Below are 72,089 nucleotides of genomic sequence, written 5' to 3'. Positions count from 1 at the left end.
GAATCAAAGAGAAGCACCTCATTGTCCCCCGACTCCAGAGATTTTACCTAAGGGGAGAGAGCAGGCAGAAAAACAGATATCCCCTAGCCTCTTTCCCATCACCAAAAAAACAGACTTCATTATCAAGAGAGTGTGGAAAAATTCAGGCCTAAAAGCACCCTAAGAAACAGTGGAAGTTGTAGTGAAAGGCAACTGGGAGGAGACTGGCAGATGCGTTGTGCATACAGGCTACACTGTCAGCTAGCTAGTTTGCCTGAGAGAACCACGGAAAGAGACAGCTGGGAGGAGCCCTCTTGTGACAAACAATAACAACAACAACAACCCTCAAACACTGAATTCAGAAACTATCCCTTTAAAGGTGATCAAATTTGACTAGATAAGTCTGTGACACAATTTATACCCAGGGCATTGTTGAAAACATAAATCAACTACCAAAACTACTGTCATCCCAGAGTGGCTGTGAGCACACCCAAGCCTGAAGAGCAATATGAAAGGCTTTGGACTGCATGGGAAGAATAGATGCCACTATAGTAATACAGTCAGTTAGTTAAATTTAAAAAAAAAGAAAGAAAAGAACAATAACAAGCCCCATAAGGGGGTGACCAGTGCTGAGTTGCTATACTATATAAAATGTCCAGATTCAGCAAAAAAATACGACACATGCAAAGAAACAGGAAAACGTGACCTATACACTGGCAAAAAATCAGGCTAAAGAAACTGCCTGTGAGAGGAACCAGATGTTAAGTTTAACAGATAAAGTCTTAAAAGAAGCCATTGTGAATAACTTCAAAGAACTAAAAGAAACCACAATTAAACAAGTAAAGAAATGTGTAATCACAAGGTCACATCAAATAAAGAATGTCAATAAAGATGTAACAATTACTAGGAAGGAGGAGGAAGAGGAGGAGGGGAGGGGGGAAGTCAGAATCCTGGAGTTGAAAAACACAACTGAAATGAAAAATTTATGGGAGAGGCTCAATAGTATATTTGAACTGGCTGAAGAAAGAATTAGAAACCTTGAAGATAGATTGATAAAAATTATGCAATTCAAGGAAAAAAGAAGAAATAAAAACAGCTTCAGAAAAATATGGGATATTAAGTCATCAACGCATACATAATGGGAGTACTAGAAGGATTACTACAAAACTATAGTAATCAAGATAAAGTGGTGTTGACATAAGAATAGGCAATGGAATTTAGAGTCCAGAAATAAATCCTCACATTTACTGATTTTTTTTCACAAGGCTACCAAGACAATTCACTGGGCAAAAGAACAGTTTTTTCAACAAATGGTGCTGACACAACTGGATAGCCACATGGAAAAGAATGAAGTTAGACCCCTATCTCATACCATATATAAAAATTAACTCAAATTAGATCAAAGACCAATTATAAGAGCTAAACTGTAAAACTCTTAGAAGACATAAAAGTAAATCTTTATGACCTCAGGTTTCACAAGATTCCTAGGTATAACAGCAAAACCTAAATAGCAAATGAAAAATAGATAATTTGCACCTCATTAAAATTTAAAACATTTGTACTTCAAAGAACACTATCAACAAAGTGAAAAAACAACCCACACAATAGAACAAAATCACTGATCACAGATCACCATAAAATACACGATAATAATGAAATTGAAATATTGCAAGAATTACCAAAATGTGATACAGGGACATGAAGTGAGTGCATGCTGTTAGAAAAATTGTGCCAATAGACTTGCACAATGCAGGGTTGCTACAAACCTTCAATTAAAAAAAAAAAGCAATATCTGTGAAGCTCAATAAAGCAAAAATGAGGTATGTCTATATTTGCTTACTGTTCCAACCGTTAAAAGTATTAACTTATTTAATCCTCAAAACAATCCTATGAGGTAGGTATAATTAATTTCCCAATTTTTCAGATAAGAAAAAATGAGGCTTATGTTAAATAAACTGCCTAACATCACAAAACTAATATTTGGAGGAGCCACCTCTCAAACAAAGGCAAAAGATGCAAATAAATCATTTAACCTAACCTTAATATTATTACCTTAAATCATAGACTTATTTATAATAGTCTGTTAATCTGTTTTTATATTTCAAATAATATTCTAAATGAATACTTCACGTATAATTATTTGTTGTTTTTGTACTTGTAATTCTCAATTAGAACGTTATTTTACTAGATAAAGCAAAACCTGACTGGTGTACATCTCCCTGACCACTTAGACTATAAAGCAGTAGTCCATATATCACCCTCCTCAGGTCGATTAAAATGTGTATTCGTGTATGTTTAAATGTATTCATAAATACTTCTCTTATTCTACAAAGATTTAAAATGACTTCCACGAAAGAAAATAAATAATATCAATATATGAATTAAAAATGTCAAGACAAAAAAATCTAAATTAGATTAAAAGATCAAGCCTCCAGAGAGAAGCTTCTGGGCTTCTTGCAGGAGTGGCTTTGAGCAGAGCCATGAAGTATGCATGAGCCATTAGCAAGCACATTCTCAGAGTAAACAGGGGTGCACAATATGAAATCTCATATTGATCATATATGCCAGTGTGACTGCACGGTTTATTTTTAGGAGTTTCATTTGGGGATTTTTTTCCAAACTTTGTGAGGCAGTTTTTCAGTTGTTTCTCATTGACCACTGATGTGCCATTTTAAGCTTGATGCTAGATATATCAAGTTTACTTTTCTGAGTGTCTTTATAAAATCAATTATGACAGTGTCATTTCTCTGATTTAATATGCTTCTCAGAACATTTTTTCTTTATTTTGGCACATTTTTTCCACTGTTTATTATCATGGGGAAATGAATCTGGAGAGCATTTTACACAAAATTGTCTGGTTTCTGGAACTCAATACATTTTATAGTGCTTGAAACATTTCATTGTCCGTGCTGGTCATTTTGCTTTCCTCAAACATAAACTTATATTGATTCATGATATACCATGCTCCTTTTTCATTATTCCAGCTAGGTGCACTTTCAGATTCTTTTTTCCAAAGTTTACTCTTCACAAAAGCATTAAATATAGCATGAGATGGAGTTTTGTGACTTTGTCACAAAAGTAATAATTTTCAGCTAAGGATGCAATTTCAATTTTTATTATAGTCCACATCCTGAATATTATATTTGTAGATTTGTGTCAACTTTCCCCATGTCTTTTCTCAAGAAATATATTACACTAATGTTGGCAACTTATAAATCTAGAATTATTAAGTATAAAAAATATTTTGAAGAAAAGAGATACTGGTACCTAATGCCATCCTTAAATGGAAACATAATGGAACTATACAAATGTCAGTCAATTAAAATTTAAACCTGAAGCTGGAGAACCAAGTGACAAGGGTAAGAAAGATACTATTTTTCCCAGGAAACCAAATAACTTGACTTTAGGTCAACCTTGTGGAATGCAGTCAGGAAAAACAAAATAAGAAATGAGATGCAAGTGGCAGGAAGACACTGCAGGAAAAAAAAAAAAAAAAAAAAAAAAGTGGCTCAGTAACTCCAGAGTAAGAAGAGGATAAAGGTACACATTGCCCCTTTATTACATGGAAAGAAAAGTAATAATAGCAGATACCAAAGAGCCATAAGTTTAAAATTGTTTTGTTGAGGATTTTTTTTCCAAACTGAGTCAAGCCTCACCACTGAGATGAAAAAGTTAGAAAAACGGCTAGTACCTTGAAGAAACTATCTTAAATGCTATCAATATTGTGAATTCCTATTGTACTTATTGTCTAGATATGCTAATTTAACAAAAACATATATTGTCCTGATTTTTATCTAATTGTTTCATACTTACACACACATACTTACACCTGTATGTTAGTATATTCTAATTTGATTGTAAATTTCTTGAGTGGGGAAATGATTTTATACTGATTTGACATACACTAGTTTTCAGCTCAGAACAAAGAAGATAGCAGATAGTCCAAAATATTTGTTAAATTGAATTATGATGGGTAAAATATCTGATTAAATGTATGAAAAATGCCTTCAGGAGATCTGACTTCCAGAAATGTAAAATATAATACACTGTAGCAGCTTATATTTAATCTCAATTATTCTGATGATGTCGTAGATGTATATTTTCATTATAAACTTAAGGGCTTTAAGTCTTTATTTTTTGTTAAATATGAGGGAAAATGCAGAAAGATTTAGTCAAAGAGGGACTTTTCATTGAAAAATTGTAGACAATCAGTTTGGATTGTTCATATTTTTAAAAAAATCAACATTCATTGTATACCTCATACAACCAGTGGACATAAAATAATTCAAGTAAGTACAGAAACAAGAGCTGCTATACCCAGAAAAGGATTTTAACTGCATTTCTCAAGGGGAGCAGTGGCAATCATTCGCTTTCAGCTCTGACCCAACCTAGGAGTTCCTGTTCCATCAAAAAAGCCTCCCCAGACCCCTAGGCAGGCAGCATGCGGATCATGAAGAACACAAAGACAGCATGCAGAGAGCTCAGAAACAGAGCTTCAGGATCTGAAAACTCAAAAGGAAGTCACTCCCAAGGTGGTAAATTATCAATACTAGAGACCAGCAGATAACAGAAAGAAATCACAGAAGAGCTGCACCCTTTCAACGGGTTAGTGAGCAGTATATTTATAATTTAGATTTAAAGCTACTGTATACCGATGGCCTGATCTTTTTTTTTCTTTTTTGTGATTAGTAATAAGGGCCTGGATCTAGAAGGGGGTATAGCCCCATGAAAGACAGCACAGGACAAGGATGGTTTAAGACATACTGAAGATTATTCTAGACCGGGGCCAGCTAAAACAAAGACACAAATTGAGCCCAGCCAGAAAAGAGACAAAAATATTAGTTACAAGATATTATTGTTCATCATATACAAGTATCCTGAAGTGGAGGTATTGTAGTGTGGTGGACTGAGTGCACTGAGCAGACGGAGTTGGCTCAGATCCTGGCTCTGGCGCTTTCTATTTGATCCTGGAAACAGGAAACTAACCATCCTGTGTCTCAGTAGCACTTACTTCACATGCTGTGAAAATTACATGCAGTTATTTGAAAGCCCATACTCTGGTAAGTGGACAGCAAGTAGTAACTATTTTTATTATATTCTTTATCCTGTTGTTATAGTTATTCTTCTTTTGAGACAAATGAATAGGATTTTGTTCATGGTTCTCATTCTCTAGTGTCACTTCAGTTACTTTCAAATATGCTTAAGTTTTCTTTGTAAATCCAGAGTTAAAGATATATCTCCAAAGTCAGGAAGCAAAATGAGTAAGTAAATCCTACTCCATAGAGGTGGACTAACAAACCAGTGCTTGTTCTGGGATGCTATTGAAAATAATGGCAGGGGTTGTCACTATTTTTCTCAGCCTTTGTTTTGATAATTGTAAGAGTCCAGGAGGCCGGTGATGATTATTGGAAGGCATAGCAAAAGTACCACTGTTCTACTACAATTTTTAGATCCAAGAACATTAGACATCAGAATCTTTAAAATACCCCGTGTAGAGGGTTCAATATAAACTACGTAGTAAATGCTATTTCATCATTGAAGAAAGAAGGAAAAGGAAATTATACAGGTCAATCAACTTCAAAATAATAATGTTAATTATTAAATAAAATAATGTGCTTGTTCCTCTTCAAATGATAATAAAGCTAAATCCTAGACTCTATAGTAAACAGCATAATATGAATTACAACAAAACACTTAAGATTCAGATTTGACACTTTTAAGCCTCTAACTCACATACCATCATTTGATAAGTGAAGTTGCTCAATTACTGTTACTTCCTTTGAACCGGTGCTACTTTAGAAGACACAATTATCAGAAACATTTGACTGCCACTGTCACTAAGTACATGTTATTCACTTTTGAGAAGGGGAGTTAGAAAATCTGGAGCAAAAAAGCCAGACAGTCAGCATCACTGAACCCCTTGCACCTCTACACTCTGCCATCACCTGCTTCCACCTCACTGTCTCCTTCCAGAAGGGAGTGATGTTCCTGCAATGAGTCATTTGGGCTCACTGCATTGCAACCCTGAACTCTAGGAAGACACTTTTCTCTTCTTGATCTGTTTGGCTTAATATGTGCATCAAAAATGAAATAAAAACAAAAACAAAGAAGTAATATAAGGTCCTAGAATAAATACTAGACCACAGCTATCATAAAGAAGAGTTCAGCCAGGCACGGTTGCTCACACCTGTAATTTTAGCACTTTGGGAGGCCGAGACAGGCAGATCGCTGGAGCTCAGGAGTTTGAGACCAGCCTGGCCAACATGGCAAAACACCAGCTTTACAAAAAACACACACACAAAAAAAAAAAATTAGCCTGGTGTGGTGGCACACGCCTCCAGTCCCACATACTCAGGAGGTTGAGGAGGGAGAATCACTTGATCCCAGAAGGTCAAAGCTGCAGTGAGCCATGATCGCACCACTGCACTCCAGCCTGGGCAACAGAACAAGATCCCATCTCAAAAAAAAAGAGTTATGTTTTCTACTGTGTGTACATGTGTGTGTGTCAAGAGGGGGGATTCTGCTGGTGATTTAACTGCTCTCTTTAAGTACTATTCATGCAGCTATGTTCCCATAGAACATTCTACTCTGGCTTCAAATTTGTTTACACATAAAAATATATGTCTTCAGATTTAATTTGTGATGTATTTTAATAAGCATATATCGAAAGAATCACCTGGTTAAATGCCAGTGGAGTGATTACTTACTGCGCAGTTACTTGCACAGGGCCACATTTTTCAGTTCCTGGAAATAGAGTTGGCAACATTATCATTTTTTAGAATTACCTATTTGCCCAAAATAGTGAATTTTTACTATGTCAATTGTAATTTGACAGAGAAAATGACATTTGGTTTCAGAATTTCTCAAATCTAGCAAAAATTTCAAACACTTCTAACAAGTTTAAGAACAAGAAAAAAATGACTAAAATAACTTACTTCCACACTTTCCACAGGTTTCTTGCAGAAGTTAGAACTAAGAAGCCTTTTCCTTAAAATTATTCATTTGAAAAGCTTGAACGATTGGGTGAAAATGATTGACAGAATGTTTCCTTCAAAATAAATGACTGTCACATATAGCTCAGTGCCATTCACAGGGAAAGCCCTTCTTAATAAATGCCTGTTGATGGATGTATATATTTTAAGTACATATTCCATTAGCATCACTGTTCCACATTCTTTGTACCATAACACTTCAATTAAACATGAAGTGGCAGTATTTTGCAATTGTGGCTTCGGGTTCAATCATTTAGCCAGTCAACAAACATTTATTAAGTTCCTGCTATGCATTTATTTATTCACTCAATGCCTGCAGTATGCCAGGCACTGGCCTTAGCTTGGGAGACTTAACAGTGTATCCAATTGACAGTTTCCATTTCCTCCAGAAATTTGCAGACTGGTGATGACAGAGAAGAAATAAACAGGGAAGCAAATAAATACATTTGTAAGACTATTCAAGTATTGCTAAGTGCATAAAACCGAATAATGAGATACAGTTTGACTTGAAGGAGAGGGAAGACCTACTTTAGGCATCAAAGACAGAAAAAGTTTCTCTGAGAAACTGGCTTCTGAAATCAATACAGTTAGCCATTCAAATACTTGGAGAAAGAAATTTCCAGGTAGACAGCATTAGGGTAAAGGCATGGAAATGAGAATGATTTTAGTTACATCGAGTAACAAAAAATATATATATGGCTGAAGAAAATGATAAGTATTTTGATTTTATCTTAACTGCAATGAGAAGACATCTGAGGATGCTCTTAAGTCCGGTTTATTAAAGAATCCTTTGCCCACACACACAAAGCACCCACTTTAAAGATACAGTTAATAAGCTTTAGCAAATGTGTATAGTCAGGTAACCACTACCCCACCATCATAATTAAAATATAGAATATTTCCATCACTCTAAAAAGTTGCCTCATGCCCTTTTGCAGTCAATCACAAGCCACTGGAAAACATTATAATTCTGTCTTATAAATGGAATCATAAAGAATGTCAAATAAGTCAAATCATACAGTATACAATATGCAATCTTCTGGCTTCTTTTACTTAGCATAATGCTTCTGAGATTTGTCCGTCTCATTGCATGTTGGTTTTGAGATTCTACTGGATATCTAACAAGCAGTGTTGACTCAGCAGCTAAATATAGAAGACTACACAAAAGATAACAAGTATTGACAGTGATGTGGAGAAAAGGAAACCGATGTTGGTGGGAAGTAAATTGGTACAGCTGTTACAGAAAACAATATGGAGGCTCCTCAAATGATTAATAGAACCATTCTATGATCCAGCAATCCCATTTCTGGTTCTATAGCCGAAGGAAATGAAATCAGTATCTTGAAGAGATATCTGCACCCCCATGTTCATTGCAAAATTATTCACAATAGCCAAGATACAAAGTCAACCTAAGTGTTCATCAATGGATGAACGAATAAAGAAAATGGGTGTATATACACAATGGGATATTATTCAGCCTCAAGAAAGAAGGAAATCCTGCCACTGGCAACAAAATGGGTAAACCTAGAGGACATTATGCTAAGTGAAATAAGCCAAGCACAGAGGGACCGATATTGCAAGTTCTTATTCATATGTGTAACGTAAAAAGTTGAACTTATGGAAACAGAATAGAACATTTATATAAGTTAAACTTATAGAAACAGCATTACCAGGGGCTGGGAGGTAAGGGAAATGGGGAGATGTTGATCATATATATATATATATATATATGTGTGTGTGTGTGTGTGTGTGTGTGTGTGTGTGTATAATATATAATATATATAAAATATGTATATATATGTGTGTGTATATATATATATACGTACATATATATATATAATTTTTATTTGACAACTCTACTTTAATAAAGCTGGGAGAAAAAAAGTATATCCAGCAGGTCCTCAAATAAATCTTTTCATCCAATGTTGTTTCATTCTAAAATTAATGAGAAAAAAATGTGATTCCCAGCCAGGGCCACTATGTGTGTGGAGATTGCATGTTCTCCCCATTTCTGCATGAGTTTTCTCTGGGTACTCCGGTTGCCACCTACATCCCAAAGATGTGCATGGTAGGTGAATCGGCGCATCTCTATGGTCCCAAGTCTGAGTGAGTGAGTGTGTGTGTGTTTGAGTGTGCCCTGCAATGGAAGGGCAGCTGTCCAGGTTTCACTCCCACCTTGCACCTGGAGCTGCTGGGATAGGATCCAGCCACCAGCGATCCTCAACTGGAATAAGTGGGTAAATAATTATCTTACTTGTCTTATTAATCTTTCTGTAATGTATGTATAGCTCATATTTATCTCAATACTTAATATTAGAAGTGTCTTGGTCTTTATTTGGAAGTTTGGTGATGGTTTTGTGACTAGAAATATGTCATAGGAACTTAACTCTTGTTTATACCAATTAGCTTATGGTAAAATTATTTTCATTAGGCATTGTTTTGCTTAAAGCTGCACTTTCCGAGAACCTATTGACAATGTTAAGTGAGGACTTTTTGTGCAAGTCTGGAGTTCAAGGCAAAGACCAGATCAGGAGAAAAAATCCTGAAGTCTAGATAGTATTTAAAACCATGGGATTAGGTGATATCACCAAACCACATCTAGATAGTATTTAAAACCATGGGATTAGGTGATATCACCAAACCACATCTAGATAGTATTTAAAACCATAAGATAAGGTGATATCACCAAAGGAAAAAAATGAAAGATCAAGTCCTGGGGTCCTACACATGTTAAAAAGAGGTGAAGGAGGCAGAGATTAAGGAAAAATATCTAGTGAAGATGAAAGAAGGTAAGTAAGAAGCCCAAAGAAGAAGGCATTTCAAAAAGGAGAGGATGGTCAACTGTGCCAGGTATGAAGTAGAATGAGAACTTGCCATTGATTTGTCAAGGTAGAAATCACTGATTACCTTAATAAGTGCAGTGTAAATGGCCCCGTGCCAGACATTGAAAAATGCTTGGCAAAACTATAGAGTCAGTGAAAAGATCAGTGGTTGCCAGGAATTATAGAGAGGGAAAATCAACAGGTGGAGTACAGAAAATTTTTAAGACAGTAAAAACACTCTATGATACTATAATGGTGGATACATGTCATCATACATTTATCCAAGCTCATAGAACACACAACAGAAAGAGTGATCCTTAATGTGAACTATAGACTTTGAGTGACAATGATGTGTCAATGTAGGTTCATCAGTTATAATAACCGTGCCATTCTGGTGAGGATATTGACAATGCAGAAGGCTGTGAATAACGGGGAGAAGTGGGGCAGGGGGTATATGGGAAATCTCTGTACCTTCCTCTAAATCTTGCTGTGAACCTAAATTTGCTCTAAAATAAATAGCACCTTTAGTTTTCAAAAAGTGCTTGGAATGCCACTGTGAATAACACAGAAGTAATAACACCCAGCCTCTTGGAAATTACAGTCTAATATGTGTGCCTTCACTTTGGTTCTTTATTAACTGCATACAGCAATTGGGAATTGAACATGTAACTAACAGTTTAGAACTCTGAAAGAAATTTGAATTCTTTGGTTCTTCCTCTTTTCCCCTCAACAAAATTTTAATACAATTTCACTAAGGAAAATGGAACATTATCATCTGAATGCTAATCATGGTCGGGGGGTAGATAATCATTTTCCTTATCTGATATTTAGAAAGAGATATTTATCCTTTTATGAATTAATAATTCAGAATGTGTTTGAAGACATAACCAATTAGCTGTAGTAATTTGCATTTTTATGTTTTTTCATTAGTTTCCTAAGTCCTTTTCCCTGGTTTCTGTAATAAAAATGCTATCTTTCAAAGGTGAATAGCTTTTTTGTATTTGCTTGGTAATGAGCTTTCTTTAATTATCATTTGGCCAATTTTACAGATTTCAAAGAAAATATAGCTATTAGTGTTGAAAGACTGGCAAGCCCATGTGTATTAGCCAGGGTTCTCTAGAGAAACAGGACCAACAGGATATATATAAAGAGATTTGTAATAAAGAATTGACTCATGTGGTTATGGAGGCAGGCAAGTCCCAAGATCTTCAGGGTGAGTCAGCAAGCTGGAGACTGACTCAGGAGAGTCGATGGTGTTTCAGCCCGTCTGAAAGCCTGAGAACCAAGAAAGCCAGTGGTATAGTTCTCAGCAGCAGCAGGCTCAAGACCGAGGAAAAGCCAGTATTTCATTTTGAGTCTAAAGGCAGGAAAATAAAAAAAAAAGTGATACCCTAGTTTGAAGGCGTCAGACAGGAATAACTCTGTCTTGTTTGAGGGAGGGTCAGCCTTCTCAAACTAGTCAAGCCTTCGACTGATTAGATGAGGCCCACTCACATTAGGGAGGACAATCTGCTTTACTCAGTCTACCAATTCCAGGGTTAATCTCATCCAAAAACACCCTCATACAAACACCCAGAATAGTGTCTGACCAAATAGCTGAGCATCTCATGACCCAATCAAATTAACATAAAATTAACCATCACACTGTGTGATATTTTCATTCTTTAGCTTGCTGCCAGAATTCTTTTTCCATTTAAATGTAATCAGTAGATTTTGTTATTTGTTGTTGTTTCTAGATGTTGTTGTGGTTGTTATTTTATTGCTTTTGCTAAGCTTTTATGTGAATTGAACACGGACCAATATTCACCAAGCATCAACTATGAACTCCACAGAGTGTTGTATACTTAACTTATTTAATTCAAACCTCACTAGTATATTCCCTCCAGGGCATTTCAGGAGGACAAATGACAAATGAGCATAAGACACCACACAAGTGAAACCATGCATCATAAAATTATTTCTTCCACCAAATGCACACAGATTTTTATTCTCAGGCCTGACTCACCAAGGGCAAAAGAGACTGAGATAGAGATGTGTGTGGTATAGTATAAATATAACTGACAAGCTTTTAAAACATAAGTCCATTATTGTCATTAATAAATGTTAGTTAAGTACACTGGAAACACCATTAACCATCTGTGGTTTAATTGTTAACTGTTCAATAAGCAAACTTTCACTCCGAGTGGTATTTTTAAGCAATGCAGGGGTTTCCTCTAATCACCTGGTTTATTAAAACTTGTGAAGGTAGGTTGTAAATATTTGTAGATTTATGTCAACAAAATAAGTCTCATGGTTCTTTATGGCAGCATAAAGGAAAAGAAGAGAAACAATGTATAAACTAAAATAAAAACTGAAAAGAATACATCCTTCACAAAAATTAACTCGAAATGGAAGGTAGGCCTAATTATAAATCACAAAACTATAAAACGCTTAGAAGGTAACATAGGAGAAAACCTAGGTAACCTTGGATATGGTAATGACCTTTTAGATACAGCACCGAAGGCGCAATCCATGAAAAAAGTAACTGATAAGCAGGACTTATTAAAATGTAAAACTTCTGCTCTGCAAAACACATCATCAAGAGAATGAGAAAACAGCCACCAGCTGGGAGAAAATATTTGCAAAACACATATCTGATAAATAACTATTATCCAAAATATACAAAGAATTCATAAACTCAACAATAAGAAAACAAACAACCCAATTAAAAATGGGTTAAAGATCTGAACAGACACCTCACCAAATACGATGTACAGATGGCAAATAAGCTTATGAAAACATGCTTCACAGCATATGTCATCAGGGAGACACAAATTAAAACAACGAGATACCACTACACACCTATTAGAATGGCCAAAATTCAAAACACTGACAACACCAAATGCTGTTGAGGATGTGGAAAAACAGAAACTCTCATTCATTGCTGATGGAAATAGAAAACGATATGGCCACTTTGGAAGACACTTTGGTGGCTTCCACCAAAACTAATCGAATTCATGTTGCAGGAAGTCAGGGACCCCGAACAGAGGGACCTGCTCAAGCCGAGACAGAAGAACATAAATTGTGAAGATTTCATGGACATTTAACACTTCCCCAATCAATACCCTTATAATTTCCTATGCCTGTCTTTACTTTCATCTCTTAATCCCGTCATCTTCGTAAGCTGAGGATGTATGTCGCCTCAGGACCCTGTGATGATTGTGTTAACTGCACAAATTGTTCGTAAAGCATGTGTGTTTGAACAATATGAAATCTGGGCACTTTGAAAAAAGAACAGGTTAACAGTGATGTTCAGGGAACAAGGGAGATAACCATTAGGTCTGACTGCCTGGGAGCCAGGCAAGACAGAGCCATATTTCTATTACCGAAAACAGGTAAGAGAAATATCGCTGAATCCTTTCCCCAGTAAGAAATATTAATAATTAACAGCCCTGGGGAAAGAATGCATTCCCAGGGGGGGCTTCTAAAATGGCTGCTCTGGGGGTATCTGCCTTATGCAGGTGCAGATGAGGGATGAAACATGCCCTGGTCTCCTTCAGCACCCCCAGGCTTGCCAGGATTAGGAAATTCCAGCCTGGGGAACTCTAGTCAGACCTGTTCTCTGATCTTGAACCCTGTTTCCTGCTAAGATGTTTATCAACGACAATGTGTGCCCAGCAGGACACGGACCTTCATTAGTAATTCTAGTTTCACCCTGGCCTTGTGAACTTGCCCTGCCAATTTGCCTTGTGATATTTTGTTGCCCTTGAAGCATGTGATCTCTGTGACCTACACCCTATTCATGCACTCTCTTTGAATATTGCTAATAAAAACTTGCTGGTTTTACATCTCAGGGGGCATCAAGGAATCTGCCAACATGTGATGTCTCCCCCGAGCACCCAGCTTTAAAATTTCTCTCTTTTGTACTCTTTCCCTTTATTTCTCAGACCAGCCAACACTTAGGGAAAATAGAAAAGAACCTATGTTGAAATATTGGGGGCTGGTTCTCCGATACTTACCACATGATCTAGCAATGATGCTCATTGATATTCACCCAAAGGAGCTGAAAAATTATGTCTGCATAAAAACCTGCACACAGGTGTTTATAGCAGTTTTATTCACAATTGCTGTATTATTCCATTTTCATGCTGCTGATAAAGACATACCTGAGACTGAGTAATTTATACAAGAAAAAGGTTTAATGTACTTACAGTTCCACATGTCTGGGGAAGCCTCACAATCATGGCAGAAGGCAAGGAGGAGCAAGTCACATCTTACATGGATGGCAGCAGGCAAAGAGAGAGAGCACTTGTGCAGGCAAATTCCCATTTTTAAAACCATCAGATCTTGTGAGACTCATTCACTATCATGAAAACGGTATGGGAAAGATCTGCCTCCATGATTCAATTACCTCCCCCCAGGTTCCTCCCACAAAACGTGGGAATTTTAGGTGTACAATTCAAGATGAGATTTGGGTGAGAACACAGCCAAACCATATCATTCCACTTGGCCTCTCCCAAACCTCATGTCCTCACATTTCAAAACCAATCATGCCTGCCCAACAGTCCCCCAAAGTCTTTTTTTTTTTCCATTCATATGGGTGCATTTATTTTATTTTTTTCTTTTTTTCTTTTTTTTTTTGCACACAAAACAATTAACATTTTCTAAAAATACATACAAACAAAAAGATGCATATCAAACATATTAGGAAGGTTGCACATGGGAAGACGGGGAATAGAAATGGGGGGTGGGAATTAAAGAAAATAAATGAGAGAGGGACTTTGTATGGATCAATGATAATAACTCAATCCTCTATTTGACAAAGAAGAAGGAGAAGGAAGAGGAAGAAAAAGAAAGTGGGATAAAGGATCAGAAAGGGAGGAAAATAGAAAAAATTAGAGTATGACTCTAGGATAGCCTGTTTTGTTGTTGCTGGGTTGGTTGGTTGGTTCGTCTGTTGTATTTTTCACATGTTTCGCCATGTTGGCCAGGCTGGTCTCGAACTCCTAGCCTCAAGTGATCAACCCACCTCGGCCTCCCAGAGTGCTGGGACTACAGGCGTGAGCCACCACCACCAGCCCCCACATTGCTTCTGGCCTCCGTGGTAGACCTCCCAGACGGGGCCGCCGGGCAGAGGCGCTCCCCACATCCCAGACGGGGCGGCCGGGCAGAGGCGCTCCTCACTTCCCAGATGGGGTGGCGGCCGGGCAGAGGGGCTCCTCACTTCCCGGAAGGGGCGGCCAGGCAGAGGTGCTCCTCACATCCTAGAGGGGGCGGCCAGGCAGAGGCGCTCCTCACTTCCTCTCAGACGGGGCGGCCAGGCAGAGGCGCTCCTCACTTCTTCCCAGACGGGGTGGCCAGGCAGAGGCACTCCTCACTTCTTCCCAGACGGGGCGGTCGGGCAGAGGCTCTCCTCACTTCCTAGATGGGGTGGCGGCGGGGCAGAGGCACTCCTCACATCCCAGACGATAGGCAGCCAGGCAGAGACGCTCCTCACTTCCTAGACGGGGTGGCGGCCGGGCAGAGGCGCTCCTCACCTCCCAGATGGGGTGGCCGGGCAGAGGCGCTCCTCACATCCCAGACGATGGGCAGCCAGGCAGAGACGCTCCCCACCTCCCAGACGGGGCGGGGGCCGGGCAGAGGCTGCAATCCCAGCACCCTGGGAAGCCAAGGCAGGCGGCTGGGAGGCGGAGGCTGCAGCGAGCCAAGACCACGCCACCGCACTCCAGCCCGGGCAACACCGAGCACCGAGTGAGCGAGACTCCGTCTGCAGTCCCAGCACCTCGGGAGGCTGAGGCGGGCAGACCACTCGAGGTCAGGAGCTGGAGACCAGCCCGGCCAACATGGCGAAAGCGCGCCTCCAGCCAAAGAAGGAAAAGGAGGCAGGGGTGGTGGCACACGCCGGCAATCCCTGCAATCCCTGGCAGTCCGCAGGCCGGGGCAGGAGAATGACGGGGAGCCGGAGGCGGGGAGTCTGTAGCGACCTGACTATCCTCCAGCGTGGGCCACAGAGGGAAGGGAAGGGAAGGGGGAAGGGAAGGGGGAAGGGAAGGGGGAAGGGAAGGGGGAAGGGAAGGGGGAAGGAAAGGAAAAAGGAAAACCCCAAAGTCTGAACTCATTTCAGCATTAACTCAAAAGTTCACAGTCCAAAGTCTCCTCTGAGACAAAGCAAGTCTCCTTCGCCTATGAACCTGTAAAATCAAAAGCAAGATACAATAGGGGTACAGGCATTGAGTAAATACAGCCTGTTCCAAATGGGAGAAATTTGTCAAAACAAAGGGACCACAGGCCCCATGCAAGTCCAAAATCCAGCAGGGCAGTCAAATCTTAAAGCACCAAAATGATCTCCTTTGACTCCATGTCTCACATCCAGGTCATGCTGATGCAAGAGGTGGGTTCCCTTGTTCTTGGGCAGCTCTGCCCCTGTGGCACTTCAGCCTTCCAAGTAGCTGAGATTACAGGCATGCACCACCATGCCCAGCTAATTTTTCTGTTTTTAGTAGAGACAGAGTTTCACTATCTTGGCCAAGCTGGTCTCAAACTCCTGGCCTCAAGTGATCCACCTCCCAAAGGGATGGGTTTACAGGTGTGAGCCACGATGCCTGGCCAATGTTTGGCTTTCTTAGACTTCCTCTTCTTAACACACACACTACTCTAAATATTAGGTCTTTAATTTCATGAATGCCCCCACAGGTCTGTCACCAACAGTCTTGCCACAATAACAAACAGCACCAAAATCTCAATTGCCTGACACACACAAAGGTCTGATGCGTGTCTGGACAATATCCTCAATGCAAGCGCTCAAAGATGGCTCAGGGCTCTGCCTGCTTCCACCCTGTGATACTCCATCTCACATATTCCAAGACTCACCACATCAGGGGAAGAGAACACGGGAGGGTTCCATGCCACAAATGAAATGCTTCGGCATGGAAGTGACAGTCATCTCACCACCCAAAGGCCAGAACCCACGGCACGGGTGGCAGGGAAGTGTCCTTCTCTCATGTGCCCAGAAGAGGAGCATCAGAAATGGGTGGGCACTGGAAGTTTTGATATACTAGTCCTAACTAAACAGTGCCCAAGCTCTCAACCTTTCTTACTCTGCAAAATTTGCCCAGAATCTCAATTGTAAAGGTGACAAAACTTATCATTCTCACACTTCTGTCCCCTCTTGATATAGTTAGCAATTTAAGTAAGAAGAAAGGCCTTGTCCTGGGTCCTCTCAAGACATCAGAGAGGATATTGTTAATCATTTCTATGATTTTTTCCATGTCATGACTCTTCCACTCTAAGTTGAACTCTTTTCTTCTCAACCTCAGACTCATATCAAATGTCTGCTTGATAGCTCCATTTGTGTGGCTAATAAATATCTCAAACCAATGTGTCCCAAACTGAACTCCTTAGCTTTATGCAAAAATCTGCTCCACCAATCTCAATTGATGGTAACTCCATTTTTCTAGTTGCTCAGGCCAAAACCTTGGTGTTATCCCTGATTCCTCTCTATCACACCCCACATCCAATCCATCAGGAAATTCTTTTGGCTCTAACTTCAAAATATATTCATGGCTGGCATAAACTGACCAAGTCATCATTTTGGTGTTTCAGTGCCTCTTCCACAGGGGAAACTCTCTGGTATATATTAACACATGATGCAAATATCTTCACACTCTTGCCTCTTTCCATACATTCATCCACAAGCCTCTTCCCCAGATCTCTTTGTCCCCAATCTGCTCATCTTGCTCCTTCCAGAACACAATCGACCAGCTAAGTCATTTACCACCGCCCATCAGTCCACATTCATTCTTCCCTTGGGCAAATTCTCTTCCTACACAAAATGAATTGCCAAGTATAAAGCCCAAAATTGTGCCCACTGGGAAAATTTACCTTCCCCACTGTTTTTCAGGGACACTTGAAATGGGGCTGCAATGCAGCAGCAGTCAGTGTTGACATTCACAAATGTGCCAGGACAACCTATCCATGAACCAAGCTTGGATTTTTGTCACCTGTCAGCTGGTCATAAGAAACCCCATGAGACCTAGATGTGAACCAGAGAGAAGGCGCTGGTGCAACTGTGATGGGTGGCATGGGAATTTGGGTTTCTGTTCTTGCAACCTACCTGTACTCTCTTCCTTCCAAAGCCTGATACCAGATGTACTCCTTTCATACTATGATAGATTATTCCTGAGTCCAACTTGGTGAGTCTGGCAGTACCTAGCACAGGATAGGAAGTTCTAGCCTACCACTTTCTGTACTTTCTGTCTTCTGCTAGGGTCATAACATGACAAGATCTGTTTTTCAAGTGATATGTGGTTCTCTCTTGCAGATAGCATGCACTTGCTCCAGAAGACTAGGGATCTACTCCATGACTCTCTTGTTGGAGCTTGACACTGGCTTCAGTGCAGCATCCTTGTCTCCCACAGATATCTCTAATACTGTGAGGTCTTCCAGATCATTTTGCCCAAGCAACATGTCTGCTTTGCCACAGCCTGGATGTGCTATGGAGAACTCTCTTGCTCTGGACCCCACTTAAAATTAACTGTTTTTCCCATCACCCCATAAAATGGTTGGAGTAGTATCTACAAGTGCAAGATATGCTGCCTCCAAAACCTGAGGAGGCTTTCCAAGTTTTATATTTCTTCCTTAGTTATTTGGTGAACCCCCAAATCTGTAGAGTTTAACTCCCACTCTCTGAAGCACAACCACCTTACTAAGGCATCCAGAGTGCTTGCTACTTGTAGCTCCTGTGATGGTTAATTTTATAGGTCAACTTGAGTGGGTGACAGAGTACCCAGATATTTGATTAGAAAATATTCTGAGTATGCCTGTGAGGATGTTTCTGGGCGATATCAACTTTTAACTCAGTAAACTGAATAAAGCAGATTGGCCTCCCCAATGTATGTGGGCCTCATCCAATCCATTGAAGGACTGAATCGAACAAAAAGGCTGAGTAAGGGAGAATTTGTTCTCTCTGCCTGATTGCCTTCACGTTGAACTTTGGTCTTCTCCTGCCTTTGGACTTGTACCCAGACTTAAACTACACCACTGGCTCTTCTGGGTCTATGGCTTGCTGCAGATCAAGGGGTTTCTCAGCCTTCTAATCACTTGAGCCAATTCCAGTCAATCAATCAGTCAATTAAACCTATTGGTTCTGTTTCTCTGGAGAACCCTGACTAATACAAGGGTCTACTCTAAATTTGCAAGTATTGTGCACTCCAAGAAACACTTATAATGGTACATTTTTTAAAATGTCAGGTCAAGAAATAGACCATGAAAGAAAGGAAAATGGTTTTCTCTTACTTTTTAAACAAGAATTCCACTTTTTATAACTTTTAAGTTCAAGGGTCCATGTGCAGGTTTGTTACCTAGGTAAACTTGTATCATGGGAGTTTGTTGTACAGATTATTTCATCACCCAGGTGTTAAGCCTAGTATCTGTTAGTTATTTTTCCTGATCCTCTCCTTCTTCCCATCCTCCGCCCTCCAAAAGGCCCTAGTGTGTGTGGTTCCCCTCTATGTGTCCATGTGTTCTCATCATTTAGCTCCCACTTATAAGTGAGAACATGCAGTATTTGTTTTTCTGTTCCTGTATTAGTTTCTTAAGGATAATGGCCTTCATCTCCATCCATTTCCCTGCAAAGAACATGATCTCATTCTTTTTAATGACTGTATAGTATTCCATGGTGTATATGGACCACATTTTGTTTATCCAATCTATCATTGATGGATTTAGGTTGACTCCATGTCTTTGCTATTGTGACTACTGCTGCAATGAACATACACATGTATGTGTCTTTATAACAGAATAATTTATATTCCTTTGAAATCCCACATTTTTTATTTGCACCAAACCCTGCCACTAGATTCTTCAATTCTGAAATAGTATCTCCTATTGTCATCCCACAGAAAAAGGCAAACTTCTTAGCAATGCTGATGTCCCCTCTGAATGGTGTATCCCTTATGACCTTGGCAGAGTACTTCCTCCCAAGGAAGACAGTCAGCTGGTAAGTGTTCAAGTCTCCCTTATTAGAGTACTCTTTATGTGCCTGCTTCTCTGTACTCATTTTTCCTCTTCTCCACAGTCTGCCCTGGCTGTTCTGGCATCTCTACTTCATTTCATGTGGACCATCACTTTTTCCAAGCTTCCTGATCTATCCCAGCGGTACATTATAAATCATCTCCTGGGTTCCTTTCCAGGGTGCTAAATGCTGTATCACAAGAACATGCCCCCATATTGACAATTCTTCCTTACCCACCTTTAGTCTCCCCCCTTGATCCAGAACCCCCATATCCACTCTCAGTCATCCTCCTCACTGATTTGGGTGAACCAGGTCCATCTGCTCCTTTGGTCATCCCAATACCCACCCAGTTGAGTCTTGCTGAGATACAGCCCTGGTGATTGGTCTGGTGGCCAGGAGGAAAATAGGGGAAGATCCTAAGAAAGCCAGGATTGTCTTATAAAGCACCTACTTTATTGGACGTTTCTGCATTGTCTTCAAGTAAAGGGGAGAGGGGTGGTTCTATCTTCCAATAAAGGGGAAAGTCCATAAGGTTCAGAGAAATTGTCAATTCAGGGTGCTCTTATGTATCTACATAGATATCATCCCAAATCTCAGGGTGCACTCTTTCCCTATCAGGCTCTGACTTTGGTCTACGGCAAAAAGATTAAACCCTGTTGAATGCAGTCAAATATCATCAGACTAATTATCAGACTTGCTGTCTAAGAATTAGCCTCCTGACAGCTCATCTTCATCACTCTATGTGCAAAATTAACCTATTTGTTACTCAAACCTCACAGCCTCTCTGTTCCAAAGCTGTCTTGATAACACCCCTATCCTTGCAATAACCCACACTCAAAACTCAAAGTATCTCTTTTAATCCCTCTCTTTCTCAAAAAGTAAAATCTATCTCACAATTTTGCACTTCCATTACTTCCATGTGTAATTCCTCACCGCCACTTTTGCAATTTCTCATTGTCATCTTCACTTCCATCACCCAAAGTCACGTTTCCTTTTATTGATTAGAACCTCCTCACTGATCTTGCTACCTCTAGATAGCCTTCATATTTATCTTGTATATGAACATCAGATTAGTCCTCTAGCAGCCAACCTATGTTATATGATGAGACTTTTCAAAAACTGTCAACAATAAAAACTAAAGTACAACCCCTTTAAAGAGCTAATCAGTGTCCTCCATGGCCTGGCTCTACTCTGGCATTACATAACCTTCCCTTTTATTTTGTACAAGTTCTTCCCTTTGTACATCACTCTTCCTAAATTGTGTGACCTTACTCCCCATCCTCTCCTCACCCTTTCCTCCCACTGTTTATCTACTGGCTCTATTAGCTTGTGTTGGAAATCCACTTACATTCATCCTCCATGAGGCAGTCTAGTGAGGAATAGAGCTCTATGGTTAAATGGCCAGACTCTAGAGCCAAACTGCACCACTTACTGCAAGCTATTTAATCTCTATGCCTTGGTTTTCCTTCCTGAAAAAATGGGGATCGGGGCAGAATAAGTGAGAGAATAATAGCATCTACCTTATAGGGTGTTTGCAAGAATTAAATGAGCTAATAAATGATTAAGATAGTCCAAGCCTGATATTTGGTTAGTTAGCAATTAACAGAAGTTGACTATTCATATTAACTATCACCTCCTTCTGATAGTCTTCCCTGATCCCTCTAGTAAAAATAACCTCTTCCTTCTCCCAAATAGAATGATGATTTTTTTTGTCCTTCTCTAATGATTTTTATCACTTACTACCATGGGGTATTTATTTTTATAGACATTCTATTTTGTCTGTAGAATATAAGCTTCAGTTCATCATTGTTCCTCCTGACTCAATAAATTTCATATATTTAGCATTAAATTGAATGAAGAACTTGTTGGTTGTCAGACTGAATGTAACTGTGGTGAGAGGGGTAGGCTTTTTTTTTCTACTCTTTGTTAGAAGTTATCTTCACTGTCATACCCTGAAGAAAATTTCATCAAAATAAAGGAATATCTGCATGTCCTGTTCCTGCCTAGATTCTCTTTTGCATTTATTATTTCTAACTAAATATAAGCCATTTGCACCAAATAGCCACGACAATGAACTATTAAATGGAACCAACAACCTTTCTCTCTGCTCCCCACCCTTCATAAGCACCACAGCAAATAAGGCAAACCTTAACAAAGATCTACAGATGAGAGGCTTCCGCGGTTGCCTTCTCCTCCTTGTGAATTCCTTACCATGGGTTGCGTCTCAATAATGGCACTTTTATTCTGCTTCCACATTGTGGACACTTACACACAGGTCTTATACTCACTCCTTTGCTATTAAATTGGAAGCTCCTAAGATTCTCAACAACAGCTCATTTATTTTTGTATCCCCTACAGTGCCTTGCACTGTGCTGAAAATAGAATGAATCGATACTATGTATTTGAAACACAGAAAAAGGAATCTTGATTTGTGAATGTTGAAATTCAGTGAGAGTGTAGGAAGGATAACATTATCTGGAAAGAAATCCAAATAACATAAAAACAGTGTTGAGCGATATATGAAATAAACAAGCACTCAAAAAGCAAAGTTCTGAGTCTTTACCATAACAGTTCAAAGTTTTTTACTGTAGCGTAGCGAAGAAACATGAAATTAGGAGTTGAACTGGTTTTGAATATATGTCTACCATTCATTAGATATTTAACCTTGAACATATTATTTAAACTTCCTGAGTTTCAGAACCTCTTATTGAGAGTGAAAGGAATGTTCATCTTGTAGCCTTGAGTCAAGATTTAAATGAGGAAACATATAAAGGTATCCTGAATAAGGCTCAGTATATAAAGCATATACAGTAAGTGACTAATAATGCTAGTTCTGTTGAATATGACTTGATATGTGCTAGTATGTAAAAAAATAAACAAAGCAAGCCCAGCTCATCTTTCAGGAATAGCCAAGAGAGATGACATCAGCCATTAACTGAACAAAAGGAGACGAAATGAATCAAGACAAGACAATAAGCACAGGCCTTTGTGAATATTGGGAAAAGACCAAGCTCATGTGCTGGGTACGATGCAATGCTTCTCTGTCTCTTCTTCTAAGTCCTGCAAAACATTTAAGATATAAAATGGGAATTGATTTTATCAGAACAATTCACCGAATAATTGAACCAGAAAATGTGTATTTCACTTTTACAGAGATGATTTTTAAGAACATTCATAGCTTATATAGAGTCCCTCATGGAAAAAAGAACCACCGAAGTGAAATCTTGATCGATGACCACAGAGGAGGAAAGTAGAGTAGGGGTGCATATCCAATTAGTAACATTAGAGTAGTTTCAAAAATAGCCCCCAATGGGATTCTTGAGTTCCTCAAGCAAAGTGGGAGAGCAAACAGAAGACACAGAAGATTTGCCGTTCTGTGTGTCTCCTTAGCCAGTGCCCTTCCTTCCTTCCCCACACCCCTATCTGTTGATTCTTGGGCCTCTGTGATTCATGAGAGCATCATCATGGAAACTGGGGGCCACACCAAAGAAAATGGTTGCACCCAGGAAATCATCGACACTAAGTTTTCACAATTTGAATGATCTGAGCACCCATACTACCGCTGATGCCACCTCATCTAACTTGTCCAACTCTCTTCCATCACTACTATCCTTCATCGCCAAGCCATGACTGCTGCAGGGAGAGCCAGAACCACAGAATCCAAAGCTCTAAAGAGAGTGCAGTTTCCACTCGCTGGTTTTCCAAGGGCTTAGTGGTACTTCTGCCCAAATCCAAAAATCATAGACTGAGAAACAATACTTCAACGGGGGAAAAACAAAACCTTCAAAATACTTCCTGCAATATGATATGCCAGGGGTGAAAAGTGATTATGAAAATCCTTGGTGTTAGAGTCAGTGGAATGATACACCCAATATACTGAAGGATGTATGTCCAAAAGAAAGTTGGACTTACAGGAGCTTTTACAAGAGGAAAGCTTGTTTGTTTCCTCTTGTAAACAAGGGTTGCTTCCTGGAAGATTTCAACAAGGAGGGCTACAAACAATGACATGAACCAAACAAATGATGCAAATAAATTAAAAACAACAACAATAACCAGCCTCTGGAATTAGAAGTGATTACACACACCATGACTTATGACAGGGGAAATTATGACAAATGTGTAAAAGTATAACTTTGAAGTCTAATGGGTTGGTCACGTTTCTCCATACAAATAACAACCACACCACACTCACAACCATAAGATATATTTCAAAAGACTGGAGTTTCCTCCACTTCAAGCTTTCTCTTCTCAGATCTTTCCAACTGTAGCTTTTGTCCTCATGTTAGCAATGACTATAGCAGGCAAAGGTTAGAGTCTGCATAAATGAAGCTGGTCCCCTTTGTTTGATGGATCCGACATTACACTGACCAAGTAAACATCCTCCTTTCTTAGCAGCATAAACACACTTGCTCTCCCTCCTCATTTCCCCTAACAGAAAATGCACCAAGCTACAAATGTATGTGTTATCAAAGTGCCAAGGCCAAATCCAAAACAATTAGTATAAAATCAATTTAATCAATCAAAACAAATTACAAATATGGCACTGTGTTATTGTATGTACATTTATTGAATTGTATGTCATTGTTATCATTGGATTATTGTATTTCAATAACTTGCAGTGCAAAAAACTTACTCTTCAAGCACATGTGATATGAAAAACATAACATTTCATCAAGTAGAAATTGAAAATCAGTGTTAAATTTGTTCAATGTAAAGTATATAATTAATATATGATTTCACAATCCAGGTCAGCTGAAATATTATTACAGAGAAGAGCAATTAAGAGAACTTTAAATTACTAAAGCTTATTAATAAATGAGAAAATGATATTAGAAACAACTATATTTAATGAAGTCAAATGAAACTATATTTATTTAATACTGTCTCCTCCAGCTTTAGATAAAAGTTTATTCTAGAAGGATGACCTAAAATATAAGGGGTCTTGAATTTATTAGGCGTTCCCTTAATGTATTTACTGGTGGTATCCAGTGAATCTCTAGTGTATAAAATGTGTTTATTCCAAAATTTAAATAACCACTGGCTGAACTTTGGCAACTAGCCAATATAGTCTCTCCTTCATGCAATAATTACAAATGTAATAAGAGATTTATCAAGGCATAGCCAAGGACAGAGTTTACATTTTGTCTTATTTTATTGTATTTACAGCTAATATATATTGAGTGCTCACTCTGTGCTAAGCACTTGATAAGCATTGTTTCATTTAATGCCGGAAACATTCCTATGAGGTTGGTAATAACGATTGCCTCCGTTTGACAAAAATTAGGAACCTGAGGCAAAGAGAACATGGGTAGCTTGCCCAAGGTCACACACTAGTAAATGGCAGAGTCATGACCTAAATGAAATCCACTCCCAGTGCTCCATTGGATTGCATCAGAATGTCTGGGCTATTTGCAGGTAACGGGATCTCAATTAAATCTTGGATTTCGCCTAAAACAGACATTATTTCTGAGTATTAAAATGTTAAATGTGTTGTGTGATTTAAAAAATATTTATGAAATCCAAACTGTTTCATTTATTAATGGCTGGTTAATGGTTTGTAAACAAAGCACAATCTGTTAAGCCAAACAAACAAAAAATTAGCTTATTTGTTTGGAATGTAAATAGAGAACTCATTAACTGGCTATTGTTTTTCCTGCTGCTATATTTGGTCGTTAGTTAGCACATGGAGTGTATAGCAGGAATAGAGGAGGTTGGCTTTCCTGGTAAGAAAATGTATAAAACCTTTCAACTTCATTAAATCCTCCAAATCTCTGCTATCCCCATCTGTTGCCATGTAGTATTACAGCATGTGCTATGCAGTGCAGAGACACAATGTTAACGGGGTTGAGAAAATGGGCTCACTCTTCCTCAGAAGCAAAAATCTGGCACTTTTCCTTGACCACAGAAAACACCAGAAATTCTTGGCCATCTACTTTGCAGTTGCCAGCTACTGATTGCCAGTATGGTCAGGCAACAGCCTATGAGCGGCATTAACCAAATACATCACGACTAATGGAAAAACACTCAAAATGTATGCCACTGCTAATGGTGCGTTAGTAATAACATTTTTGCACACAAACAACAGACACATTTATTACTTGACTTTTCATTCATTCACGCATCATTATGGGAAGGCACTAGATAGATGGGCATAGCATGCAAAAATAAATATTTGTTCTCAGCTAGTCATTTCTTCTCACTTTTGACTGCATTATCCTCTAACATCTGTTTCTCAAACAATGGTAGGTTATAGAATTATGACACAAATACTTAACAGGACGCCATTCCTCAGAGAAAAACAAAAATAAAGCCTCAGGGCTCTGATTAGCTTTATCGGAGTGCTAGAAATGGGACTATATTACTGGAAAAACACTTCGAGATACTGCTCTTTGAATCAGAATAATTAGTATCTGAAACAAGAGAACTATGTTGTCTTTCTAAATGTTAACTCCAAAAATTCTGGAGTTAACAAAAATGTTAACTCCAGAAAATCGTGAGGTCCAAACCCTGCTGTCTTCACCATGATGATGGGCTGTGAGTTCTAATACAGTGTTCCTTTTGGAAATGACCAGAAGTGGAAGACAGGGCCTTGGATGTTAAACTCTAATTGAACCCAAGTCTCATAAGATTGATCTCCATTCTATTATTTTAGGATTTGTCTTGTCATTATCATCCTTTTTTATAATCAGTGTCAAATAAAATCTCCTGCTACTTTTACAAACAACATTCTGAAGTTGACATATGCTAGCAAGTAAGCCTGTCAAACTTCAGAAATGCATCTACAGGAGAAATGTTGGGATTTTAAAAGCAAACACAGACTCCAATCTTTACCTTGGCAATCTTTAACTTGCCAAGTTACTGACTACATAGTATTAACAACATTTATTCTACATAGCAAAGTCACCAGGCCTGCGTGCTCAGTGGATAGACTGAGCTTGATAAGGAGTCCTCCGGTGGATCAGCTTACCTGATCCTGGCATTAACAAAGTAGGAAGCTGACTGTGTATTTTGGGGGCTTCACCTTTTGCCTTGACCGGAAATCCTCACTATTAAAGCACATTGTAAGATTCAGATACAGAAGAAGAATGTCCCCCTGGGGACACATGGTCATACTAAGCTCCAGGGGACACTACTACAGTTACCCTGGGATAATAATGGATCCTAGAGGGTGTCTCAGTGGAAGATTGGGACAGGAAGGACCCATCTCAAAGTTAGGAGATCCATGCCAGGAGTCTGAAAGCTAGAGAGATGGAAGGAAAATACCAAAGAAGATAGCCTGAGTCACCAGGATAGCTATTATACTATCAAGAGGCTCACAAATCTGCTCTTGAAATAGAGTTGCCAGACTTAAATAAACATGCAGGATACACAGACACTCCAATAAATTTGAATTTCAGATAAACGACAGATAATTTTTTAGTATAAGTATGTCCCATGCAATATTCGGGACATCTGTACATTAAAAACTCATGTTTACCTGAAATTCAAATTTAAATAGGCATTTTGCATTTTATCTGGTCCCCTTACTCCTTGGAATGACTGATCTTTCAGTCTGAGTTATATCTACATACCTGGGTTTAGCAGAGCAGTGATTCTCTTAAGTGTAGTTCCTTCACCAGAAGCAGCAGCAGTAGCTAGGAAGCTGTTAGAAATGCAAATTATCCGGGCCAGGCGTGGTGGCTCACGCTCATAATTCCAACAGTTTGGGAGGTCAAGGCGGGTGGATTGCTTGAGACCAGGAGTTCAAGACCAACCGGGCAACATGGCAAAACCCCATCTCTACAAAAATTAGCTAGGTGTGGTGGCACATGCCTATAGTCCCAGCTGCTAGGGAGGCTGAGTTGGCAGGATCACTTGAGCCTGGGAAGTCAAGGCTGCAGTGAGCTATGATTAGGCCACTGAATTTCAGCCTAGGTGACAGAGCAAGACCGTCTCGAAAAAAAAAAAAAAAAGAAGAAGAAGAAGGCCTGGCGCGGTGGCTCATGCCTATATGCCCATAATCCCAAGCATTTTCAGAGGCCAAACCAGGAGGATCACCTGAGGTCAGGAGTTGAAGACCAGCCTGGCCAACATGGCAAAATGCTATCTCTACTAAAAGTAAAAAAATTAGCCAGCTGTGGTAGAGTGCACCTGTAATCCCAGCTACTCGGGAGGCTAAGGCAGGAGAATTGATTGAACCCAGGAGGCAGAGGTTGCAGTGAGCCAAGATTGTGCCATTGCACTCCAGCCCGGGCAACAGAGTGAGACTCTGTCAAGAAAGAAAGGGAAAGAAAAGAAAAGAAAAGGAATGGAAAGGAAAAGAAAGGAAAGGAAGAAAGAAAGAGAAAGAAAGAAATGCAAATTCTCATTCCCACAGCAGACCTACTCCAGGGGTAGGGTCCAGCAATTATACCAAAATCTCTGGGAGATTCTACTGTACACTCAAGTTGGAGAAAGCGAGCATAAGAAGCCCTAGAAACAGCACTTAGTACATAGTATTAACAACATTTATTCTACATAGCAAAGTCACCAGGCCTGCTTGCTCAGTGAAGAGACTGAGCTTGATAAGGAGTCCTCTCTGGTACACCAGAACTGTACAGGTTAGCAGAGATAAAATGAATAAAAGATAACCTGATTGAAGGAGAAAGGGAGTCAGGAACAATCCCAGGTACATCGGCTGTATTGAAAACACTATTTGATTCTCCACTTCTGTGTATTCTGGCTGTGCTCATTAGGTTTAGTTTCTGCCATTTCCTAGTTCCCTCCAGCAACTATTAGTAAGACAGTTATAATAAAAAGAGTTTGCAAGCTTATCTTCAGGGACACTGAAGATGGAAACACCAGCCATTTTTGAAGGGAGAGTGACTTAATAGAAAAAAAAAAAAAAAAATGAAGTCTTGGGCCTGGGGCAAAAAAAGGAAATAGCCTCCAAGAACCGACAAATAAGCCCTGGAGGATTCCAAGCAGGAAGATGCTTGCTTTTCTGGCAGGAGTACAGTGCTGAGCCTTAAGGCTAGCTTTTCTCCGCTCACCGCCATGCTTAGGGAGGAAACACCGCGCAGCCCCTCCCTGTGAATCCCGCAGTGTGCCAGTGTGTTGCAGTGAATGGGGAGAAGGCCAGGCCAGTGCCTCTGTCTAACCATGATCCCATAATCCGGTTCAAGCTACCTGACAAGACTGTTCCAGAACATCTGTGGTGTCTGCCTGGGTTGGTCCCTTCCCCACACCAACTTCCCAGAAGGCTGACCTGGCTGCAAACCCTTCCCCTCCTCCTAACTAGCAAAACTTGATTCTCATTTAAACTAAAGACGTAAAGCTCTCTTCTTACTTTGGAAATGCAGAGGGAAGGAACTCAATGTATCTTAACCCACTCTCAAATTCATCTTCTCTTTGCTTAAGTAGAACGATGCAGTGTAGCCTAGTGGTTAAGGGCACAGGCTCCCCAGCCTTGCTCTGCACTTGACAACTGTGCCTATTTTCCCTCTGTAGATAATCATACCACCTGTCTTTGTGTACTGCTGTGGGGATTAAATAATCAATGCATCTAAAGTTTAAAACAATACCTGGCCCACAGGAAGGACTCAATAAGTGTTAGCTATTATTTTTTACTAATTATTACTACTACTACTAGTATCACCATTGCCAACTGAAGTCATATTCCCTGGATTCAGTGTTTGGATCGGAAGGAAGGAAAGATTTCTATAACATCGAGGAGATAAAACACTTAGTTCTCTAGGCTGTGCTCCCCAAAATTGGTCTACGCTTCTTAAGAATCAACTTAGAAGCTTATTATATATACAAATTCTGGGTCTCCATGTCACAGCTCTGATTTGGCCGGCACTATGTGGAGCCCCAGAATCTGCATGTGTAATAAGTACTCCCGGAGTGTCTGATGGTTTCTGAGGTTCAGGAACCACTGCTCTGGGAGAAGGCACTTCTCAAACCACAGGTGACCGCAGCTTTCCTGAATGACACATTCTTCCATTCCATCAAGTCTTCCTTCCACTTCAAGTTAACCTCTCGAAAAGTTAATTGATGCAAAGTATGAAATGATGTATTATGAGACTCTCAGCTCTGTTGGCATCCAGAGAGGCTACTTCACCACAGTGATCCAAGAGCAGTAATAATAGCTGCATGTGTTGAGAATTTACAGTATGCCAGGCACTGCACCAGGCAGTTTTTATACATTTCATCTATCCTTTATAGGAAAGTAGTATTATTCTCATGTTACAAATGAGAAAACAGGAAGACCAAGAAGTTAAGCATTTTGCCAAGGTCATTCCACTATGAAATGACATAGCCAAGATTCAGGTCTGTAAGATAATAGAGCTGAGGTATTTTCCTCCATTCCAGTAGCTCTCAATCATTAGTGTATGGGGTGGGAAGAGGGGAGTCACTTGAAAAACTCTCTAAAAAGTCAGACTCCTGGGCCCAAAACACAAAGATTCTGGTTCAATAAGTCCAGGTGGGGCCTCGAAACCTACGTTTTAATAGGCAGCCCATTTAATTCTGATGCAGGTGGCTTAGCTTACATTTTGAGACGCAGTACTCAGTACAATTTATCTCACCTTGATTTGAAATCCCTTCAATTCTGGTGAATATAAAAGAGGTTCAAATAAGTCCAAGTATTTCCTAGAATGATAGTTTCATGTTAATTTGTAAATGTTTAAGTAAAAGTTATGTGATTAGCACTTGCTTTGAAGAAATCTTAACTTTTGTTATCTCCTCAAATGGCAGCAGATAAATAACCAAGCTCCCTTTTGGATTATGTCTGCAATAGAGATACCACTCTGAGGAAGATTAATTGTCTTCAAAGGGCTCTTGTTGTTGCTTTTTGTTTTCTAGCCATGGTGCCTAGATGAAATATACTTCCTTTTACATTATCTTGAAAGTAGAAATTATGTTCAGGTTCATGAGTGGAAGACACAGACTTTCCCATTTTTCTTTATTCTAAAATAACTACAAAAATCCTTTAAACATCTGCAGTGCAGACAAGTAGAAAATTACTAACATTTACAACACAGTGTACAATAATATCAATTATAAAGTATATGCGCAGAACCAGAAAAACAATGACTTCACTTAATCTCAAAACCCAGATCTAATCCTGATACGAGTCCCCTGTACAGGTTGGTTGTGAACATTTGCTCCAGGCCACAGAACATTAGTTGCCTTTCTAGAAAGCACAGGCTATATGCCTGACCCATAGTCCCAGGAAGGCAGAGGGGACCCTTGTCACAAATCAGCTGAGTGAGGAAAAACTTGAGTTGTGACAGAGACTCAAAATTGAAAGAATGTCAAAATATCCCATTCTGAGATAAGTGCCAAGAGACAGCTCTCTCCTGCATGTTGCCCTCAAAAGCATCAAAATGGGCAGGCCAGATAGATGGAAAGAGGTCTTAGTCAACTCTCTTAACCTTTCCAAGCCTCAGTTTCCTCATCTGTAAATTGGCTGTAGGAGACAGGGGACATAAGAGACAATTGCTTTCTAATGGAGTTGTTATAAGGATTAAATCATTTTTATGCAGTTCTTACCACAGTGCCCAGTACAATGGGATGTAGAAAATCCTCAAAAAAAATGCAATTATTAATTTTCTAACAACAAATAAGTTAGAAATACTAAAAAGGCTGCAGGCCATAGTAAAAAGGAAAGGAAATGTATTAGTCCGTTCTCACATTGCTGTAAAGAACTACCTGAGGCTGGGTAGTTTACAAAGAAAAGAGATTTAATTGACTCACAGTTCTGCAGGCTGCACAGAAGAGATGGCTGGGGAGGCCTCAGGAAACTCACGGTCATGGCAGAAGGCAAAGGGGAAGTAGGCACATCTTCACATGGCAACAGGAGAGAGAGTGTGAAGAGGGAAGTGCTACACACCTTTAAACAACCAGATCTTGTGAGAACTCACTATCAGGAGAACAGCAAGAGGGAAATCTGCCCCCGTGATCCAATCACCTCCCACTAGGCCCCTCCTCCAATACTGAAGATCGTAATTCAACATGAGATTTAGGTGGGGAAACAGAGCCAAACTATATCAGGGAAATAGTCAAATAGTGTTCTTCAGAAGTCTTTTAACAGTCATTACATTACTCACATTAGTGAAGTGCCTCGGTTTAAAATAAATGGCTGCACAACCTGATTATATAGAAGTACTATATGATCATTTATAGAGGGGGCAATCTGGTAAGTACACCTTTCACTAATGTTTCAGGCAACAAATTTTACCTAAATAAAAATGAGTTCACATCAGGCTCTTCTAAGGTGTCAATGTTCTCTGCTACAGGAAAGCTAAGGAAATCTGTTTGTGCTCTTTTTGTAACAAATGCCTGCTAATCGAAAGTAAAAGACTCTCTCAGGCTTTCCTTCTCAGGTACTAAGCACTATTTCTCTGATTAATGATCCAGATATCTGCAGTAACTGCAAAGCGAACATTCTCTAGTTCTAACAGAGTCAGCTACCTCTGCCCAGGTGTTAAGCCCATGCCCTCATCCTGGGGGGTGTTTGGTAATTAGCAGTGCCAGCAGGTGTTTGCACTTGCTGCTGTTCCTGGTAGCTGAGCATATGTGTCAGGTCCCTGTTGCAGGGAGAAATAAAGGGGAAATAAATGATTCACCCTAGCTCCAGCAAGGTCAGCTCCTTTCAGAAGAAAAAACAAACCTTTTGTCTCTGCATCAAGCACTCTCCTTGTTCATCCTATAAAATCCTCAGCTAATTTTGAAGTTAGCATTGGCACTTGCTCCTGCTTTCATTTAGCGATACCTCTTTAGGATGGCTCTCTCGAAATTTGCTGTGCCCTGGGCCTTTATGACCTGATTTTCTGCAATTAAAATTCCTCTGTCTTGAATTGTACCACATTCTCTCCAATTCCACTCCCTGACTGTCAAGGGATTGCTTACCCAGGCTAATAAGGAATTTTGCTAAGGGATGATGAGTGCCCGAGTGTTGTGGGAAAAAGATTTTATTCCACATTAACCTTGCTCCCACAAAATATACTCAGATGACCGGCTCTGTGTAGGGGCTGGAGGAAGCAAGATTTGTAGCATTTGCCAATTTCCATGGTGTAAATTCTCCCACCATGGCCAATGCCAAGCTACCAACATGGCAGAGCTAGGAAGAGATCCACAGAATCGGCTCTCATATATTGGTATGAGTGCACTCCAGCACACCCCTGGCTACTGCAGGATTCACAGTGATTTCCTAAGTGTCATGATTCCCAGGAAGTGAGAATATTAGGACTAGATGTGGTTGATTTAAGAGGCATTTTAAGGCAAAAAGGGGTCACACGGGATATTTAAGATTGCATTGCAGACTTCTGCAAGATAGCAAAATAAACTCACATGCTTAATTCCTCTCCTTCCAGACAGCCTCTTTAAAAAAAAACTAAATGATAAAAAATGTATAAACCTAAAGCAAGAAACAAGGGGAGGAAAGCCATCAGAGGATGATAGATTTTGGCAAATTTCTCTGAGACACAAAGCAGATGGAGCAGTGACAGGTAACACAAGGCAGAGGCAGCTGCCCCAGAAACACTTGCAGAAAGGACACTGACGGAAACCTGATCTGGCTTGCCCAGAGCTCTACACTCTGGGAAGAAAAAGACTGTGGAATGGGTGAGGAAAGGAACTAAAAGTCACAAGGAGTATTGGGAAGTCACAGGGTTCATGCTATCGGAAATGCTTGGTACCTGCTGGATGACAAATAACAGGGTGAAAACATCTAGAGGGAAACGCTGCAAATCTGGGGAGGTTTGAACTACATAACTCTTCAGGATCCCTGGAATTCCAACCAGATGAACATCCTCAGAGACTCCACCCTAGCGATTCAGATCAATCACCAAGCATTGGAGTATCTAGTTCTATCCAGCTTTGGGAGGCCTCTCAAATGCATATATATCAGTCAATGAGCAACTGTGTTTGTGTGTGCTTACTGCAAGAGCAGCGTAAATACTTTGTACTGAGCAAGGTGTCACCTGATACTTCAACAGAAAAGAATATGGGAGCAGACAATTGAGACATTTAGCCTACTTAGTATTTTGAGAAACACAAACTTGAGGTGGCAGATGATTCTGCTCTCAGGTAAAAGGCTATGACCCTGAAGAACTTGCTTATTTCACAAATGTTCTCATCTCAAAGTCTCTATAAGCACACTGTGCATCCATTAAACAAATATAGATGCACCTACTAAGTGCCAGTTCTCTGCTACATGTTGAGGAGATAAAGAGATAAGTCAGGCTGGGCGCAGTGGCTCATGTCTGTAATCCCAGCACATTATGAGGCCGAGAAGAGAGGATTGCTTGAGGCCAGGAGTTCAAGAATAGCCTGGGAAACAAAGTGAGACACCAACTTTACAAAAAATATAAAAAATTAGCCAAGAGTGGTGGCATGTGCCTTTAGTCCCTACTTGGGAGGCTGAGCTCAAGATAGCTTGAGCCCAGGAGTTACAGTTTGCAGTGAGCTGGGATGATGCCACTGTACTCCAGCCTGGGTGATGGTGTGAGATACTGTCTCTAAAAAATAAAACTTAAAAATGAAAAATTTTTAAAAATAATCAGGTAAGGTTTGACTTTAATTTGCTTTCATAGAGCAAGAGCGATAAAATTTGTCTCCATATAACTGTGAGGACACAGGAGCCAACAGTGCCATGAGAGAGGAAGAAGGTGGCAAGGCAGTGTCTAAGGGAGATGGAATATTTCCAGCTGGGAGTGGGGGACATTGGGATGCTAGGTTTGCCAGACAAAACACAGGACACACATGGAAATCTGTTTTTTGGCTTTAAAGATTTCTTTGGGGGAGGGGACATCACACTTCTACTCAATGAAGAGAAACATCCAGAGGTCTTTTATTTTTTTTACGTCTATTATGCAATGACTCGGAGGGAAGAGGTTCCAGCAGCTCAGGCTCCTTCCCATTGGTTCTTACACAGTGTGCTTCTCTAATGGAGCAGGCTGGCACTTCAGTCAAACTCAAGTACCTTTCTCTTTGGCTTCCTTGTTTTTCTGATCATTTTCCTTCACACGTTTCAGGAAGCTATCTTGACTTTCAGAGTGCTTAACGTGCACAATCTACACATCAAGTCTCTTGGCAAGAATCTTGCCCCTACCTTATTTATTCACAAAAATGCCAACAGCATGCTGGGTGGCATTGTAGACTCTTCCAATTTTGCCGTGGTAACACTTGTGGGGCCTTCCTTTTTGAACAGTACCCATTCTCTTGATGTCTACAACATTACCTTTCTTATAGGAGAAACTCAATATTTTCTGAAAGGCCTGGAGAACATCTATCAGGTGCCTCTCCTCTTTCCCTCTATGTTCATCACTTTGGCAAATTACTGAAAGATGGCAGTTCCAGCCAAAAGGCCCAGTTAAATTTTAATTTCAGATAAACAACAAATATTTTTTCAGTAAAACCTTGAAAACCATTGTGGCTTGGTTTATAGGGCAGGTAGGATATGAATTGTCATGGAGACTGGGGACAATGCATTCCAGGAAAATACGAAATACAGTTACATTTTCCATTTTTGAGTTAAATATCACCTTCCCATAAGAGCCTTCTCTGACCTCCTTGTTTAAAATCTCAACCTCCCGGCCAGGCATGGTGGCTCACGCCTGTAATCCCAGCAGTTTGGGAGGCTGACGTGGATCACTTGAGGTTAGGAGTTTGAGACCAGCCTGGCCAACATGGTGAAACCCCATCTCTACTAAAAATACCAAAAAAAAAAAAGGCCAGGCATTGTGGTGCATGCCTGTAATCCCAGCTACTCGGTAGGCTGAGGCGGGAGAATCGCTTGAACCCAGGAAGCAGAGGTTGTGGTGAGCCAAGATCCTGCCGCCACACTCCAGCCTGGGTGACAGAGTGAGACTCCACCTCACAAAACAAAACAAAACAAAACCAGAAATCTCACCCTCCTGTTCCTGCAGTATTTTTCTCCATAGCATTCCTCACTACATGACATATCATGTCTTTGTTTGTTTATTCTCTCTCCCTTCCAGAATATTACTGCAGGAAAAGTTGTCTATTTTTGTTCACTATTATATTCCTATGCCTCCAACAATGCATGGAATAAAGTAGGTGCTCAAAAGATATTTCTGACTGAATGAATGACAAATGAACAAGTAAATAAACAAAATTGACAAGACTAATTTTTTTCCTCTTGTGACTGACACTGGAAAAATACTTAGTTTGTGTTTGTTGAAATGTGGAAACACTAATACAATCCCAACCCTGATGTGGCATTCAAACCGAATAGGGACAGAAAAAGACAGTAACAAAAGAAACTATGGGATCTTAAAGAAACATGAACTTAACCAAGAATCAAAAATAGTGTATGTAAAACCTGTTTCACTTCTGCCAAGCCAGGGGCTGTTGCAGTGATTGTAGAACTCAAGTCAGCAACTGAATCACTCTGAGAGGTAGGACTTGGGCAATGACCTCACTGGCCAAGAAGAAGGCAGAGCCTCTAGCCCCTCTGAGCACCCAGAACAGTCTAATTCTTTGCCCGGAGGACCACTTTCCTCCACAGACCACATGTCCTCAGAAGGCAAACACCACCACTGTATTAGTCCGTTTTCACACTGCTATAAAGACATACCGGAGACTGAGTAATTTATAAAGAAAGCTTTAATTGCCTCAAAGTTCCGCATGGCTAGGAAGGCCTCAGGAAACTTACAATCATGGCAGAAGGGGAAGTAGGCACATCTTACACGGCAGCAGGCCAGAGAGCATGTGCCAGAAGCATAAGGGGAAGTGCCCCTCCTAAAACCATCAGATCTCATGAGAACTCACTCACTATCATGAGAACAGCATGGGGGAAACTGCAACTATGATCCAGTCACCTCCCACCAGGTCCCTCCCTCAACACCTGGGGATTGCAATTCAAGATGAGATTTGGGTGGGGTACAAAGCCAAACCATTTCAACCACCTAGCATTCTGATGCTGGTTTCCTCCAGAGCAGTTGCCCAGCCTCAGTGATGTCCTTCAGAGGTAATAAAGAGACCAAGTGAAGGAGGGGCATATATCCCAAATAGAAAGGGATCATATATTAGAACAAAAATCAGGAAAGCCTACTTTTACATACCACCTGTGGGAGTCAGGGATTGTTTGGAGGTTTCTCAGATTCTGCACATTGTCACTATGCCCCTCCCTGATGTCAGGAGAAGCCTACACAAAAGCAACATCTCCTACAAATAAAGTCAGGCTTGGTCCCTGTCAACCTGCTCTTGTATAACATGCTCCCTGTCAAGAAAGATGCATGCATCTGTAGATGTTAATTGACAGGTAGATTTAAGATAGGAGACTCTCAGAAAAGAGGAATCTGATGGAACTTCCACTTAACAGCTACTGCATCACTAAGACCATTTATCACTTAGCTAATACAGTCAGTGTATTCCTAATACTTTCTGAATTTACAGGTCACCAAACTGCTTTAAAAAAATCAACAAGTGCAGATAGAGCTCTGTTTCTTACATGGCAGTATATTTGCGCCTCTAGCTTCCTGTTTCTCCACTTCCTCACTAGGAAGTGACATCTCAAGACCTTAATTTTCTGTTATTAAATTGCCAGTCACTGTCTTTTATGTACTTGTGACACTTAGACTAACACTGCGTGATGGTGGCGGGGTGGTAGGGGCTGGGGAGGTAGAGATGGAAGGAGGAGAAAATGAGAGCAAAGGAAAGGAAAGGAAAAAAAAATCTAGAATATAATTGAGTCATGTTTCTACAGAAACAGTAAACAATGAGAATAGAAAACAAGGCCGGGCACAGTGGCTCACACCTGTAATCCCAGCACTTTGGGAGGCCGAGGCAGGCGGATTACCTGAGGTCAGGAGTTCGAGACCAGCCTAGTCAACATGGTGAGGCCAAACCCCACATCTACTAAAAAAAAATACAAAAAAATAAAATAAAATTAGCCAGGCATGGTGGCACGTGCCTGTAATTCTAGCTACTCAGGAGGCTGAGACACGAGAATCACTTGAACCCAGGAGGCAGAGGCTGCAGTGAGCCAAGTTCACAACACTGCACCCCAGCCTGCTGGGTGACAGAGTGAGACTCCATCTCAAAAAAAAAAAAAACCACAATATAAGACCCTGCTTAGAGCACATACCCCTTTAAAACAATGAAGACTTAAATGGAATAAAACTGAATTGGCAAACTCTGAGCTATTTAAAGACTTGTTCACTCATGTATTCCCAGGGCTGAGAAGAGAGTCTGGCACATAGTAGGCACTCAATAAATATGCATCAACTGAATAAATCAATTCATTGGATTAATTTACATATCTTGGTCAAAGAAAGTATTACATATGGTATTCTTATTTGAAATATGTTACATCAATAGAACTAAAATATAACGGAGCTTTCAATGTATCTATGACATTGAGGACAAAAAAACAGTCTTTGCCCAAGCCTTGGCTCAGAGTGGGTAAGTGTATACTATAACTCAGATGGCACCACTGCCTGGATACTAACATCTAGGAAGAGGAAAACCTTCCCCCCCAGTTAATCAATGAGTCTCGGGCAACCCCTAATGGTGTTTTCCTTCTGGGAGGCCGGCCCGTGTGTGCTCCATTCCCATGGAGCATATAGCCCAGATGGTCCTTCCCATTGACAAAACGTGACAGCATGACACCATTACAATTTTGGCAGGAGATCGACACATTCCTTATTCTGACACTACAGGCTTAACTAGGCCAATGAAATCTATGGCATTTTGTGTCATTATTTCAGTCTTTACTCTTTCCAGAAATTATCATCACAATTATAGATGGACATCACAACATCCATTAGAAAGGCAGTTTGTGATGTTCTAAATACTTGGTGTTCCTCCAGAAAGAATCAAATTACCAGGAGATGCAGGCTGGGATGATGTGAAGGGAGGGAGAGGAAGTAGGGAGAGGGGCAGGGTCCAGGGTTCAAGTATCATCCCTGCCTCCTAGCTAGGGATTTCTCTCTACAAATCTCAGTGAGTGTCCCACGCAAGTCAATTTAAACCTAAAATCCTTAGTACGAGGAATAACGTGTAGAGGAAAAAGGCACTAAGCAAGTTTCAGAATGTTGCCTGCATGGGCTACATTGCCTGCTGACAGGAACCCTGCTGACAGGTAGGGTGGAATCTTCAAGAGCACAGGTGGGAGCAAGTCAGAGTATCAGCTGTTAAAGTGGAGAGCAGAGATGTGGGAAAATGATTTTTTAGAAATTCAGACATCTAGCATTGTGGGATCTGTTGAGTCCATTATTTGTTTTTTTATTTCTCTTTTTCCATGAAAATAATGATTCTATGTACTCTGCCTTGTGATGGTTATGAAGCAGAATGAAACAGTGTTCAAAAAAGATTTCCTGGCCGGGTGCGGTGGCTCACGCCTGTAATCCCAGCACTTTGGGAGGCCGAGGCGGGCAGATCCCGAATTCAGGAGATCGAAACCATCCTGGCTAACATGGTGAGACCCCATCTCTACTAAAAATAGAAAAAATTAGCTGGGAGTGGTGGCGGGGCACCTGTAGTCCCAGCTACTTGGGAGGCTGAGGCAGCAGAATGGTGTGAACCCAGGAGGCGGAGCTTGCAGTGAGCAGAGATTGAGCCACTGCACTCCAGCCTGGGTGACAGAGCGAGACTCCATCTCAAAAAAAAAAAAAAAAAGATTTCCTGAACATCTCCTGTGTACCAGACGTGGAGCTGGGTAGGCACTGAGGATACAGAAGTGAGTAAGACACAAACCTTGCCCTCCTGTAGTTTCCCAGCTAGGATAGGAGTTCACACTCAGAATCTACATTCTTCTTGAGTACAAAGTCAAGGCTATTGTTTCTTCCTTCAAGAAACAAACATGGAAAATTAGAAATAAACTTGCTATAATTCATGGAATCTCCAACCCAAAACTTCTTTTTGACCAAAAGTCTGGAAGACAATTAGTTACAATCAAAGATGTCAGTTGGCCTTATTAAGTAAAAGGTTGCCAACCAATGAGCTAGAAGGGCATTTAAAAAATGTTCTGGCAGAAATGCAACCTACATTTCCCCAGACTTCATGAAGTTGTGGGTACAGATAATGTCACGGACACAGAAATAATGCACAGCACATTTGGCTTTTATTCCCACCTGCTTTAAAAAGTCAAAGCCTTCCCTACTTGTATCTGGGAAAGCCCAAAAGTGTGTCAGGATCAGGAGACAGTCTAGGATGCACACTTTCTGCCACGTGCTTCTCCTTCACCCTCTGCTTGATGTCCACTTCATTGAATGTGTGTCTTTCATCACTGGTACCGTTCCTCTATTGAGACATTCATGCCTGTGATACTTATACCCTCCCAAGAGATGACAACCCTTGAGGTGCCAAAACAGCTCTAGAAAGAAGGAGTGATTGTCTCTTGCCTATTTACATTACACATCATGTATGTCCTATGTCTCACAGGGCCCTCCTGGAAACAGGGCTTAGGGACCATGTCTCCCTCGCTCTTCCTCCCATGTAAGTTATCCCAATAAAATAGACACAGACTCTTATTGGTCTCCCACCTGCCTTCCCCCACATCCAAAAAATGAGTCATGCCTGACATGTCTGAACCCAGTGGTCAGCATGGCTCAAGTTCAAACTAGAGTCCTTGAAGAGGAACCTGCTGAATCCTAGGCTTCTGCGAAAGAGCCAGTAAATATGTAGCTCATTTATTCTTCAAAAAACTCAGAACACAAACTAAGTGTTGAATACTGGGAATATCTTGATAATTTTTCTTGAAAAGACATAGTCCCACCGCTTTTAAAACTAGTAAATCCAAAACACAAATATGTAATTACTAGTGAAGACAAAGTATTATGAAAGAAATAAAGAGCAATAGAAAAAAGATATTCATAGGCTTACGAAAACACAGCCGAAATTTGGGGGCCAGTTCAAGACTTTTGAACAATGTTTTATTGTCTCTTTACATGTTGACTAAGTACAAATCTGTTGAGTTGGAACAAAATGTTGTGCAGGTCATTCTTACGACTCAGTGGGTCCTACAGAAGGTAGCACCTTGTACTTTCTCATTTAATAATAACCCACAGACTGCTGTTAGGTCACTGAAGACGATTTGCAACTGCTCTCAAGTTTTTGGACACAAAAGATTATGCTCTGCTCTTTGTATGTGAGCTGTGAAGTGTTAAGTCCTTCCATCTTGGTGCTGTCCACACACAATAATGCTCATAATTACATTATCCAGATTAGTGATTAAAAAATAAAATGCTAAGCCAGTGTCATCCACCGACAAAGTTAACCCAGGTGGATAGACATTAAGTCAGTACTACTATATGAACATCAGGGCTTCTATATAACATCAGTACTTCCTGCTGATGTTAATGCCATGTGGAATGAAATAAAACCCACTAGAATCCAAATATGCTTCTGTATTACTCTCTTCTTCCACACATTGCCCAAAGGAAACTAGTCTTCTGACATGATCAGCTTTTCACAGAATAACTGGGATGACCATGGAGTATCCTCAGGTCTTCCGTATGTTTATCAACTAAAGTTTTTATTCTTTTATGATCCCACATCAGATATGCACAAGTTTCTTGGTAACTTTCTGTGTCAAACTCTGTATGAACTGAGTTCCCAGAGGCTGTTTACATTTACCATCACTACGGCTATGGGTTTGCATTAGGTATTCAGTGTTTTTCTGAGGCTATATGTAAATCAATTACTTTAAAAGCTAATAACATGTCCCAGTGACTTCAATTATAACATCAAAGAATAGCTCCCACTGGGACTATGTTGGCCATAACACATATAGAGACACATGTAGAGAACATCCTGTCTTTGTCCTGCATGATCTACATGCATGTAGTTGCCTGCCTTATATTGTGTTGGGCAAATGTACAAATCAATTAACATGCTCTTCAGTGACCAACTATTAATGTGCTTATTAAATTATGTCATATTAAATCAGTATTGCATCAGATACTCTTGACGATCTTGAAAACCTGACTTTCTAAAAATCACAAATTTCATGCAATTGTTCCAGACATTTTATATGACCCCGTATCTTCTTGTCTGAATAAGTGTTCCTTGAAGCAATGCTCAGAGTATGCAACAAGATATTACTGAGCATTTCAGTGCAATTATGCAATTTTTTAAAAATTGTTAAATATTAATTGACTATATACTGATTAGTGAATGCCACAGCCAAATTAAAATTTCTAATAAAGTATACTGACGATATTTTTCCATCTGGAAACAACAACTGTTTAACAAAAAACTAAACAATACATTTTCAAGAAGCACACAGCTGGTACAGCAGTTAAACATGTAAACAATAATTATATATATCACATATGTAATGTGATGCTAATGAAATACTGATTAATTATGGTAAATGATAAATATAATCAGAAATATGATTGGTGCTTTATCAAATTACATATTGTCACAGTAATACTGTACTCCATCTTCCAATAGCAAAAGGAAGAAAAATATAAGTCTAGATACACACACACGCGCACACACACACACACACACACACCCCTGCATGTAGAAGAGCTATATATGGTAAGTTCAGGAAAGGAAATTTTACAGTAGCATGGTTAGAACTAACTACTTCCCAACGTTGTTCAACTTCCTCTTCTAGTCCATGTTCATTCAAAAACAAAAAAAATTGACTCACATATTGGTGGAAGAACTGGCTTGAAAATTCCAAATTCTGCCCCTTCACATGGATTCTTAAAGCAATTAGAATAGGCAGTGATCAGGGGCAGGCATGGTGGCTCACACTTATAATCTCAGCACTTTGGGAGGTTGAGCTGGGAGTCTCTCTTGAGGCCAAAAGTTTGAGAATAGCCTAGGCAACATATGGAGATCCCATCTCTACAAAAAAATTAACATAAAAAGAATAAGCAGTGTTTTCTTTCATGCTAACAATACTTCTTTGCCCACCTAACAAATTCTACCCATCCTTAACATCCCAGCCCAATTGCTACTTTTTTATTGATATCTTCAGTGTTTCCCACCCTGCCACACCCACCCACCACAGCAAAAACAAACATTTTTTACATGTATCAGTTCACTACAAAAGATATTTTAATGAATCCAAACAGATGGTCAGATGAAGAGATTCACAGGGCAAGATCTGGAAGGGTCCCAAGTGTGGGAGCTTCTGTCCCTGAGGACTTGGCAGCATGTGGATGTGTAAGCCTCCACGTGTTTGGCTATCTGAAAGCTCCCTGGCCTTTTGGATTTTTGTGGAAGCTTCACTACACAGGCACGATTGACAATTAAGTTCCTGTTGCACCCTGCATATATCATACCCTCTGCAGTGCCCTTAAGTGACTGTACTGAGATTGTTTATAAATATATCTCCCCTCTGGTTCATGAGCCCTTTAGGACTAGGAATTACATCCATGTGTTTTCAGCTTGTATCTCTGATGTCAAGCACAATACCAGGCATGGGGCGGACAAGCATTCAATAAGTATTTGTTGAATTTCTTAATTAAATCCAAGTAACATTGATGAGAGTCTCATTTCTCATTTGTGCCAGAGATGTTGGATGGAATTAATCTGATACTTTCACTCTTTACTTCATTGGGTCAAACTATACTTCTGTTTTATAGTTCTCAATTATTTTTGGTACTTTACTTGCCATTACCTTGACCTAATCATGCATATTTTTATGAAAGTGTATTACCTCTCATCTGTGGCTTTTTCCTGGACACTTTCCTATACATTATAGGAAGAATGTATCATTATATGGCAAAAAGAGTGAAAACTGTTGCCCAAAGTCATGGTTCCAGCCCTGGCACCTGAATTTTCGTAAGTAGGTCATTTAAGCTCTCCAAGCCTCCATTTTCTCATTTGTAAAGAGAGAATAAAAATGTCTTTCTTGCAGGCAGATATCTTTGCTGTTCTGCAGCCTGCACTGGTGGCACCTCCATGTGCAGGAAAGACCCAGGAAAATAGGGTCTGGAATGAACCCCCAGCAAACCACTGCAGCCCTACAGAAGAAGATCCTGACCGTTAAAAGAAAAACAAACAGGAAGCAACAACAAGAACAACATCAACAAAAAGTCCCCACAAAAACTCTATCCAAAGATCAGCAGCCTCAAAAATGGAAGCTAGATAAACTCATGAAGATGAGAAAGAATCAATGAAAAAATGCTGAAAACTCAAAAAGCCAGAGTGCCTCTGCTCCTCCAAATGATTGAAACACCTCTCCAGCAAGGCCGCAGAACTAGGCTGAGGCTGAGATGAATGAACTGACAGAAGTAGGCTTCAGAAGGTGAGTAATAATGAACTTTGCTAAGCAAAAGGAGCATGTCCTAACCCAACGCAAAGAAGCTAAGAACCATGATAAAACATTACAGGAGCTATTGGCCAGAATAACCAGTTGATAGAGAATAACTTGATAGAGCTGAAAAACACAACATGAGAACTTCACAATGTAATCACAAGTATCAACAGCAGAATAGACCAAGCAGAGGAAAGAATTTCAGAGCTTGAAGACCATCTTGCTGAAAAAAGACAGGCAGATAAGATTAGAGAAAAAATAATGAAAAGGAATGAACAAAACCTCCAAGAATGACCGGGTGCAAACCTCCAAGAACGGCCAGGTGCAGTGGTTCATGCCTGTAATCCCAGCACTTTGGGACGCCAAGGGGGGCAGATCACGAGGTCAGGAGTTTGAGACCAGCCTGGCCACCATGGCAAAACCCTGTCTCTACTAAAAATACAAAAATTAGCTGGGCATTGTGGCAGGTGCCTGTAATCCCAGCTACTTGGGAGGCTGAGGCAGGAGAATTGTTTGAACCCAGGAGGCGAGGTTGCAGTGAGCCGGGATTGCGCCACTGCACTCCATTCTGGGTGACAGGGCGAGAATCCAACTCCAAAAAAAAACCCTCCATATGGGGTTGGGTAAAAAGACCAAACCTATGACTGATTGGAGTACCAAAAGAGATGAGGAGAATGGAACCAAGTTGGAAGACATACTTCAGGATATCATCCAGGAGAACTTACCAAACCTACCAAGTCAGGCCAACATTCAAATTCAGGAAACCCAAAGAACCCCAGTAAGATACTCCATGAGAAGAACAACCCCAAGACACATAATCATCAGATTCTCCAAGGCTGAAATGAAGGAAAAAATGTTAAGAGCAGCCACAGGGAAAGGCCAGACCACCCATTAGATGAACAGCAGACCTCTCCGCAGAAACCCTACAAGCCAGAGGAGATTGGGGGACAATATTCAACATTCTTAAGGAAAAGAATTGCCAACCCAGAATTTCTTATCTGGCAAAATGAAGCTTCATAAGTGAAGGAGAAATAAAATCCTCTTCAGACAAGCAAATGCTGACGGAATTTATTACCACCAGGCCTGCCTTGCAAGAGCTCCTGAGGAAAGCACCAAATATGAAATGGAAAAACCATTACCACCTACTACAAAAACCAATGTCACTATGAAGCAACTGCATCAACGAGTCTGCTAAATAACCAGGTAGCATCATGATAACAGGATCAAATTCACACATAACAATATTTACCTTAAATGTAAATAAGCTAAATGCCCCAATTAAAAAACACAGAATGGCTATCTGGATAAACAGTCAAGATCCATCAGTGTGCTGTATTCAAGAGACCTGTCTCACATGCATAGACACACATAGGCTCAAAGCAAAGGGATGGAAGAAAATTTACCAAGTAAATGGAAAGCAGAAAAAAAGTAGGGGTTACAATCCCAGTTTCTGACAAAACAGACTTTAAATCAACAAAGATCAAAAAAGACAAAGAAGAGTAAAGGATTCAATTCAACAAGAAAAGCTAACTATCCCAAATATATATGCACCCAATACAGTAGCACCCAGATTCGTAAAACAAGCTCCTAGAGACCTACAAAAGGACTTAGACTCCCACACAATAATAATGGGAGACTTTAATGCCCAACTGTCAATATTAGATTATTGAGACAGAAAATTAACAAAGATATTCAGGAGTTGAACTCAGCTCTGGATCCAGTGGACCTGATAGATATCTATGGAACTCTCCTCCCAAAAACAACAGAATATACATTCTTCTCACTCCATATGGCACTTACTCTAAAATTGATCACATAATTGAAAGTAAAACACTACTCAGCAAATGCAAAAGTATAGAAATCATAACAAACAGTCTCTCAGACCACAGTGCAATCAAATTAGAACTCAAGATTAAGAAACTCACTTGAAACCACATGACTACATGAAAATTGAACAATATGCTCCTGAAATGACTCCTGGGTAAATGATGAACTTAAGGCAGAAATCAAGAAGTTCTTTGAAACCAAGAAGAACAAAGAGACAACGTACCAGAATCTCTGGGATGCAGCTAAAACAGTGTTAAGAGGGAAATTTATAGCACTGACTGCCCACATCGAAAAGCTAGAAAGCTCTCAAATCAACCCCCTAACATCACAACTAAAAGAACTAGAGAACCAAGAGCAAGAAAACCCCAAAGCTAGCGAAGATGAGAAATAACCAAGAGCAAGCAGAACTGAAGGAGACACAGACACAAAAAAACCCTTTAAAAAATCAATGAATCCAGGAGGTAGATTTTGAAAAAAATAATAAAATAGATATACCACTAGCTAGACTAAAAAAGAAGAAAAGAGAGAAGAATTAAATAGATACAATCAAAAATAAGAGGGATATCACCACTGACCCCTCAGACATACAAACAATCATCAGAGAATACCATAGACACTTCTATACTAATAAACTAGAAAATCTAGAAGAAGTGGATAAATTCCTGGACACATGCACACTCTCAAGACTGAATGAGGAAGAAGTTGAATCCCTGAATAGACCCATTATACGCTCTGAAATTGAGGCAGTAATAAATAGCCTAGCAACCAAAAACAGCCCAGAACCAAAGAGATTTACATCTGAATTCTACCAGAGATACAAAGAGGAGCTGGTACCATTTCTTCTGAAAGTATTCCAAACCAAAGAAAAGGAGGGACTCCTCCCTAACTCATTTTATGAAGCCTGTATCATCCTGATACCAAAATCTGGCAGAGATACAACAACAAAAAAGGAAACTTCAGGCAAATATCCCTGATGAACACTTATGTAAAAATCTTCAATAAAATACTAGCAAACTGAATCCAGCAGCTCATCAAAAAGCTATCCACCAAGATCAAGTCAGCTTCATCCCTGAGACGCAAGTCTGGTTCAACATTTGCAAGTCAATAAATGTAATTCATCACATAAACAAAACTAAAAACAAAAATCACATGATAATCTCAACAGACACAGAAAAGGCCTTCGATAAAATTCAACATCCCTTCATGTTAAAAATCCTCAATAAACTGGCTCAAATAACAAGAGCCATTTATGAAAATCTCACGGTTAATGTCATACTGAATGGGCAAAAGCTGAAAGCATTTCCCTTGAAAACCGGCACAAGACAAGGATGCCCTCTCTCACCACTCCTATTCAACATAGAATTGGAAGTTCTGCTGATCAGGGCAATCAGGCAAGAGAAATAAATAAAGCCTATTCAAATTGAAAGAGAGGAAGTCAAACTGTCTCTGTTTGCAGATCACATGGTCCTCTATCATCAGAAAACCCCATCATCTCAGCCCAAAGCTTCTTATGCTGATAAGCAACTTCAGCAAAGTCTCAGGACACAAAATCAATGTGCAAAAGTCACAAGCATTCCAAGCAGAGAGCCAAATAATGAATGAACCCCCATTTGCAATTGCTACAAAGATGACAAAATACCTAGGAATACAGCTAACAAGGGAAGTGAAGGGCCCTTCAAGGACAACTATAAACCACTGCTCAAGGAAATATGGAAGGACACAAACAAATGGAAAAACATTCCATCCTCATGAACAGGAAGAATCGATATTGTGAAAATGGTCACACTGACCAAAGTAATTTATAGATTCAATACTATTCCCACCAAACTACCATTAACATTCTTCACAGAATTAGAAAAAAAACTACTTTAAAATTCATAGGGAACCAAAAAGAGTTCGTATAGTCAAGACAATCCTAACTAAAAAGAACAAAGCTGGAGGCATCACGCTAACTGACTTCAAACGATACTACAAGGCTACAGTAACCAAAACTGCATGGTACTGGTACAAAAATAGACACTGAGGTCAATGGAACAGAATAGATAACTCAGAAATAAGACCATACATCTACAACCACCTAATCTTCAACAAACCTGATGAAAATCAGCAATGCGAAAAGGATTCTGTATTTAATAAATGGTGTTGGGAGAATTGGGTAGCCATATGCAGAAAATTGAAACTGAACCCCTTTCTTACACCGTATACAAAATGTAACTCAAGATGGATTAAAGACTTAAATGTAAAACCCAAAACTATAAAAACCCTAGAAGAAAATCTAGGCAATACCATTCAGGACATAGGCAAAGGTGAAGATTTCATGACCAAAACATCAAAAGCAATTGAAAAAAAAGCAAAAATTGACAAATGGAATCTAATTAAACTAAAGAGCCTCTCCACAGCAAAAGAAACTATCATCAGAGTGAACAGGCAACCTACAGAGTGGGAGAAAATTTTTGCAATCTATCCATCTGATAAAGGTCTAATATTCAGAGTCCACAAGGAACTTAAACAAATTTACCAGAAAGAAAAAACCATTAAAAAGTGTGCAAAGGGCATGAACAGACACTTCTCAAAAGACATTTTTGCAGCCAACAAACATATGGAAAAAAAGGTAAACATGACTGATCATCAGAGAAACGCAAATCAAAACCACAATAAGATTCCATCTTACACCAGTAAGAATGGCAATTATTAAAAAGTCAAGAAACAGCGGATGCTGGCAAGGTTGCACAGAAATAGGAACACTTTTACACTGTTGCTGGGAATGTAAATTAGTTCAACCATTGTGGAAGACAGTGTGGCAACTCCTCAAAGATCTAGAACCAGAAATACCATTTGACCCAGGAATCCCATTACTGGGTATATACCCAAAGGAATGTAAATAATACTATTATAAAGATATATGCACACATATGTTCACTGCAGCACTGTTCACAATAGCAAAGACATAGAATCAACCCAAATGTCCATCAATGATGGACTGGATAAAGAAAACTTGGTACATATACACCATAGAATACTATGCAGACATAAAAAGGAACAAGATCATGTCCTTTGCAGGGACATGGATGAAGCTGGAAGCCATTATCCTCAGCAAACTAATGCAGGAAAAGAAAACCAAACACCACATGTTCTCATTTATACTCAGTATACTCGGCCTCTCTTCTGTTCCATTGATCTGTCTCTCTGTTTTGGTACAGTATCATGCTGTTTTGGTTACTGTAGCCTTGTAGTATAGCTTGAAGTCAGGTAGCGTGATGCCTCCAGCTTTGTTCTTTTGGCTTAGGATTGACTTGGCAATGTGGGCTCTTTTTTGGTTCCATATGAACTTTAAAGAAGTTTTTTCCAATTCTGTGAAGAAAGTCATTGGTAGCTTGATGGGGATGGCATTGAATCTATAAATTACCTTGGGCAGTATGGCCATTTTCATGATATTGATTCTTCCTACCCATGAGCATGGAATGTTCTTCCATTTGTTTGTATCCTCTTTTATTTCATTGAGCAGTGGTTTGTAGTTCTCCTTGAAGAGGTCCTTCACATCCCTTGTAAGTTGGATTCCTAGGTATTTTATTCTCTTTGAAGCAATTGTGAATGGGAGTTCACTCATGATTTGGCTCTCTGTTTGTCTGTGATTGGTGTATAAGAATGCTTGTGATTTTTGCACATTGATTTTGTATCCTGAGACTTTGCTGAAGTTGCCTATCAGCTTAAGGAGATTTTGGGCTGAGAAAATGGGGTTTTCTAGATATACAATCATGTCATCTGCAAACAGGGACAATTTGGCTTCCTCTTTTCGTAATTGAATACCCTTTATTTCCTTCTCCTGCCTGATTGCTCTGGCCAGAACTTCCAACACTATGTTGAATAGGAGTGGTGAGAGAGGGCATCCCTGCCTTATGCCAGTTTTGAAAGGGAATGCTTCCAGTTTTTGCCCATTCAGAACAATATTGGCTGTGGGTTTGTCATAGATAGCTCTTATTATTTTGAGACACGTCCCATCAATACCTAATTTATTGAGAGTTTTTAGCATGAAGAGTTGTTGAATTTTGTCAAAGGCCTTTTCTGCATCTATTGAGATAATCATGTGGTTTTTGTCTTTGGTTCTGTTTATATGCTGGATTACATTTATTGATTTGTATATGTTTTACCAGCTTGCATCCCAGGGATGAAGCCCACTTGATCATGATGGATAAGCTTTTAGATGTGCTGCTGGATTCAGTTTGCCAGTACTTTATTGAGGATTTTTGCATCAATGTTCATCAGCGATATTGGGCTAAAATTCTCTTTTATTTGTTGTGTCTCTGCCAGGCTTTGGTATCAGGATGATGCTGGCCTCATAAAATGAATTAGGCAGGATTCCCTCTTTTTCTTTTTTTTTGAGACAGAGTCTTGCTCTGTCGCCCAGGCTGGAGTGCAGTGGCGCAATCTCGGCTGACTGCAAGCTCCACCTCCCGGGTTCACGCCATTCTCCTGCCTCAGCCTCTCCAGGTAGCTGGGACTACAGGTGCCCGCCACCATGCCCGGCTAATTGGATTCCCTCTTTTTCTATTGATTGGAATGTTTTCAGAAGGAATGGTACCAGCTCCTCTTTGTACCTCTGGTAGAATTCGGCTGTGAATCTGTCTTGTCCTGGACTTTTTTTGGTTGGTATATTAATTATGGCCTCAATTTCAGAGCCTGTTATTGGTCTATTCAGAGATTCAACTTCTTCCTGGTTTAGTCTTGGGAGGGTGTATGTGTCCAGGAATTTATCCATTTCTTCTAGATTTTCTAGTTTATTTGCATAGAGGTGTTTATAGTATTTTCTGATGGCAGTTTGTATTTCTGTGGGCTCTGTAGTGATATCCCCTGTATCATTTTTTATTGCGTCTATTTGATTCTTCTCTCTTTTCTTCTTTATTAGTCTTGCTAGTGGTCTGTCAATTTTGTTGATCTTTTCAGAAAAACCAGCTCCTGGATTAATTGATTTTTTTGAAGGGTTTTTTTTTTTTTTTTTTTTGTCTCTGTCTCCTTCAGTTCTGCTCTTATCTTAGTTATTTCTTGCCTTCTGCTAGCTTTTGAATGTGTTTGCTTTTGCTTCTCTAGTTCTTTTAATTGTGATGTGAGGGTGTCAATTTTAGATCTTTCCTGCTTTCTCTTGTGGGCATTTAGTGTTATAAATTTCCCTCTACACACTGCTTTGAATGTGTCCCAGAGATTCTGGTACATTTTGTCTTTGTTCTCATTGTTTCAAAGAACATATTTATTTCTGCCTTCACTTCGTTATGTACCCAGTAGTCATTCAGGAGCAGGTTGTTCAGTTTCCATGTAGTTTTGTGGTTTTGAGTGAGTTTCTTAATCCTGAGATCTAGTTTGATTGCACTGTGGTCTGAGAGACAGTTTGTTGTGATTTCTGTTCTTTTACATTTGCTGGGGAGTGCTTTACTTCCAATTATGTGGTCAATTTTGGAATAGGTGCGATGTGGTGCTGAGAAGAATGTATATTCTGTTGATTTGGGGTGGAGAGTTCTGTAGATGTCTATTAGGTCCACCTGGTGCAGAGCTGAGTTCAAGTCCTGGATATCCTTGTTAACCTTCTGTCTCATTGATCTGTCTAATATTGACAGTGGGGTGTTAATGTCTCCCATTATTATTGTGTGGGAGTCCAAGTCTCTTTGTAAGTCTCTAAGGACTTGCTTTATGAATCTGGGTGCTCCTGTACTGGGTGCATATGTATTTAGGATAGTTAGCTCTTCTTGTTGAATTGATCCCTTTACCATTATGTAATGGCCTTCTTTGTCTCTTTTGATCTTTTTTGGTTTGAAGTCTGTTTTATCAGAGACTAGGATGGCAACCCCTGCTTTTTTTTTTTTTTTTTTTTTCGCTTTCCATTTCCATGGTAGATCTTACTCCATCCCTTTATTTTGAGCCTATGTGTGTCTCTGCACATGAGATGGGTCTCCTGAATACAGCACACTGATGGGTCTTGACTCTTTATCCAATTTGCCAGCCTGTGTCTTTTAATTGGGGCATTTAGCCTATTTACATTTAAGGTTAATATTGTTATGTGTGAATTTGATCCTGTCATTATGATGTTAGCTGGTTATTTTGCCAGTTAGTTGATGCAGTTTCTTCCTAGCCTCGATGGTCTTTACAATTTGGCATGTTTTTGCAGTGGCTGGTACCAATTGTTCCTTTCCATGTTTAGTGCTTCCTTCAGGAGCTCTTGTAGGGCAAGCCTGGTGGTGACAAAATCTCTCAGCATTTGCTTGTCTGTAAAGGATTTTATTTCTCCTTCACTTATGAAGCTTAGTTTGGCTGGATATGAAATTCTGGGTTGAAAATTCCTTTCTTTAAGAATGTTGAATATTGGCCCCCACTCTCTTCTGGCTTGTAGAGTTTCTCCCAAGAGATTCTCTGTTAATCTGATGGGCTTCCCTTTGTGGGTAACCCAATCTTTCTCTCTGGCTGCCCTTAACATTTTTTCCTTCATTTCAACCTTGGTGAATCTGACGATTATGTGTCTTGGGGTGGCTCTTCTCGAGGAGTATCTTTGTGGTGTTCTCTGTATTTTCTGTATTTGAATGTTGGCCTGCCTTGCTAGGTTGGGGAAGTTGTCCTGGATAATATCCTGAAGAGGGTTTTCCAACTTCGTTTCATTCTCCTCGTCACTTTCAGGTACACCAATCAAATGTAGATTTGGTCTTTTCACATAGTCCCATATTTCTTGGAGGCTTTGTTCGTTTCTTTTTCTCTTTTTTCTCTAAACTTCTCTTCTTGCTTTATTTCATTAATTTGATCTTCAATCACTGATACCCTTTCTTCCACTTGATCGAATCGGCTATTGAAGCTTGTGCATGCATCATGTAGTTCTCGTGCCATGGTTTTCAGCTCCATCAGGTCATTTAAGGTATTCTCTACACTGGTTATTCTAGTTAACCATCTGTCTAATGCTTTTTCAAGGTTTTTAGCTTCCTTGTGATGGGTTCGAACATCCTATTTTAGCTCGGAGAAGTTTGTTATTACCGACCTTCTGAAGCCTACTTCTATCAGCTCATCAAAGTTATTCTCCATCTAGCTTTGTTCCGTTGCTGGCAAGGGCTGCAATCCTTTGTAGGAGAAGAGGCACTCTGGATTTTGGAATTTTCAGCTTTTCTGCCCTGGTTTTTCCCCATCTTTGTTGTTTTATCTACCTTTGGTCTTTGATGCTGGTGACCTACAGATGGGGTTTTGGTGTGGGTGTCCTTTTTGTTGATGTTGATGCTATTCCTTTCTGTTTGTTTGTTTTCCTTATAACAGTCAGGTCCCTCAGCTGCAGGTCTGTTGGAGTTTGCTGGAGGTCCCCTTCAGACCCTGTTTGCCTTGGTATCACCAGTGGAGGCTGCAGCACGGCAAATATTGCTGGCTGATCCTTTGTCTGGAAGCTTCATCCCAGAGGGACACCCCCCTGTATGAGGTGTCAGTTGGCCCCTACTGGGATGTGTCTCCCAGTTAGGCTACATGGGGGTCAGAGACCCACTTTAGGAGGCAGTCTGTCAGTTTTCAGAGCTCAAACACCATGCTGGGAGAACCACTGCTCTCTTCAGATCTGTCAGACAGGGTCACAGGGTGGTTTAACTCTGCAGAAGTTTCTGCTGCCTTTTGCTCAGCTGTGCCCTGCCCCCAGAGGTGGCCTCTACAGAGGCATCAGGCCTTGCAGAGCTGCGGTGGGTTCTGTCCAGTTCTAACTTCCCCAGCTACTTTGTTTACCTACTCAAGCCTCAGCAATGGTGGACAACTCTCCCCCTGCCAGGCTGCTGCCTCACGGGTCGATCTCAGACTGCTGCACTAGCAGTGAGCAAGGCTCCGTGGACTTGTGACCCGCCAAGCCAGGCGTGGGATATAATCTCCTGGTGTGCCATTTGCTAAGACTGTTGGAAAAGTGTGGTATTTGGGTGGGAGTGTCCTGGTTTTCCAGGTACAGTCTGTTATGGCTTCCCTTGGCTAGGAAAGGGAAATCCCCTAACCCATTGTGCTTCCTGGGTGAAGCGATGCCTGCCCTGCTTCGGCTCACCCTCCATGGGCTGTACCCACTGTCCAACCAGTCCCAATGAGATGAACCTTGTACCTCAGTTGGAAATGCCGAAATCACCGTCTTCTGTGTCGATCATGCTGGGAGCTGCAGACCAGAGCAGTTCATTTTTGGCCATCTTGGAACAGAATCTCTGGAGTCTCTTTTAAAGATTTTAATCCCATTCATGAGGCTTCATGACTAATAGCCTCCTATAGGCCCCCACCTCTTAATACAATCACATTGAGGATTAGGTATCACCATGTGACTTTTGAGGGAACACAAACATTCAGACCGTAGCACCCTCCAAAGGTCGGAAATGAGGCCAACATGCAACTGAACAGGAGCTTCACTTAAGGCACTTTGGAATGTATATAACCAAACCAAACTTCAGCTAGTTTGTCAAAAAAGCAGTTAGGCTTCCAGATAGAAGTGAAATTGGAAGCTAGAACTACATTAGGAAACTAGAAGAGGTGTTTTCTTCATTTCTCATCTCTGCTTCACTTTACCTGCCTGATTCATTTGTTCTTCATTCTCTATGACCTGTTTTCTCAATTTGTCAGTTCATAGCCATCAACCCCCTGCAATTCCACCTCTCCTTGGCCCACCAATGCTCAATTTTCACATGGCCATCAGTTCCAGACACATACAGAAATTAACTGAATTGAGTTTTTACCCTGTTCTCATCAGCACTGGTGGAAAAGACATAGGCGAACATCCCAAGCTGTACACATGGGAATCAGAATGGCCCCTGTGAATGGACAGGCATTTCTCAGAAGCCACGTGGATTGCAGAGACAATCAGGTATACCTGCATGGAATATAGGTTTGCACAAAGTAATGTATTTGAGAGTCTAAAGTATAGGAAGTTAAGTAACACCAGAATCAATCAAATCAAGTTACAGATTTTACTAGCTTTAACTACCACCCCATCCCCCGACCAGTGGTAGCTCAGGTTTTAAAGCATCAGTAAGTTGTAAGACAAATACCATTTGTCTTTATTCTATTTAGACCACCCTCTGTCTGCTAAGTTACCTCGTTAGCTTTACTTCTGATCTTTGGAAGAAGACTGGATAGTAGAAAGAGTAGCCTTCCGTCTGAGCTTGTAACCATCTAAGAAAAACTGATCGATCTGCTTCCAACCATCTTCCAAGAACAATACCTTCCTTGTCCACACACACCCCAGATACAAGGTGAGATCCTGATAATATAGGGAGTGTTTGAGGTGTGGAAGGAAAGAGAATCCATGGCCAATCTTGGTGAGAGGTTTTTCCTCAAGCTGGGGCAGTGATTAAACACACCCGTTACATGGACAATAACTTAATTATCATGCTAATATGCAATTACAAACTGAGGTGAGTGCTCCAAAGGAAAAAAACTTCAACAGCACCTAAGAAAAGGATCTGACCTAGAATGGAGGGTCAGGGATGGTTTTCCTGAGAAAATGGCATTGGAGCTGAATTTTCAATGACAAGTGGGAGTTAACTAGACAAAGGGAAGAAGAGCATGGCAATGCGAGGACCAAGGTGTGTTCTAAGAGCTGGACAAGAGTCAATGTGGGCTGCAGAAGAGAAAGTGGTTCAATGTAAGGCTGGGAGGAAAATGCAGATCAGGCAAGGGCTAGCAAGTCAGATTAAGAACATTGATAGTTAAGCCAGGAAAGATGGGAAGCCATGGAAGGAATTTAAGTTGTGAAATATCCCTCTGATTGTAGTGTGGAAAATGGATGAAGAGACGCCAGAGTGAAAGCAAGGAGCTTATTTCACGGATCCAATCAATAGATAATAGGCGGCTGGGTGCGGTGGCTCACGCCTGTAATCCCAGCACTTTGGGAGGCCGAGGTGGGTGGATCACGAGGTCAAGGGATCAAGACCATCCTGGCTAACATGGTGAACCCCTGTCTCTACAGTAAGTACAAAAATTAGCTGGGCCTGATGACACGTGCCTGTAATCCCAGCTACTCAGGAGGCTAAGGTAGGAGAGTCACTTGAACCCAGGAGGCAGAGGTTGCAGTCAGCCGAGATAGTGCCACTGCACTCCAGCCTGGTGACAGAGCAAGACCCTGTCTCAAAAAAAAAAAAAAAAAAAAAAAAAAAAAAAACAGAGAGAGAGAATAGGCAAAGACTAATGGATTTCTTCTGCTCTTCCCAACTTGTTTCTGGTCTTTCATATGACTTTAGACCTCAAAAGTCCTTGACATTGTGAAAGACCTCATTCCCACTTTCTATGGTTAGTTTTCTCTTTGTTGTTGTCATTGTTTGTTTTAGGACCTTAACATTTTAATTCTGCCCTGTATCACTTTTCCTTTTTAAAAAACCTCGTTCTATTTATAAGAACCATCTTTGATTTTAAAATATACACTAAAACAATTTAACATCCCAGACTTATACTTACCCACATCCCTGACCCTGCCTTATTCTGAGAGATTTCCCCTCTTCTCAGTTTCTTATTATTCTTTGGGTGTTATCCTTGGTTTTAAGTGCTACACTTTGAGGACCATTAAAAAACAATGTGTCCAGAGAACAATAACCAAGATAGCGAATAAACCTCAAACACAGGAGATTTGTGAAATCTCAATATTTTGCTTAACAAAGGGAAACCTTTGGGATTGAAATGGCAGATGCCTTCCAAATGCTATCACTAGAAATAAGTAGAAATATTTTTTCCTGAGTCACCCAAATGGTCAAAAATAGTACTAATTGTAGGATATCAAATGAGTACAAATATATGCTTAAATATAGCAACCTTAGATCTTTCTATTTATTGTCTGAAAGTGGAATAGGTTATTTTGAGAGGCAGTGAACTTTCAATCCTTGGAGATATTTAAATAGAATCTGGACGGTCACATGACAAGAAGTTGAGGAGAATCAACCACCAGATGGAGCTGAAACGGAGTGAACTTCCAGGTCCACCTTGAACCTTCCCCTCTAGTGCCTCTATTGTTCCATCAGCAACACTAATGCAGGGGACAGTGGACATGGGCCTTATTTTTAGGCCCCAGGTGACTTAGAGGAGACCACATCCCTGAGAGAGTCAGGCTGGTGCTTGTAAGGTGTGAGTGTGTGTTTAGGTAACTGCATTTCAAAAAGGTGTCTACTTTTTTTTTTCCTTTGGTTGATCACTGGTTGCAATTATCTAAATTTCAGTCCCTTCCATTAGCATGGATTATCATTTAACTACAACACAGAATGCATACTTCTTGCTACTGATTTACGTAAGACAGTTACACTTAAATCAGTCATCAACTTGGTAAAAGACAAATTGCTATTTTAAAATACATTTTTAAACAAGACTTTTCAGGAAAGAAAAACCTATATAGACCGTAATTTCTTTTAAAAGCCCACATTTTATGTGCTTCAGATAAGCAGATTTGGTGATATTTATTTAAACTTGGCATGCCTAGTAATTACAACATAATATTTGGTATTGAGTAGATTCTGGTTACAAGTTTCTTTTCCAACACCTGGACAATTTAGCCCAAAAGGAAAAAAGCAAAGAAGAAATTGGTCATGCTGACATGACCCTAAAGCTTAATTCAGTCAGTGTATTCTACCTTTTCCTCATCTCCCCAAACACACAAGAACAACAGTACTAATTACTGCTCTGCAGATGTATTAAATTTCCAATGTTAAGCTCCATATATGGAGATGGCTTCAGCAACCCAATGAAGCATAAGTTCTGCCTCCCCCTCACACCATACATACATAAAAGCTCATGTTAAAAATCCTTTCCATCAAAATAGCTAGAAAAGAATAATTCAAATGTTCCTAGCATCAAGAAAAAAATAAATATTTAAGATGATGAATATCTCGGTTACCCTGATATGAAAATCTTTACACAGGCCGGGCATGGTGGCTCACGCCTGTAATCCCAGCACTTTGGGAGGCCGAGGCGGGCAGATCACGAGGTCAGGAGATCGAGACCCTCCTGGCTAACATGGTGAAACCCCGTCTCTACTAAAAATACAAAAAAAATTAGCCGGGCGTGGTGGCAGGCGCCTGTAGTCCCAGCTACTTGGGAGGCTGAGGCAGGAGAATGGCGTGAACCTGGGAGGTGGAGCCTGCAGTGAGCCGATATCCCGCCACTGCACTCCAGCCTGGGTGACAGAGCAAGACTCTGTCTCAAAAAAAAAAAAAAAGAAAAGAAAATCTTTACACATTATATAAATGTATCAAACTATCACAAGTACCCTGAAAATTTGTGCATCTCTTATATTTCAATTTTTAATCCCTTCCATATATCCTACTCTCACCACCTTCACTCTCAATGTTTAAAAGAAAACATCCTCTTTTGTTATTACCTGTCACTCTTGCTTCCTTTTTACTTTAAACTCATAGCCACTCTTCCTTTCCCCCTGTTGTGTGTATGTGTCTATGTCTATATACACATATGCCTGTTTCCCTGATATTTCAGTGCAATATTCCAAGCGTATCTCTTTCCACACCCCTATTTTTCTCTCACAATCAGGTCAGAGGAAGTGGAGGGAGAACAACAAACAGTAATGGACCAAAAAATATTCAGATAATGACCTGTCTTTTTACTTCTTACAGTAATATGTGGTACTTTTGAGTATTTACACTTTTCATCTTTAAAAATGTGTCTTTGAACATCTGCAGAACTTGCATGACTATCAAGTATAATAAGAGCATGAATTTTGGAGATGATAAACTTGGGTTTTAATGTAAGATAACATTCATATAGTCAGATCACACAAGTATTGGGAGAATCATTGTGCACTGCTGTGGGCCTGGCATGTGTTATAGCCATTTGGGAAACAATCTGTTAGTACCTAGTGAAATTAAGTAACATAACACATACAGTCCAGCAGTCCCATTCCTGGGCATATGTTGACTGATAGGCAACATTAATAGATATTTAAGCCTAGTTAATACAGAAAAATCAGAAGCAGAATGAAGCTTATAGCCAAATTTTTGCTTATGTATATTAAAAACACTCACATCCACCAATACTACTATATATTTTATAAAGATTCATGTGTATCTTTGCATATATATGTAAACAAGTATATAATATATTTGATTTGTATATCAATATATACAACACAAATATATATATATACAAATATATATATTTGTATATATTATATATGTGCATAAAATATATTATTTATATATATGTTATATATATACAAATATATAAATTGATGTCACTCAGGTAGGAGAAGTAGACACAGGATGAAGAGGAAATAAAAAATAAAATAGGGACATTTCACAATTAACAGTAACATTAACTGTGAACTGAGAACCACAACTCAATTATGTCCACTTAAAGTTTAATAAATTTTAAAAATATACAATAAAACAAAAGTAATACATACATACCATAAAAATGTTTAAACTCATAAGGGTATAAACGAATCACTTTCCATAAGCTTCAGATACACCAGGCACATTCGTTTTCTATTGCTGCATAACAAAATATAGTGCCCAGTGCATGGAAAACACATATTGCCCTTCCTTTTTGTGCACTTTATCAACTACTTCATGAATTAAATAATCCCAAATAAGGATCATTCTGGATCTTACAAATTAGTTGAGAGAAAAGGGGTGCCCACAGAAGAGTAATAAATGGCCGGGCACGGTGGCTCACGCCTGTAATCCCAGGACTTTGGGAGGCCGAGGCAGGTGGATCACGAGGTCAGGAGATCGAGACCATCCTGGCTAACACAGTGAAACCCCGTCTCTACTAAAAATACAAAAAATTAGCTGGGCGTGGTGGTGGGCGCCTGTAGTCCCAGCTGCTCAGGAGGCTGAGGCAGGAGAATGGCATGAACCTGGGTGGCGGAGGTTGCAGTGAGCCGAGATCACACCACTGCACTCCAGCCTGGGCTACAGAGCGAGACTCTGTCTCAAAAAGAAAAAAAAAAAAGATAGAAAGATAAGTAACTTTGAACAAGGATAGAGAATAGTATCCGTCTTTGCTCCCTGATCAAATTAGTCTCTCTGTTTCCTATAGCCTAATCTTGTCCAATTTGATTGCCTTGATCAAGACCTGTCCCTCTTCCCATTATCTTTATTAATTGAAACATACACCCTCAAATCTATACTCTCTGTGTCTTTCAAGGGGATATATAGATAATATAACTTAAAACAATATGGTGACATAACTGGATTTAATGTTAACATGCTCTTGAGGAGCACCATGTAACACATACATCTAAGCAAGAATGTTTTTACTTACATAATGTACCTAACCCAGGGTAAGAGTTCATTGGTGCAAACAGCAAACATCACTCCAGGTAGGAAGAGCCCACTGATGAGTGGATATTTGAGGCAGGGGGAAATATTTGCAGTCATAGCTTCAAATTACACCATGAAAGTGGCCTTTTTCTCTTAAAGTTTGCTCTGCTGAGAAGAGCTCAGGAATCTAAGAAGATGCTGCACCTGACTGGGTGTGACTCCTAGAGGAAGACCCCATACGTGACTCTTCAGCTTTCAACATGTGTCTCTTCATGAAGAAACAGCTTTTCCTTGCTCTAAACTCAAAAAAAAAAAAAAAAAAAAGAAGAAGATTGATATGAAAAGGGACCCAAGAGCGTTTTCTTTCTGATCTAAATAAAAGAATTTCTCTGGCAAGGAAGAGGAAATCAAACTCATTGTGTGTGGTATTGTGCCTTTGTCTCCCAAAGAAAAGAATAGCTTTTCCAAAGAATAGAATTCTTTCTTGCCTTTGCATCCACCAATGTAGGGATCTGTGCAGACTGACACCTAGTGGTCTCCAGAACTCCTTTAGTAGCAAAAGTAAGAAGAATGTGTATTTGTATGTGTTTCAGGCTTCGCAAAGCATCCTTTCTTCTTCCTACAGATTCCTAAACTATGAAAAAACTGAGTTGTTAATTGGTCTTGATTCCACTACCACAAATTTCTGGCCGTTAATATTTAATATCTGAGCAGCCCATAGATGTCACCAACTAGAAACGAACAATGATTCTGATGTGTGAGAGCAATAATTTTGTCTAAATATGGAATAGAAAAGGTAGCAACAAAGCAAAGTATCCAATCCATCAGAATTCAAAGAATCAGGGGCTTCTGTAGTTGGATTCTTCTGAGTTTATGCCAGAGTTCATCTCCACAAGATCCCACTCTGCCTTTAACACTTCACCCGGTGAACCTTTCCACTAGCCCATCTATACTCCTGGTTAGACCGGAGAAGCTAAGGGGCCAAGAAGTGTATAATGTACTTGGGAAATTTGAACTTATCCTGGTAATCTATTGCTCTCCAGGAACCACTGGAAATCTCCTCCGTGGTACATTAAGAGAAGTGTTTGTATTTCCTCCTACCAATAGATTATCTTCTAAAGAAGGCTCCAGAAAATTCTGAATTTGGCTTCCAAGGGCCTACGTTGTCAAGAACTTCTTTTTAGGTAACACACAAAATGAAAATGGAGGGAGGCCAACTAGAAGGTATCAAACTTAAATCTTATAAATTCCATTTGGGGGATCAAAAAATTATAATAAATATGACTGAGTTTGGCCACCAAAACAGGTAATAAGAGTAGATGCTGGAAAATAATACTGGAGGAAAGAATTTGGTAGGAGAAGTGAAAATAAATTAGTTTACATCTGTTGCGGGAAGTCAGGGACCCTGAACGGAGGGACCAGCTGAAGCCATGGCAGAAGAATGTAAATTGTGAAGATTTCATGGACATTTATTAGTTCCCTAAATTAATACTTTTATAAGTTCTTACGCCTGTCTTTACTGCAATGTCCAAACATAAATTGTGAAGATTTCATGGATACTTATCACTTCCCCAACCAATACCCTTGTGATTTCCTATGCCTGTCTTTACTTTAATCTCTTAATGCCATCATCTTCGTAAGCTGAGGAGGATGTATGTCGCCTCAGGACCCTGCGATGATTGTGTTAACTGCACAATTGTTTGTAGAGCATGTGTGTTTGAACAATATGAAATCTGGGCACGTTGAAAAAAGAACAGGATAACAGCAATGTTCAGGGAACAAGGGAGATAACCTTAAATTCTGACTGCTGGTGAGCCAGGTGGAACAGAGCCATATTTCTCTTCTTTCAAAAGCAAATGGGAGAAATATTGCTGAATTCTTTTTCTCAGCAAGGAACGTCCCTGAGAAAGAGAATGCGTCCTGAAGGGAGGCCTCTGAAATGGCCACTTTGGGGATGGCTGTCTTTTACAGTCATAGCAGAGGGATAAAATAAGCCCCAGTCTCCTGTAGTGCTCCCAGGCTTATTATAAGGAAATTCCCGCCTAATAAATTTTGGTCAGACTGGTTGTCTGCTCTCAAACCCTGTCTCCTGATAAGATGTTATCAATGACAATGCGTGCCCGAAACTTTGTTAGCAATTTTAATTTCGTCCCGGTCCTGTGGTCCTGTGATCTCACCCTGCCTCCATTTGCCTTGTGATATTTTATTACCTTGTGAAGCATGTGATCTCTGTGATCCACACCCTATTCGTACACTCCCTCCCCTTTTGAAAATCACTAATAAAAACTTGCCGGTTTTATGGCTCAGGGGGCATCACAGAACCTGCCGACATGTGATGTCTCCCCCAGATGCCCAGCTTTAAAATTTCTCTCTTTTGTACTCTTTCCCTTTATTTCTCAGACCGGCTGACACTTAGGGAAAATAGAAAAGAACCTACGTGAAATATCAGGGGTGAATTTCACCCGACACACATCCTAGTAGAAACCTGGGAGAATTGGTTTTCCCAGCTTTATAAACTAAAGGTTAACTGGCCCCAAACTTTGCAAGTCCCAGGCCAATTTTTACCTGAGACCTGGTATCAATTCATTACATTTTATAATTGATTTTAAAAGCTCATGCCAAATAGGATCCAGAGAATACTTGCTGTCCACAAAATTGAAAGGTGGACTCTGACGACTGACAAATGTGTTTCTCTTCGTCATCTCTACAGGCATGACTGTATCTGGTTGGACTTAGAAGACCTCTCCCAACCCATTACTTTGTAAGTTTTTCAACCCCAAAATGCATTATAGTTTTTTTAATGAGCATCAGACCTGTTCAATCCATAAGTTTACATACATTTTTTCTCTTTTTATAGTTTCATGTTTTTGTCACCTTTAAATTTGCCCTTTAGAGCACTGTTGACTCCATGACCAGTCAGTTCTGCCCTACATTGCATTAGCTCAATAAAGATTCACCATTTTTAAGTGAATACACTGTAACAAATCTGCACATATAATCCCTGAATCTAATATTAAAAGTAACAATAAGTAAAATAAGATAAAATGAATACAGAACCTGTGACTTACCATATGGTTAGGTTTATGGTTGTTAGCAACATTTATAATGTTATTTTAAAGATCTTTTTGAAGAAATAATTTCAAATGGGGTAAAATGAGTATAGGTTTGATGGTCCTTTTAATCAATGTCATCATACGGTGGTTGATTTTTTATTTTTGTTTTCAAAGACCTGGATGCATGTACTCCCCATTCTCAAAAAATAAAATAAAATAATAAAAACAAGCATTCTCATACATACAGATGGCTTCATTCTACTGTCATGCATTTAGTGGTCTTAATAGACAGTCGGCCCTACTTTCTACACCAAAGAGTTACAGTCAAACATTAGGAAAAAAAAAAAAAAAACCTATAGAAAAGTAGTTCATTCAAGAAATTAGGTGGACAATTTGTAGGTAATTCTTAGATTGCCCAAGGTAATACATTCTACTGGTGTTTTACCACATTATTGTATACCCCATATGGGCATTTGGTTATACCTCTTATAAAATATTTTTAGACTGATAACATTGTGGACATGATTAAGTACCCAAGTTCTGGGGTCTTGAATATTATTCTTCAATGAACTAGAGTGAAAACAAAACTGCTTCTTGAGGAGAGTTTTGGCCCAAACCAGGAGTCCCACTCCTCACCTTTTTGTGCATGTTTCCAGGAAAGGTGTCAGGGGAAGAGTAGCCTTTCATTGTGGGCATGTGTCCTTCCTTCTCAGGTTCTTCAGCTTTCCTTAGAGAATTTAATCCCTATTCCCAGCTCTGCTGATTGGAAGAACACTCAGCTCATTTCTTTTAAAATATGCACAAAATCTTCTACCTAGTGCTTTTTACATCAGAAATGAGCAATTTGAATTCAAAGTCATTCAATATTTATCAAAAGTTGAGTTAAAGATAATACAGAAATTCTTCAGAAAAAAACCTATGAGCCTCTTCCTGCATCAAGAAGATAACTTAAGAAAAATAAAACAATAAATTTAGAAAACTTGATTTCTAAGAAGAGACATTAATTTAAAATATAAAACAATACAAGAAAAGTTTAGATATTCCTAGAATTATTTTACTAGAAAAGTTTGGAATATATTTTTAATTTTTGAGGTAAAATCATGGAAGAAAAATAAATATATAAAGAGGCAACTGTGAATACGTGTGTGTGTGTGTGTGTGTGCGTGTGTGTGTGTATCAAATTTATCTGCCATTGACAGGTAAAGAATCCTGGTGTGCCTGGAGGATATCAGATCCTGGAAGACAAATGTTCTTCCTTCCTCCATTGACATGCACTGTTCTCTTTAGGAATATTATATTCAAGGTCCCAATGTGACTTTGAATATATACAACAAGTTCAAACAGCCTTCTAGCTTTATTGGCCACTGAGGTAATACTTCCCTTCCTTATCCTTCCTTATCCATGGATGCCACAATACAATTTTCCATGCAGCTGAAAGACAACGTGATTCTGTCTTCCATTCCTCTCACCTCCCTGATTCTCTGCTCCAACCTGCCTAATTCAAACAGAGAATCGCCTGGTGCTTAGCTGGCAGCTTGTTTGATTGTTGCCTGTTTCCTACGTGTTTCTTGAGGAGACACAGAAGGCAGAAGAACAGGCTGTTTAAAGACATCTGTGTGGGGGTTGCGTGAGTGCACACACACACAGTGTGTGTCTGAGGAAACACGAATTTCCTAGTGGGTATACCCTCATAAAATTCCCAAATAACAGGATCCAAACATACATGAAACAAAACTTAACAGAATTGAATAGAAAATAGACAATTCAATAAGAATAACTGGAGATTTTAATCCTCACTTGCAATAATGGAAAGAACAACACAACTGAAGATCAGCAAGCAAATAAAAGGACTTGAGCAACACTGCACAGCAACTTAATTTAGCAGACATCTATAGAACACAGCAGAATCCAACAACAGCAGAACACACTTTCTCCTCAAGCTCACATGGAACATTTTATAGGACAGACCATATGTTAGGCCATAAAATAAACTTCAATAAATTTTTAAAAAGAGAAATAATACAAAGCATGTTCTCCTACCACAATAAAATGAAATTAGAAGTCAATAACAGAAGGAAATTTGAGAAATTTACTAATATGTAAAAATTAAACAACACACTCCTAAATAACCAATGGGTAAGAAATCAAAAGAAAAATTAGAAAATGCATCGAGATGAATCAAAATGAAAATACAGCATATCATAATTATGGAACACAATGAAAACAGTACTTAGAGAGATATTTATAGCTGTAAATACCTATATTTAAAAAGAAGAAAAATCTTAAATTAATATATTAACCTTTTGTCTTAAGAAACTAGAAAAAGAACAAACAAAAGCAAGCGGGAAGAAGAAAAGGATAAATATTGAAGTGTAAATAAATAAATAACAAGAAACCAATAGAGAACATAAGCAAAAGTAAAATTTGGTTCTTTGAAAAGATTAATACAATTGACAAATGTTTAGCTAGACTGGGCCAAGAAACAAGAAAAAGAGTAAAATTACTAAAATCAGAAATGAAAGAAGGAATATTACTACCAACCTTACAAAAATAAGAAGGATTATAAGGGAAGACAAAAAACAATTGTATTCTAATGAAGTAGATAATCTAGATAAAATGGACAAATTCACAGAAAAACCGAAACTATCAAAATTGATTCAAGAAGAAGCAGAATATCTGAATGCAGCAATTACAAGTAAAGAGATTGAATCAGCAATTTTAAAAAGGTTTTTTAATCTTCCCGGGATGAGAGGGCTTCACTGGTGAATTCTACCAATTGTTTAAAGAAGAATCAATATCAATCCTTCACAAACTTTTCTAAAATTTAGAAGCAGTGAGACTATTTCTCAACGTATTCTATGAGGCTAGTATTACCCTAATTCTAAAAAATACAAAGGCATCACAAGAAACAAAAACTACAAACCAATATCCCTTATGAATACAGATTCAAAATTCCTCAAAAATATTCTAGAAAACTAAATCCAGCAACATATAGAAAGTACACCATAACCAAGTGAGATTTATCCCAAGAAGGTAAGGTTGGTTCGGTATATAAAAATCAACCATGTAATATACCATAATAATAGAATATAGAACAAAAACCACATGATCATCTCAATAGACAGAAAAAAGCATTTGCCAAAATCCATCACCATTTCATCAATAAAAATACTGCATCACTTAGGAATAGAAATGAACTTTCTTAACCTGATAAACAGCATTTATGAAAAACCCGCGGGTAACATTATACTTGATGAAAAAGACTGAAAGCTTTCCCTCTAAATCAAAACTAAGAAAATATGTCCACTCTTTATACTTCTACTCAACACTCTGCCGGAGGTTCTAGTCAGGGCAATTAGACAAGAAAAAGAAATAACAGGTATCCGTATTGGGAAAGAAGTAAAATCATCTCTATTTGCAAATGTCTTAAATTTATACATGGAAAATTCCGAACAACCCTTTAAAAACTATTAGAACTAATAAGTTCAGTAAGGTTGCAGAATACAGATCAATACACAAAAGTCAATAGTGTGTTTTTATACACTATCAATGAATAATCTGAAAATGAAATTAAGAAAATAATTCCATTTACAATGTCAAAAAGAATAAAACACCTAGGAATAAATTTAATAAAATGAGTAACAACTAGTACTCTGAAAACTACAAAATATTGTTGAAAGAAATTAAAGAATATCTAGATTAAGGCAAAGATATCCCATGATCATGAATTTAAAAGCTTAATACTGTTAAAATGGCAATACTCCAAAAGTTGATCTACAGATTAAATGGAGTCTCTGTCAAAATTTCTACTGACTTTTTTTGCAGAAGTTGACAAGCTGATCCTGAAATTTATATGGAAATGCAAGACTCGGAATAGCTAAAAGATTTGAAAAAGAACATAGTTGGAGGACTCAAATTTCCTGACTTCAAACTTATTATAAAACTGCAGAAATGAAGAGTGTGGTACTGGCATAAGGGTAGGTATAAACATCATTGGAATAGATTTGGGAGTCTAGAAATAAACCCTACATTTATGGTCAGCTTATTTTGGGGAATCAATTGAGAACAGTGAAATCCATAGAGACAGAAAATTGATTAGCAGGGTTGTCAGGGGCTAGAGGGAGGAAAGAATGGAGGGTGACTGCTAGTACTTACAGGATTTTTGATGGATGATGAAAATTTTGTGGAATTGCATAATAGGGATGGTTGCACAACTTTATGAATATTAAAACCACTGGATTGCACACTTCATTAAAAAATGAATGAATGGATGAATGAATGAATGACTATTCCAAATCATCCTCACACTTCTAGGCATTTATCAAAGTTTGCCCTATTATATGATTATTTCTGAACATGTATGGCCTCCCCATATAGATTGTATGATGCTTAAGGAAAAGAATCACATGCCATTTACTCTTGTATCAAGAAAAATATTTGTACCTGGTAGGAGATCAATAAACCCTTGTTGAATAAATTGATATCCCCAACACTCCAAGCTTTCTGACACTTATGTTTCCCTAAGAGCCTTCAGTATGCTTGAGTAGACTCCAAAACCACAGATCCAGCCTCACCCACTCAGCTTCTTTGAGATCTGCAGCAGTTGCTTGCCAGATAATTAGAACCAAGAGCTTGTTTATGTCAATGCTGATTTTATTCCGTTCCTTGTCTGAAGAGCTATTTTGCTAAAGTGTTTTTCATTAGGAGTTAAGTGATTCAATTCCGTGTTATACTCATCTTCCTCGTCTTCCAGGCCCTTCCTAACCAATAATCCAGCCTTTACTATGTCCCAGACCCCTCTTCTTCTCCAGTCTCTCCTGTCCTTCTACATCTTCTGCTTTCTAAATTTGGAATTCTGTAGCCAAACAATGCACACTTTTTTGTTTTTATTGTCCTGGTCTAGTGGAAGGTTGATAGTTACCTCTACTCTGTGCTTTGGCACTCATTTATTCATCCACTCATTTATTCAATCAATACCTATGAACACCTAATATATATACCCCCACACTGTGACAGTTGCTCTGTTGCTCTGATTAATTTTGTTTTTACTCATTGACATGGAAATGGAGTGTGTGTTTGCTTATGCAGCCAAAGGAATTTATGTCACACATCCTCTAAGAATGTTAGAGGAATGTGGTGTTTGTATGTGCTAATACCTAGTGATAAACTAGCAGACTCATTGATTAATTTCCATATTTGAAGGATCTTGAAACATGAATCAACTCCTTTTCATCTACTATAGGTACCAGTATTTTAATCAATTCAAATTTCAAATCCTTCTTGCAAATTTAAGCAAATTGCCATCTGTTGCTCAGGTTGCACTGGTTATGGCTTCAGTGTTACTGTTACCTTTGCAGCTTAAGTCAAAAAGAAAAAAGAAGAAGGAATAATTGTTGAGCATTACCATCTTGCTTATTATATAGGCATTCCTGACATGTAATTACTGGCAGCTATCCAGAAAATGTGGCCTAGTTTCTGGAGGCCTGTTTAGTCTGCCATATTAAAAGATGCACAATAATGTAATCAATTCAAGAGTTTGATTATCTGTACCTATATATTTTTCTTTTTAATAGTGTAACAAAATCCTTCAGTCCCATTTTTAAAAAAGCCTCAGAAACTGTTAGGCTTCATGCTGAGCTGAGTTCAAACTTATTATAAAACTGCAGAAATGAAGAGTGTGATACTGGCATAAGGGCAGGTATAAACAGAGAGAGGCCTAGATGTTCCATGTGTGACTACCTGAGCAATGAATTAGGTGGGCAGAGCCCCCAGCTTCCAGACTGGCAGACCCAGTTTCAGGAGAGACAGTATCCGAGCACAGTGCTTGCTTGGGCCTGCCCCTTTCTCTCACTCCTCAAACAACCATCAGTCCCGTTTTCCAGCAGCTGCCTGCAGAGGAACTAAAAACAATTTTTTTTTAATCAACCCTCACTTTGGTCTTCATGGAAAGCTGCCTACTTTGCTGTTGGGCCTCTCAGATTGCATGTTTGATCTATCAGGAACTGGCCTTCCTCCACCAACTCAGAATTCTCTCCAGTCTGGTAAGTAAATGTGTACATCTGAACATTGAAATGTTTTTAAATCCTGAAACCAATTCAGAGGACTGTAGATCTGGAAGGCTGCTTAGAGCCTTGTTTAGTCCAGAGACCAGTAGCATCAGCATCACTTGAGTAATGCAGAAATGCCAATTATTAGACTTGTTCCAGACTTTTACTGACTTAGAATCTCTGAGGGTGGGGCACAGAGATCTGAATGTTTCAAAGCCCTAAAGGTGATTCTGACACTAACTAAAGTTTGAGAGGCCCTGGCATGTTTGTTATTCAGTGCCATTCTTCACATTCTGACCTCTTGCCTAAAGCCTGTTCACCTCTTTCTCAGACCCTATGGCCTGAATACCTGTTCCATTGTATCTTGCCCGTGTCACTGTTTCCCCTAGATGAGAGTTACTCACTCCAGCCTCCATTGACCTCTCTGGACTGAACTCTGTATCTGCAGGCTCTTTCCTGCACTTACTTACTTTTCTGAGCTCAGTCTCTCACCTGTCTGCTTATGCAAGCTACCTTCATGCTTCAATTCCAACTTTTCTTCCTGCCTACAACTCGCCTCTTCTGACCTTACTGGAGAGGGTGAAATCTACACATTAAAGCTACCAGAGCATGATGCCCATTAACACAGGTATCCAAAAAGTTCTTTGTGCCATCTGTCTTTCCCCCTTGCTGCCCATCTTCCACACAGCTGCCAGTTATTTTCCTAAAGAACAAAACCGATATTATCGTCTGCTAAAAAAGTCTTACAGACTTGCAATTACAGGCGCAATTTTCTGCAGGATAAAGTTCAAATTCCTTAGCGTGATATCCAAAACCCTCCACAGCCTATAACTAATTTATATCCTGAATTTCATTGCCATTGTCCCTCTTACCCCCAGCACTACACCTCTGCCAATTCTCATGTCAGCCTCTCATGTCTGACAATCTACTTGCAAGGCCTCAGTGCCTTTGCACCTGCTATTTCCTCTGCCTGATTTGCTCTTCTTCTTACTTCACCAGTGACTAGTTTTTTAAGACTCAATTCAAATGCAATCCCTTCAGTAAGGCTCTCACCACCTCCTTCAGGCTGAGTTACATGCACTCTCCCCTGGGCACTTTGTTGACAATTTTTATCTCATCACTTGTGACATTGTGCTTGAATTGTCAGTTTATATATCTTCTTCACAAACTGGAAACTGTTCATGCACAGAGAGAGTGTCTTGTCTTAATTGAAATTAAGAGCCTAACATGGTGAGGGGCATGTTGTAGAAACTCAATAAATACTGTCAAATGAATATTCAGATTCTTAAGAAGTGCGCCACTGCACTCCAGCCTGGGCGACAGAGCGAGACTCCGTCCCAAAAAAAAAAAAAAAAAAAAAAAAAGAAGTGTGCCCTAAGGAAATGCTGTAATTAGGAAGCTTGCTTTATAAATGTGCATGAGGTAAACCCCTTTGTAAATCAGAGATCCATTTTGTAAAGAAATAAATTGCTTTGCAATATAAAATAGTCAATCCCTAATTTGTCTGTATAGTATTTCCATATCTATTATTATCCTAATATAATAGCATACCTATTATTTTTTCAAGCATATCTGCAATTTATACTGGCTTTCTAATTTGGAAAGTTCCTTGCTTATTCTGGGTACCTGAAGGTTTGTTTTATTCCAACTACTGATAGACTAGGGTTTCCTAGAAAAAGACAAAGAATGTATGTTACTTGTGACTTGTGAGTGCGTGGAATTTTAAATTTAAAAAATGTTTAAAAGCTTCATTTTTAATATATGAAATAAATCTTGTGGGTTTTTATGCAATTTTGTAGGTTTTTATGAAAAAATCTAAATCACTTTAAGTACTACTAAATTCAAGTTGTTTAAAGAAAATTCCATGTCATCTATAATATGTGTATGATACAATAGTCACCCTTTATCTTTGCGGGATACATTCCCAAACTCCCACTGGATATCTGAAATGGAAGACAGTACCAAGCCCTATATAGACTATTTTTCCTATACACACATACCTATGATTTGATTTAATATCGTTTCCATCTTAACTAAGCACTTATCACACACTATGGCCATAACTTTTGTAGTTTGAAGTACAGCAGCAAAACTAGAAGAAATTTCTTTTTCCTTGTTCACAATGTCATGGATAGATTTGTTCTTACTGTAGATCTTAGCAGCCTCAGCAACTGATTTTTTCCCTTTCCTTATTGAGTCAATTACTTTCACCTTTTCTTTTCTTTTTTTCTTTCTTTCTTTTTTTGATGAATTTTCGCACTTGTTGCCCAGGCTAGAGTGCAGTGGTGCAAACTCGACTCACTGCAACATCCATCTCCCAGGTTCAAGTGATTCTCCTTCCTCATCATCCCGAGTAGCGCGGATTACAGGCACCTGCCATCACGCCTAGCTAATTTTTGTCTTTTTAGTAGAGACCGGGTTTTGCCATGTTGGCCAGGCTAGTCTCGAACTCCTGACCTCAGGTGATCCGCCCACCTCGACCTCCCAAAGTGCTAGGATTACAGGCGTGAGCCACCGTGCCCAGCCTTTACCTTTTCACTTAAAGCACTTTACAGCTTCTCATTGCCATATTTGAATTGCTAGCATCACTACTCTTGTGCTTTGGGGCCATTGTTAAGTAAAATAAGAGTTCCTTGAACACAAGCACCGTGATACCACAATAGCCAATCTGATAACCTAGACGGCTACTAAGTGACTAATGGGTGGGTAGTGTATACAGCATAGGTACCTAAACAAAGGGATGGTTCACATCCTGGGTGGGACAGAGCTGGAAGGTGTGAGATTTCATCATGCTACTTAGAACAGCATGCAATTTAAAACTTATGAATTGTTTATTTCTGAGATTTTCCATTTAGTATTTTTGGACTGCAGTTGACTGGGGGTAACTGACACTGCAGAAAGTGAAACCATGGATAAAGAAAACTACTGTATTCTCACAT

This window comes from Hylobates moloch, unplaced genomic scaffold, assembly GCF_009828535.3.
Source record: "Hylobates moloch isolate HMO894 unplaced genomic scaffold, HMol_V3 SCAFFOLD_15, whole genome shotgun sequence".
Taxonomy (NCBI): Eukaryota; Metazoa; Chordata; class Mammalia; order Primates; family Hylobatidae; genus Hylobates; species Hylobates moloch.
The sequence above is the reverse complement of the archived record's forward strand: the minus strand, read 5'-3'. Positions refer to the sequence as shown.